We start from the raw sequence: 72,089 nt of genomic DNA on the forward strand, positions 1-72,089 counted from the left end.
ATCGCGGACCCATTCACTTGAATGGGTCCGCGATCCGGCCGTTCTGCAAAAAGATAGTACATGTTCTATCTTTTTGCGGAACGGAAGTAAGGGACGAAACTCCGTAGTGCTTCCGTAGGGTTCCGTTCTGTGCTTCCGTTCCACACCATTCCGCATCTCCGGATTTGCAGACCCATTCAAGTGAATGGGTCCGCATCCATGATGCGGAATGCCCACGGAACTGCACGCGTGTATTGCAGATCCGCAAATGCGGTCCGCAATACGGCAACGGGAAGCACACGTTCGTGTTCAGGGGGCCTTTGAGTGATTCCTGTCAGTACACTGATCACATCATTAATATCAGGATCCATACTTGGGATGTCTGCACATTTTCAGAGTCTGAAAACTCTGTTTCACCTAATAAAGCATAAGCCTTGTTATCTCAAAAGTCGGATAAATCGCACACAAATTGTTTGTGTTTTCTTTCCTTTACGTTATATTGAAAATGTTCTAATGTAGCTGGTAGTTGTTTTTCTTTATTGGTAAATTTAGGCTTTTGTGAAAAGGATAGTTATTTGAGTTTGTTCCATTAACTTAAAGGGGTTCTGCACTTTGTTTAAACTGATGATCTATCCTCTGGATAGATCAGTTTCAATAGATAACAGGTCGGCACTACCTTATTGTGGAGTTGCGCGGTGCACGTGTCAGTGGATTGGCGTCCAGAGAAACAATGTAACAAGAAGACCGCCACTTGGCAGAATTTCAATCAGTGAGTAGATTTATTGGTCACATATTATATCATAGTGACGTGTTTCAGCACCAGTGTGCTTTCTTCAGACTATGCACAAACATCTCACATAGGCTTTTTTAAATAGACAAATGAAAAACAGAGGAACTGACATCATCAGCAGGACTCCTTCCCCTCAGAGACGACAATAGGCAATATAATGCAAAGTATATAGAGGGATATCATCCAATCCATTGGGCTATTCAATTCCGCTAGGGTAAAAAGGAAATTACATTTATAAATTGTATACTTAAATTATTGCAAATAGAGAATAAAAATGTAAAAAGCAGGATACATCAAAGAAAACAAGATACATTGTATTCACGATTGAGGCCCCTGGGTTCCAGAGTAGGCCTCTCTCTTTAATAACTATTTATTTCTGTCACCCCCACGACAGGGTAACGAAACACCCTCAATAATTTGATAACAGTTGTGCAATATTATGTTTTTGTTGGTGAAAATGAAGGGGTACTGGAAGTAATAGATTACCTTTTCTGCTAGTAGACTTGTGTTTACTCAGTCTGTCCTTCATTCTCATTGAGGTTTCCCCCACATATAACAGTCCACAGGGACACTTGAGAATGTAAATCACAAATCTACTATCACATGTAAATGTGTCCCTTATTGGAATCTTTCCACCTGAATGTGGGTGAGAAAAACATGAGCCCTTGATGACACTAGAGCACTTTACATTCTCAAGTGTCCCTGTGCACTGTTATATGTGGGGGAAACCTCAATGAGCATGAAGGACAGTAAACAGAAGTCTACTATCAGAAAGTCTACCAGTGGAAAGGAAGCCTACCATACCCAAATAGAAATGTATATGCAAAAATATTGACAATAACAGCTGCACCCTATTTTTTTTTAGTATAGCATGTTTCCTTCATATCCAATTGAATAAGACAGACACAAGTAAAGTTAAAGTAAAAGTTACGTTTTAATACCACCCCTTTTGTCTATGCTGATTGCTGTATCTATGGGGTTTCCGATGGGAGTAGACTCCCTGCATTGCGATGATGAGGTGCTGATAGTTGCCTTGGCTCCCAGAAGCCTTACAAATGCTTCTGGCCCTTCCAGCTACAAAGGGCTATGAGGCCCAGCCCCCGAGGCAACTGTCAGTGTAATACTAACAGTTTCAATGCAGTACAATACAGCATGCATTGTACGGCATTGAGACAGGGATCAGACCCAGAAATGTTGAAGTTCCATAGAAGGATAAAAATTAAAAGGTATAAAAAAGTTTTAAAAAGTGTTCTATAAAAATAAAAAATAAAGGTTTCGAGGAAAAAAAATGCCCCTTCCCCTTATCCAGCCATTGACAACAAAAAATAAATACAAAATAGACATATAAGGTATTGTTGTGTCCGTAACAACTAGCTCTAAAAAAATAAATAAATCACATGATCTACCCCATCAGGTGAACACCATAAAAAAAAAAAAAAAAAAAAAAAAAAAACAGTGCCAGAATAGTCATGTTTTGGTCTACTCGCCTCAAAAAGCATAATATCAAGCAATAAAACTGTGAAACCATCACCTCATCCTGCAGAAAAAGAGCCCCTACATAAGATAATTGCCTAAAAAGTAAAAAAAATATATGGCTTTCAGAAAATGGCAACACAAAAACAAGTGAAAATGCCAAGTCATCCTGCTAAAAATGAGCCCCCACACAAAAGTAAAAAAATATAGCTCTCAGAAAAAAGACACAAAAACACTTTTTTTTAAAAAAATAATGCTTTTATTGTGTAAAACTTACCAAAAATTTAAAATAGACATATTAGGTAGGGATGTCCCGATACCAGTATCGGTATCGGGACCGATACCGGACATTTGTACGAGTACATGTACTCGTGCAAATGTCCCCGATACCACTGCCGATACCTGTGCGCCGCTTCTAAATCTGTCTGTGTCCGTCCGAGGCCTGCCCCTGCATCTCGCACAGCAAAAACAGCTTCTTCTTGCTCCCAGTCTCCGCCCCTCGCCCTGATTACCAGCGGCCTCTGCTATCCCCGACTCCACATATGTTTAAGACTCCGCCCACAGCCATCCAACGTGACCAGTTCTGCATGTGGTGTTAGGAGGTTGTCTGGAAAGAGACTTTTCCCGCGGCTGCTCTGATTCACACTTTCCTCAGCGGCCGCCACCGTCCCCGGCTCCTCCCCCCATGTTCCCGATGACTCCACCCACAGACATCTGATCTCCGAATCGGAGCACAGGAGCAAGCCAGCCGCGGGAAAAGCCTCTCCAGAGTCCAGACACCCTCCGGCCTCCTCAAACAGAGTTTGCCTGCCAGTAGTTTTAAAAGTTATAGGAACCGACCCTAGTAAGTGTATAAAGCTTAGCTAGAAGATTATAAACAGCCCAAGTGGTCACAGACAGAAAGAAATAAAGGTGTTGTGTCTGTCTTCTATGGCCCTGGTCCTTCCTGCCTGCAAGCTGCACATTGATCTCTAAAAGCAGGCATTAGGGCAAGAAGAAATACACATTACTGTATTGTGGCCACAAGACTATTATACTGAGGAGGGGGGCTTCAAAAATTGTTGTCCTGACTCCTTACAGTATGTCTCCTTGTGGTTGCCCCCATACAGTGTAACGTCTCCTTGTGGCCCCCATACAGTCTCCTTGTGGCTGCCCCATACAGTATAACGTCTCCTTGTGGCTGCCCCATACAGTATAACGTCTCCTTGTGGCTGCCCCCATACAGTATAATGTCTCCTTGTGGCTGCCCGCATACAGTATAATGTCTCCTTGTGGCTGCCCGCATACAGTATAATGTCTCCTTGTGGCTGCCCCCATACAGTATAACGTCTCCTTGTGGTTGCCCCCATACAGTATAACGTCTCCTTGTGGCTGCCCCCATACAGTATTATGTCTCCTTGTGGCTGCCCCCATACAGTATAACGTCTCCTTGTGGCTGCATCCATACAGTATAATGTCTCCTTGTGGCTGCCCCCATACAGTATAATGTCTCCTTGTGGCTGCCCCCATACAGTATAACGTCTCCTTGTGGCTGCCCCCATACAGTATAACGTCTCCTTGTGGCTGCCCCCATACAGTATAACGTCTCCTTGTGGCTGCCCCCATACAGTCTCCTTGTGGCTGCCCCCATACAGTGTAATGTCTCCTTGTGGCTGCCCCCATACAGTGTAACTTCTCCTTGTGGCCCCCATACAGTCTCCTTGTGGCTGCCCCCATACAGTATAATGTCTCTTTGTGGCCCCCATACAGTATGTCTCTTTGTGGCCCCCATTCAGTGTAATGTCTCCTAACTCTCCTTGGAATGTTATAGTTCTTTTTTTGGGCCTTTTGGTTGGTCAGTGGTCACAAAATACATGTGTGTGTATTTTATTGTTAAAATTGGTATCGGTGAGTACTTAAATAAAAGTATCGGTACTCGTACTCAGTCTTAAAAAAATGGTATCGGGACATCCCTAATATTAGGTATTGCTGTGTCTGTAATAACCTGCTCTATAAAAATAGTACTTAAACTACCCTGTCAGGTGAAAGTTGTAAAAAAAATAAAAACTATGCCAGAACAGCTGGTATGATCGCCTCATAAAAAGCATAATATCGAGCAATCAAACAGTTGTATCTACCCCAAAATGGTACCAATAAAAATGTCATCTCATCCCACAAAACACAGACTCCACATAATATAATCGCCAGAAACTTCCAAAAAACATGGCTCTCTGAAAATGCTTTTATTGTGTAAAATTGAACAAAAAATAAACCAGAACAGCCATGGTCACCTCACCTCCCTAATATCATAATAGCAAGCGATCAAAAAATCATATGTATCCAAAATAGTACCAGTGATAATGGCACCTCATCCCGCAAAAATAAGCCTTCATGTAGGACCATTGAGAGAAAAAATAATTATATATATTTTTTTTTTTTTTCTCAAAAATTTGCTGAATTACTACCCCAGAGACTGTTTAACCCCTTAAGGACACGGCCATATTTCACCTTAAGGACAAGGCAACTTTTTTGCAAATCTGACCAGTGTCACTTTATGTGGTAATAACTTTAAAACGCTTTTACTTATCCAGGCCATTCTGAGATAGTTTTTTCGTCACATATTGTACTTTATGACACTGGTAAAATGGAGTAAAAAAAATTCATTTTAATTTATAAAAAAATACCAAAATTTACCAAAAATTAGGAAAAATTAGCAAATTTGCTAATTTCTATTTCTCTACTTTTATAATAGATAGTAATACCTCCAAAAATAGTTATTATTTTACATTCCCAATATGTCTACTTCATGTTTGGATCATTTTGGGAATGCCATTAAATTTTTTGGGGACGTTACAAGGCTTAAATGTTTAGAAGCAAATCTTGAAATTTTTCAGAAAATTTCTAAAACCCACTTTTCAGGATGAGTTCAGGTCGGAAGTCACTTTGTGAGGCTTACATAATAGAAACCACCCAAAAATCACCCCATTTTACAAACTACACCCCTCAAGGTATTCAAAACTGATTTTCACAAACTTTGTTAACCCTTTAGGTGTTCCACAAGAATTAATGGAAAATAGAGCTAAAATTAAAAAATTTCATGGTTTTTGGAAGGCAGATTTTGCTGGACTGGTTTTTTGACACCATGTCCCATTTGAAGCCCCACTGATGCACCCCTAGAGTAGAAACTCCAAAAAAGTGACCCCTTTTTGGAAACTACGGGATAGGGTGGCAGTTTGGTTGGTACTATTTTAGGGTACATATGATTTTTGGTTGCTCTATATTACACTTTTTGTGAGGCAAGGTAACAAGAAATAGCTGTTTTGGCACCGTTTTATTTTTTACGGTGTTCATCTGAGGGGTTAGGTCATGTGATATTTTTATAGAGAAAGTTCTTACGGATGCGGCGATACCTAATATGTCAACTTTTTTCTTATTTATGTAAGTTTTACACAATGATTTCATTTTTTAAACAAAAAAAAAAATCATGTTTTAGTGTCTCCATAGTCTGAGAGCCATAGTTTTTTTCAGTTTTTGGGCGAATATCTTGGGTAGGGTATGATTTTTGCGGGATGAGATGACGGTTTGATTGGCACTATTTTGGGGTGTGTATGACTTTTTGATCGCTTCCTATTACACTTTTTGTGATGTAAGGTGAAAAAAAATGGCTTTTTTTTACACCGTTTTTATTTTTTACGGTGTTCACCTCAGGGGTAAGGTCATGTGATATTTTTATAGAGCAGGTTCTTACGGACGCGGCGATACCTAATATGTTCTCTATTTTTTTATTTATGTAAGTTTTACACAATGATTTCATTTTTGAAACCAAAAAAATCATGTTTTAGTGTCTTCATAGTCTTAGAGCCATAGTTTTTTCAGTTTTTGGGCAATTATCTTGGGTAGGGTATGATTTTCACGGTATGAGATGATGATTTGATTGGCACTATTTTGGGGTGCGTATGACTTTTTGATTGCTTGCTATTACGCTTTGTGTGATGTAAGGTGACCAAAAATGGCTCTTTTTACTCACTTTTTTTACGGTGTTCACCTGAGGGGTTAGGTCATGTGATATTTGTATAGAGCAGGTTCTTACGGACGCGGCGATTTTTTTTAATTTACTTAAGTTTTACACAATACCAATAAATTATGTTTTAGGGTCTCCATATTCTGAGCCATAATTATTTTATTTTCTGGGCGATTGGCTTAGGTATGGGCTCATTTTTCGAGGGATGAGGTGATGGTTAGATTGGTACTATTTGGGGGGGCATACGCCTTTTTGATCACTTGGTGTTGCACTTTTTGTGATGTAAGGTGACAAAAATTGCTTTTTTTACACCGTTTTTATTTTTTATGGTATTTATCGGACAGGGTGGATCATGTGATATATTTATAGAGCTGGTCATTATGGACGCGGCGATGCCTAATATGTGTGATTTTGTTTTTTCAGTTTTTATTATACACAGAGTAATACACTAACAGGCTGCCTAGGACAGGGTTGTGCAAACTGCGGCTCTCCAGCTGTTGTAAAACTACAACTCCCAGTATGCCCAGTCTGCCTACAGCTATCAGCCTACAGCAGGGCATGATGGGATTTGTAGTTTTACAACAGCTGTAGAGCCGCAGTTTGCCCATCCCTGGCCTAGGAGACCCAGCCTGGATCTCCTCGGCTCCCGTAGAAGGCAGGTCCCAATGCTGTGCAAGGCATTGGGCAGCCTCTGCACGGCATCAAAGCTTTTCAGGTTCGCTTCGGACGAATCCAGTAAAACTGTGCGCATCAGCATTTTACTGCACGTCGGCGGGTAAAAGCACGAGGGAGGCGTGGGAAGGGAGTGCTTGCCCTGATTGGCTCACAGGCCGACAGACAGCCTGGACAAGCCAATCAGTGCTACAGCAGGCAAGGAGGTGCCCTTGCAGAATAAGCAGAATGTCATTGCATGGGTCTATGCAGCGCCTGACAGAGAATGATCTTAGGGACAGTATACATTCACAATCAAGATTTTATTATAGAATGAGCAACAGTGAAGGGAAAGGCTAAAAAAGAAGAATTGTGTAGAATTGGGAAAGCTTCTCAAGGGATCGCTCCATGACCTATTGGTGAGAATGGATTCCGGTCCAGGTTTTCCTGCTTAGGTTTGCAATCCTTTTTGTCCCATTTAGGAATCTGTAGCTTTTCCTTTCAGCTGTTCTCTGTCAGCCACTCCCAGCTACTATATATTCTCCCTTTCTGCTTCCCTTGTTGCCAGATATAGACCTCTCTTCTATTCTGACCTCAGGTGGACATCTGTTACTGTTAAGCCGTTGGGACTGGAGCTGTGGGATCTCCGGTTCACTCCTGTTGTCTCCTGTTGCTGTTGTCTCCCTTCGGGGACTGTTGATTGTATTTGTGTTGTTTGTCCTTTCCATGTTGTTACTCTAGGTGTCAGTGGTGAGGACTAGTGCTCCCACCATCCAATTCATTACCTAGGGCTTATTTCAGGGTAAGCCATGGATGAGGCACAAGGTTGGCGTACCGGTTAGCAGCCGTCTGAGCTAGAGGTCACCACTCCTCCCTCTCCCTAGTGGAAGGGTACTCCTCTTCCCTCCCCTCTGCGCCGCATGTCTGTTACCTGCCATCTCAGACGTGATAGTGTGGGGAGGGGACATGGGCTCAAAACTGTACAACACATGTTTTACCATCCAAAAGATAGATAACATTTGAAATCTCAGGGAAAACACCTGAAATAATATTCTGAAATCAGTGTCAATTCTTTGGGGGGTGGGAGTGTTGGGAAAATAGCAATATACAGTCAGGTCCATAAATATTGGGACATTGACACAATTCTAACATTTTTGGCTCTATACACCACCACAATGGATTTGAAATGAAATGAACAAGATTTGCTTTAACTGCAGACTGTCAGCTTTAATATGAGGGTATTTACATCCAAATCAAGTGAATGGTGTAGGAAGTACAACAGTTTGCATATGTGCCTCCCACTTGTTAAGGGACCAAAAGTAATGGGACAATTGGCTTCTCAGCTGTTCCATGGCCAGTGTGTTATTCCCTCATTATCCCAATTACAATGATCAGATAAAAGGTCCAGAGTTCATTTCAAGTGTGCTATTTGCATTTGGAATCTGTTGCTGTCAACTTTCAAGATGAGATCCAAAGAGCTGTCACTATCAGTGAAGCAAGCCATCATAAGGCTGAAAAAACAAAACAAACCCATCAGAGAGATAGCAAAAACATTAGGCGTGGCCAAAACAACTGTTTTGAACATTCTTAAAAAGAAGGAACGCACCGGTGAGCTCAGCAACACCAAAAGACCTGGAATACCGCGGAAAACAACTGTGGTGGATGACCGAAGAATTCTTTCCCTGGTGAAGAAAACACCCTTCACAACAGTTGTCCAGATCAAGAACACTCTCCAGGAGGTAGGTGTATGTGGGTAAAAGTCAACAATCAAGAGAAGACTTCACCAGAGTGAATACAGAGGGTTCACCACAAGATGTAAACCATTGGTGAGCTTCAAAAACAGGAAGGCCAGATTAGAGTTTGCCAAATGACATCTAAAAAAGCCTTCACAGTTCTGGAACAACATCCTATGGACAGATGAGACCAAGATCAACTTGTACCAGAGTGATGGGAATAGAAGAGTATGGAGAAGGAAAGGAATTGGTCATGATCCTAAGCATACCACCTCATCAGTGAAGCATGGTGGTGGTAGTGTCATGGCGTGGGCATGTATGGCTGCCAATGGAACTAGTTCTCTTGTATTTATTGATGATGTGACTGCTGACAAAAGCAGCAGGATAATTTCTGAAGTGTTTCGGGCAATATTATCTGCTCATATTCAGCCAAATGCTTCAGAACTCATTGAACGGTGCTTCACAGTGCAGATGGACAATGACCCAAAGCATACTGCAAAAGCAACCAAAGAGTTTTTTAAAGGAAAGAAGTGGAATATTATGCAATGGCCAAGTCAATCACCTGAGCTGAATCCGATTGAGCATGCATTTCACTTGCTGAAGACAAAACTGAAGGGAAAATGCCCCAAGAACAAGCAGGAACTGAAGACAGTTGCAGTAGAGACCTGGCAGAGCATCACCAGGGATGAAACCCAGCATCTGGTGATGTCTATGCGTTCCAGACTTCAGGCTGTAATTGACTGCAAAGGATTTGTAACCAAGTATTAAAAAGTGAAAGTTTGATTTATGATTAGTATTATGTCCCATTACTTTTGGTTCCTTAACAATTGGGAGGCACATATGCAAACTGTTGTAATTCCTACACCGTTCACCTGATTTGGATGTAAATACCCTCAAATTAAAGCTGACAGTCTGCAGTTAAAGCACATCTGGTTCGTTTCATTTCAAATCCATTGTGGTGGTGTATAGAGCCAAAAATTTTAGAATTGTGTCGCTGTCCCAATATTTATGGACCTGGCTGTATGTGTGTCTTACAATACAGAGGGTAGCGCTTTAAATCTCTAACTGATAACGTGAAATCCTAGTTCGAAATCTGTGCCAGTGCATCTCCAGACAGTTTAAGGTTTGTTTTTTTTTCTTTTTCTGTGGGATGGGGGGGGGGGGGAAATAGCAATATACATGTGTCTTACAATACAAAGGGTAACGTTTAAAATCTCTGAGTGATAACATGAAATACTAGTCCAAAATCTGTGTCAGGGCATCTCCAGACAGTTCAGACAGGGGGTGGGGCAGTTTGGGAGAATAGCAATATGTGTGTTTCTCACAAAAGGGTAGCGTTTTACATGTCTGTGATAACATGAACTACTAGTCAAAAATCCATGTTGGTTCATCTCCAGATGAAACAACTGTGAAACAGCGTTGGGGTCTTGTTTGCTGTTGTGGTCCGTATCATTGTTATTCCTTGGACTTTGCATTTTTTGCACTTTGACTCATTCTCCCTTTTTGGGTTAGGTTTACTGGTTCTTATGCTGATGATTTATCCTGATTAATTGTGTGCCACATTGTAGCTCCTGGTTTTGTGTTGGTATGGAGGTAACTTCTGTTTTAATCATGGAATATTTTTAATCTGGATTTATGGGAGAGGCTTAAGCTATGATGAGGGGGAAGCGCTTCCCCTGACCTAAACTGGCTGTGTTGTGCTGGGAGCCAGGGGCGAGGGTAAGCCTAGCAGTGGGCGTACCCTAAAGGGAGTGTTTGAGAACAGGGGGGGTGGGTGGGTATGAACAGAAGCGCCCTGAGGAGCTGGGGGCTGGAGCTTAAGAAGTTAAGACGCCCCTCCCACAAATTCAGGCTGACTTTTCAGCCTTCCACTTATGGGAGAGGCTTAGGCTATGATGAGGGGGAAGCGCTTCCCCTGACCTAAACTGGCTGTGTTGTGCCGGGAGCCAGGGGCGAGGGTAAGCCTAGCAGTGGGCAAAAATAGACGAGGAGAGCAGAGTAGTGTCCAAAACATTTAATTCCTCTCAGAGAGCAAGGTTACAGAAGCCTGGGAAATCTCTACGTTTGGGTTCGGGATGTACCTCGTGAAGCAAGAAGAACACCAGCGACCCATGCATTTGATCACGTGCGCCGGGACCCCCTTTTTCATGCTGAGGACGCGGCCCCGGAGCGAGTGTTCTGTGATGGCCAGCGGGTTGTGACCGAGACCTGAAGCCAGCGTTCTGATGCGATCGAAGTCCTGAAACTCCCACGGCAAGGAAGCAGCGGGCCATCTAGAGGGGCATCTGGCAACAGGGCTACCAATCACCTGAGGACCACGACCGGGCACCAATCGTTCGAAGTTTTGGAGAACCCGACCTCCGAGGGAGGCCCAAGGCCGATTGGATTTCGTGGAAGGGAGCCAGGGAACAAAGGGGTCATGGACCCAGGACAATTGCCGCACCTGCAATCCCTGACGTTTAGGGGAGGTGCTGGTGAACTCACCTGGCCTAAGGAACCCATAAACCCGAGGTACTGTACAAGGCTGCCTTAATAACCAAACTAGGGGAGTGCCCAAAAGAATGTCCATCCAGCGCGGACGACAGTCTCCTAAACATCTCGCCGGAGACAGGCTGTCTACGGCCGGTAGGGGCATCCCCGCACTTCTGGATCCCCCCCAAGGGCCGCCTTGACTGTCTGCACTGAAGAAAAGGAACCTCCATTTGAATTATGAAGCATGGCGCAGTGCTGTATCCCCGCTAGGTACAGCCCGATGGTGTTAAATGACAGCCTGAGATTGCGGTGACAGTGGGCTATAAACGCCAGGGTGTAGGAGACATCGTCCAAGCCACCTTGCGAGTGGGACCTGGAAAAAACTTTGTAAACCTTGACACCGGCTTGGTAGTTTCCTGATGGTATGGGAAAACCCCTGAGCGTTTTCAGGCAAATATATTGGATCCTGAGCGATTCAGGCAACTGCGTACACCCTGTGGGAAATAAGACCTGAGCAATTCAGGCAAATACATACAACCTGTGGGAAATAAGACCTGAGCGATTCAGGGAAATACATACAACCTGGAAATACAGTCAACCTGAAGAGACAGAAAAAAACAAACCTGCGCGATTCGGGGAAATACATAACCCTGAGCGATCCAGGAAAATACATGGCCCGAGCGATTCAGGGAAATACATAAACCCGAGCGACTCAGGGAAATACATAACCCGAGCGATTCAGGGAACTGAGACCTGGGTGAATCGTGGAAATACGTGAAAATTTGAGCTAATCAGGGAAATATATGAAACCCGATTCAGGAAAATACACCCTGAGATATTCAGGAGAGTACACATACATATATTTCCCTCTCTCTTTTTTTTCTTTTTCTTTTCCTTTCCGAGTGACCGGCGAGAGTGGAAAGGAAACAGGAATGACCATGGTATAGAAAGGATCGCAACCTACCCGAATCGACGGATAGCGCTGCCAACTCTCCGGCGATACTGAAGACCTAGGGATGGAGGCTCGTGATGAATAAAGGAAGGCTCCGAGCTGCGGAGGAGCGTAAAGCCGCCACTCGGTTGGACCTTACCTGAACCGTGGAGTGACCGGACACGGAGGAGCCCTGCGACACAATTGAGGATGGATCGAAATTCCGGTGGCCTGAGGCCCTGCTTACATGAGAATAAGCTTGCGTTGGTACGAGACCCGGAGAGAGGTGCGATCTGGTGGCACTGGGATGAAGCGACGGAGAACCAGGCAAATCCATAAAGTTCGGAAAGAAAAGAGAACATAACTGGGGAGGATGACAGGCCTGGGCGAACCAGGAGACAGAAGTAGGTGTGAGCCTGGGCGGACCAGGAGACAGAGGTAGTTGCGTGCCTGGGCGATCCAGGAGGCAGAGGTAGTTGCGTGCCTGGGCGATCCAGGAGGCAGAGGTAGTTGCGTGCCTGGGCGATCCAGGAGGCAGAGGTAGTTGCGTGCCTGGGCGATCCAGGAGGCAGAGGTAGTTGCGTGCCTGGGCGATCCAGGAGGCAGAGGTAGGTATGAGCCTGGGCGAACCAGGAGGCAGAGGTAGTTGCGTGCCTGGGCGATCCAGGAGGCAGAGGTAGGTATGAGCCTGGGCGAACCAGGAGACAGAGGTAGGTATGAGCCTGGGCGAACCAGGAGACAGAGGTAGTTGCGTGCCTGGGCGATCCAGGAGGCAGAGGTAGGCGTGAGCCTGGGGAACCAGGAGACAGAGGTAGATGCGTGCCTGGGCGATCCAGGAGGCAGAGGTAGGTATGAGCCTGGGTGAAGCCAGGAGACAGAGGTAGGTGCGTGCCTGGGCGATCCAGGAGGCAGAGGTAGAGGTAGGTATGAGCCTGGCGAACCAGGAGACAGAGGTAGGTATGAGCCTGGGCGAACCAGGAGACAGAGGTAGGTATGAGCCTGGGCGAACCAGGAGACAGAGGTAGGTATGAGCCTGGGCGAACCAGGAGACAGAGGTAGTTGCGTGCCTGGGCGATCCAGGAGGCAGAGGTAGGCGTGAGCCTGGCGAACCAGGAGACAGAGGTAGGTGCGTGCCTGGGCGATCCAGGAGGCAGAGGTAGGTATGACCCTGGGTGAAGCCAGGAGACAGAGGTAGGTGCGTGCCTGGGCGATCCAGGAGGCAGAGGTAGGTATGAGCCTGGACGAGCCAGGAGACAGAGGTAGGTGCATTCCTGGGCGATCCAGGAGGCAGAGGTAGGTATGAGCCTGGACGAGCCAGGAGACAGAGGTAGGTGCGTGCCTGGGCGATCCAGGAGGCAGAGGTAGGTATGAGCCTGGGCGAGCCAGGAGGCAGAGGTAGGTGTGAGCCTGGCGAACCAGTAGAGGAGACAACAGCATATAACGTGAAAATACATACATATAACACATGGCACTGACGCCCCATGGAATAGATGACTGTAGTGAGCATTGTGACCGTTGAATGAGTATGGTGTGTGATGATGACCTGGCCCACTCGTATTGGGACCCCCCAGTTTCTTTGAACACCGAACTGGAACTAGCGCCCTTTCAGCCCAGCGGGGACCCCGGGGACCCTCCCTAAATGAGGAATCGGGGATGACCTTGTGAGCTTGTGGTTGGGCCCTACTAAGGGATTTTTTTAAATGTATTTTTTTATATATTTTTATTTTTTTTGCGGCTGTTTGTGGACGTGGCCGTTGTTGCCCAGGGGCTAGATACCTCTACTATGTATGGCCTGTTTTGACGGGGGTGCCAGGCTTGCCTGGGAAAATGTGCAGGGGGGGTGACCATGTGGACCAGCAGACTGGGGGAAGGGGACCACCCGTCCTAAGTAGTACGTAGGGCGGGAGACCTGGTTGTGGGGCCAGAATCAAGGTGTGTATCGAGAGGGGGAGGGACCCAGTGGGGACAGGATTAAGTCAGGCTGGAGCCACCGCACTGGGGCCGCCACGTCGCATGAATCTGCCGGGCCTGAATGAAGATTCCGGCGTGCGTTCCACTCTAGAACGCACGCCGAACACGTGACCAGGCCCGGCGGAGGGACTCCGGCGTACGCTCCAAGCTGGAACGCACTCCGAGCACGTGACCCGGAGCTCATGTCTGGTGGCGGATTTCCGGCATGCGCTCCACGCTGGAACGCACGCTGGGCTGCAGCGGAGCCCTAAGTAAGGACGGGGCGGGGGAGGCCGTGTGGAGGGGGGGACCCACGGGCCGGACCTTGCCCCACCTGCTGCCTCGGGAGGGAGTTGGATGGGGAAAAGGAGACAAGCAAATACAAAAAAAAAAAAACAACAACTTGGGGCAGGAATGTGTATAGGCATGTGTTCCACGCTGGAACGCACGCCGACTCAGGGAGCCGAAGTGTCATGAGTTAGAGGTCCCAGGAGAGACCACCGCGTCATCAAGCAATAACAAACGGAAATCAGGTACAGACACATAAGAGAGCTGACCAGAACTGAGGAAACCTCAGCCTAAGGCCTCTTTCACACGACCGTTGTGTGCACCCGTGGCCGTTGTGCCGTTTACCGTTTTTTTTCGCGGACCCCATGACTTTCAATGGGTCCGTGGAAAAAACTGAAAATGCACCGTTTTGCAGCCGCATCCGAGATCCGTGTTTCCTGGCCGTGAAAAAAATAAGACCTGTCCTATTTTTTTCACGGCCAACGGTTCACGGACCCATTCAAGTCAATGGGTCCGTGAAAGAACACGGATGCACACAAGATTGGCATCCGTGTCCGTGATCCGTGGCCGTAGGTTAGTTTTTATACAGACGGATCCGAAGATCCGTCTGCATAAAAGCTTTTTCATAGCTGAGTTTTCACTTCGTGAAAACTCAGAACCGACAGTATATTCTAACACAGAAGCGTTCCCATGGTGATGGGGACGCTTCTAGTTAGAATACACTACAAACTGTGTACAAGACTGCCCCCTGCTGCCTGGCAGCACCCGATCTCTTACAGGGGGCCGTGATCAGCACAATTAACCCCTTCAGGTGCGGCACCTGAATGGGTTAATTGTACTATCATATCCCCCTGTAAGAGATCAGGGCTGCCAGGCAGCAGGGGGCAGACCCTCCCCCCCTCCCCAGTTTGAATATCATTGGTGGCCAGTGCGGCCCCCCCCCTCTATTGTAATAATAGGTTGGTGGCCAGTGCGGCCCCCCCCCCTCCCTCTATTGTAATTATTCGTTGGTGGCACAGTGTGCGCCCCCCCCTCCCTCCCTCTATTGTAATAATTCGTTGGTGGCACAGTGTGCGCCCCCCCCCTCCCTCTATTGTAATAATTTGTTGGTGGCACAGTGTGCGCCCCCCCCTCCCTCCCTCTATTGTAATAATTCGTTGGTGGCACAGTGTGCGCCCCCCATCGGCCCCCCCTCCCTCTATAGCATTAACAACATTGTTGGCCAGTGTGCGGCCTCCCCTCTCCCCCCCCCCCCCCATCATTGGTGGCAGCGGAGTTCCGATCGGAGTCCCAGTTTAATCGCTGGGGCTCCGATCGGTAACCATGGCAACCAGGACGCTACTACAGTCCCGGTTGCCATGGTTACTTAGCAATAGTACAATAGTAGAAGATTCATACTTATCTGCTGGTGGCTGCTGCGATGTTCGTGTCCGGCCGGGAGCTCCACCTACTGGTAAGTGACAGGGTCTGTGCGGCGCATTGCTAAATGAACTGTCACTTACCAGTAGGAGGAGCTCCCGGCCGGACACGAACATCGCAGCTCCCAGGTAAGTATGAATCTTTTACTATTGTACTATTGCTAGTAACCCGCTGCCACCAATGATCGGGGGGGGGGAGATGGGAGGCCGCACACTGGCCACCAATGTTGTTAATGCTATAGAGGGAGGGGAGGGCCGATGGGGGGCGCACACTGTGCCACCAACGATTTATTACAATAGAGGGAGGAAGGGGGGGGGGGCGCACACTGTGCCACCAACGATTTATTACAATAGAGGGAGGAAGGGGGGGGGGGGGCGCACACTGTGCCACCAACGAATTATTACAATAGAGGGAGGAAGGGGGCGGGGGTCGCATTGTGCTGATCACGGCCCCCTGTAAGAGATCGGATACTGCTAGGCAGCAGGGGGCAGTCATGTACACAGATTGTAGTATATTCTAACTAGAAGCGTCCCCATCACCATGGGAACGCCTCTGTGTTAGAATATACTGTCGGAAATGAGGTTTCACGATCTAACTCATATCCGACAGTATATTCTAACATAGAGGCGTTCCCATGGTGATGGGGACGCTTCAAGTTAAAATATACCATCGGATTGGAGAAAACTCCGATCCGATGGTATAAAAGGGACCCCAGACTTTACATTGAAAGTCAATGGGGACGGATCCGTTTGAAATGGCACCATATTGTGTCAACGTCAAACGGATCCGTCCCGATTGACTTGCATTGTAATTCAGGACGGATCCGTTTGGCTCCGCACGGCCAGGCGGACACCAAAACGACTTTTTTTTCATGTCCGAGGATCCTCCAAAAATCAAGGAAGACCCACGGACGAAAAAACGGTCACGGATCACGGAAAAACGGGACCCCGTTTGGCGGACCGTGAAAATATACTGTCGTGTGCAATAAGCCTTATATACAGGTTCCATGGGTGCAGCAGAGAAGCCACACCCATGGAGCAGACAGAGGATTAACTCCAAATAGGCACACAGGGGAGTTAACCCATAAAGAACCACAAATGACACACAGAAACGAAGCTGCAGCGAGAGCATGGACAGAAGGTCACAGCCAAAGGTAACGTCTGTGACACGAAGTATGGCACAGAATTTACCTCTCCAGAAGACGTGAACGGCAGTGTATGAAACGAAACGAAGCAGATGAAAGCAACTCACGACGTGCACGGATGCAGTACTAGAGCAAGCGACTCCTTAGCCAGCGTATGAACAGAAGCGCCCTGAGGAGCTGGGGGCTGGAGCTTAAGAAGGTAAGACGCCCCTCCCACAAATTCAGGCTGACTTTTCAGCCTTCCACTTGTTACAATACAAATTATGGGAGAGATTTATCAAACTGGTGCAAAGTAGAACTGGCTAAGTTGCCTATAGAAACAAATCAGATTCCACCTTTTATTTTTCACAGCACCTCTGGAAAATGAAAGGTGGAATCTGATTGCTTGCTGTGGGCCAGTTCTTCTTTACACCAGTTTGATAAATCTTCCCCTTTGTTTTTTGTTTCCAAAGTAAATTGTCAATAGTAGTGTCTTCAGTGGGAAGGTCATTTTATTTCGCCTGTATTTCAGTTCCAGAAAACAAACTTGCAAATCGTTCTTTATTGAGTGTAACTATGTACATTGGGCTAAAAAATGTCAGGAATACAAAAGGATTCGAAACAAAAGACCCAGGGACAGGCCTTGTTCTCAACGAACCAGAATGCAGGTAGTAGCAGATTGAGATGAGATTGTGGATGGATGGCTCACTCCTTCCAGGATGATCTGGAAGTGACTTTGAAATCTGATGCCAAGCCATGGAGCCAAGGGTCACAGCGTTCCTCCTGCTCCTCCTCCTTGCAGCACCAGGTAAGGCCTCATGCACACGACAGTGAAAAAAAAGGCAGATAAAACCGGCCATTTTGCATCAGTGTGTGCAATCCATTTTCTAGCCGTGTGTCCGTTTTGAATCCGTTTTGCATCAGTTTTTAAGGGACATGAAAAATGTATGAATTTGATTGGCAGTTATTTCTAGACCCACCCTTCTGAGAACATCCACAGGATGGTAGGCCCCCAGCTAAAATAATGTCCCCCACAGTGTATATAATTTTTTTTACAGTTTCCCCAGCTTTAATAATGCCCCCATGTAGGCCCCCAGCTAAATAAATGTCCCCCACAGTGTATATAATTTTTTTATAGTGCCCCCAGCTTTAATAATGCCCCCATTTAGGCCCCCAGCTAAATAAATGTCCCCCACAGTGTATATAATCTTTTTAACCGCCCCAGCTTTAATAATGCCCCCAATGTAGGGCCCCAGCTTAAATAATGTCCCCCATAGTGTGTTTTTTTTAGGGCCCCCAGCTTTATAATGTCCTAATGTCCCCCATGGTTTATATAATGCCCCCATAGAGTCCCACAGCCCAAAAAAAAAATCACCTTATCCACTTGCTCGCGCTGCAGCAGTCTCTTCTCTCTTCACAGAACGGGACCTGCTGAAGTTGCACGATGACGTGACTGCGCACTCCCACGTGGTTACGTCACCACGGAGATCACAGGTCCTTCGGCAGGTCCTGCTCAATGAAGAGAGAAGAGACTGCTGCTCTGCGAGCAAGTGGATGAGGTGAGTTTTTTTTTAACCCCTAAATGGCCTGTGTACCCGTTTTTAACGTCCGTTAGACGGGTGCACTCCTGTCAATCGGCTGTTAAAAAACGGTCCCATTGATTTCAATAGGGTCCGTCCGGCCGTGAAAATGGCCAAAAATAGGACATGTCCTATTTTTGGACGGACGCTATTCACTGGCCGTTAAAAGAACGGCAATGTGGATAGCTCTATAGACTTTCACTGGTGCTAAAAATGGCCGTGTGACGGACGTTACTCAGACGGCCGTCACACGGCCATTTTTCACTGTCGTGTGCATGTAGCCTAAGGCTTTCACTGGAGTCCACTCTGTCTTCATTGCCTCTTCCTAATGGAGCACCTTGCTTTTTCCTAAGAATAGTCAAGAAAGTCTCCCTGTTGACGAATTCTGTCAGAATAATTACAGTTTGGGTTGCCCTGAGGAAGAGGTTCAGGAGAGGGCTAGGGACCCTATGCATAGCTGTGTTGTTGGTGGTAATAGTAGCACCCATAGCCATAGTATTGGCGGTGGGGGCAGCTACAGTGACAGTCAGGGCTAATACAGAGTAGGAAATTGAAAAGGGGGGGCCAATCATTATCTGCTTCTTCTTCTTCAGCTAAGACTCTTCTTCCTCCTCCTTGCCCTCCGCTCCATCATGAGACATCCGTAATGGAATGTGTGGCTATGGAAAACCTTCTCGACCAGCAAATAGCTTGTCTACAAGTTGAATCCCCACCTGGCCAAGTTGCTGGCAGTGCAATGGCTGCTGTACCATATAGTAGTGCCTTGTATTCTCATGTGGTGGAGAATGTGGGGCGCTACCTTCAATTCTCACTGAGTGGCAAGGTGCACACCACGGTGGACAGCTAGAGTAGCTGCCATGGGAAGGGACAGTACATGTCTTTCATGGCCCACTAGGTCAATGTTCTTTGCAGTATGCAATCAAACTGCTCCCACGTGTTATTCACCACGGTCTGACAGAGTCTCACTCAGACTCAGTATTCACAGTCATTATATACAATTCATACGTATATTATTCTTCATATATATTTATAGATGAGAAATAGATGCTACTCACGCTTATGAAGTACAATCAGCCCTTTCCATCCTTTATTACAAAATTAAAAACGATTCATGGCTCGCAGGCCTGTTTCTTTGAGAATGCCAAGTTGTATCCTATTCCATCGTGTGCGACGTTTCGGGGGTCACGCCCCCTTACTCAACATAAGGGGGAGTGACCCCTGAAACGTCGCACACAATGGAATAGGATTCAACTTCACGTTCTCAAAGAAACAGGCCTGCGAGCCATGATTCGTTTTTAATTTTGAAATAAAGGATGGAAATGTTTTTTGCGGCAGCAACAGGCAGCACCCCAGCAACAACGCCAGGTCTTTTTGACCCACAATTGCATTGGGATGGTTCCCAAACCAGGCATTTATGCACTTCCTCTACCATGAACACACTCTCATCCCCAACAGCAGCAGGGCACAGTGTGGCTCCCACTCCCCCTTTTTCCTATCACATGTGCCAAGTCAAGAGTTGCCATGCCATGTTGGAACTGATTGGCTTGGACGGAAGTAGCCACACAGGAAAGCAGTTGCTTCAGTACATCAAGCAGAAAACATCCTGCTGGCTATCAGCCCGCCAACTCCAACTGGGCAAGTTGGTCAGCAGCAATGGCTAACACATCGTGGCTGCCTTGAATCTGGGGAAAATAACACATGATCCCTGCATGGCACACAACATTAACCTAGCTTGCAACGGTTTTAAAAAAAATACACTGGCTCGTGCAAGGTGCAAGCAATGTCCAGGAGACTGTCCTCACATTTCAGCCATTCTTAAATGGCAAGGAACGCTCTCCTGGACTTGCATCGACAGAACGGTCTGCAGCTACACTGATTAATCCACAACATCCCAAGTCGTTGGCATTCAACATTGCACATGCCAGAGCGTCTGTACAAGCAGCAGAAAGCCGTGAATGATTGTGCAATGCACCAGACTGCCTCAGAAGGAACCATGTGTTGTTTCCAGGTCAGGCAGCTCATGCCGTTCATGCTGAAGTTGTCCCTCATCCCCCCATATTTATCTTAGAACAGATGCTGACGTTCATTCAGCAGGAGGTGACGGAGGAAGAAGAACAGCTAACGCTGTCTGCCTTGTAGCTGTTGGGTACCCACAAGGAGAAAGCACCCTGGAGAAGAAGGATGAGGAGCTGCCACTGAAGGAGGAGTTAGAGGATGATGACGGTGACACCGATCACGACACCCAATCGTCTCAGTGGGTGGTGGACTTGGAAAGAACTGGCTGCTCGGACACACTATCCAAAACAGTGAGCTGTATGCTCGATTGCTTACTACCATGGCAGGCGTATCATTGACATCAAGCAGTCTGATGATTACTGAATGGCCATGTTTTTAGACCCTCACTAAATCAAAGCAAAGCAAAAATGGGGGAATGTTTTCTTTTCACAAGCAGATATCTGAAAGGGAGTCCCTCTACAACCCACGCAGAGTCACCACCTGCAGCAGAAGCCGGTTGAGTCTCCTTGACATAATGAAGCAGTTTTTTCAAGTGCCATGCCAGGTGAGGCAAATCAGAAAGTCGAGACCTCCCGCTTCAACAACCAGGTTCAGACCTACCTACACTCTTGCCTGTCTCTTGCGTATACCCTGTTCCCTGACCCCATGGATTTCTGGCATCAGTGGCCTGCACTGGCACTGTATGCTTTCTTTTTTGCCCAGCCATGTAATCTTGGTGAAGGTTATCAGCATCGCAGGGGGCGTGGTGATACCCAAGCGGACCAAGTTGTCCTCCTCCAGGGTCCAAAACATCACTTTTGTCAAAGTGAACCAAGCCTGAATTTGGAAGAATTTTCACACTCCTCCAGCCAACGAATAGATCTGGCCTTGTTGACAGTACCCTATCGTATCTTGCAACTGTTGCTGTCTGCCTGCCATCCTGTTCTGTATGGCTGCTGCTGCGGCTGACATCATCATGCCATTACTGCCTTCATGCTACTGCTGCTGCCTACCAACTTGTTCTGTACAGCTGCTGCCTCCATCATGCCATTGCTGCCTTTATGCCACTGCAGCTTCCTGCCTACCATCATGTTACATATGGCTGCTGCCTACATTATGCTGCAGCCTGTCTGACAACATCTACCATAAGGCTGCTGCTGCCGCCACCCCCTCGGCTGCTCCTCACTAATGCCCTACTGCCACCATTATTAACACTATGCATCTGCCACTACAAAAACTACTACTACCACCAACCATAGACAGTTAACCTATACTTTACTTTTTTACTGGACTCTGCAGGATGGAAAAGCGTGGTGTGCTATGCTTTTGTATCCCTTTTTTTCCCCAACGTATAAATCAAACGGATGGCAAAAAACGTGATATGAACCCACCCTAATACCCTACCCTTTCCACATCCACACTGTACTGCTGCTGCTCCCAATTAAAAGGAAGAATTGTATAGGCTTTTTCACAATGAGCCACTTTTTCTTCTGACAATTAATACTTGTGTGTGTGAGTCTTATGGGCAGACATTCTGACCCTGTCGAGGCATCATTTTTGGCTGCTTGGTCTGTTTTAACACCATCTGCCCCCAATAAGGGACAATTTTTGGATGCTCTTGAATTTGAAAAAGCATAACACGTGCCAGAGTGCTATTTTCACTTTGCACTTGTTAGGTCAAAATGTTGACTACACCCTTTGGTAAATATTGTGAGGGATGTGGTTTCTCAAATAGGGTCACTTCTCAGGGTTTTATATTTTTTATTTCAGCTCAAAGCCTCTGTGGTTATTGGCCAGTGCTATAAAAATCACTAGGCCTCAGATGCATTGTTTCTCTCCTGAACCCTGAAGTGTGCCCATAACAGCAGTTTCTGAACACATATGAAGTGTTGCCATAGAAGAAAATGGGTAACAAATTGATGGAATACTTTTTCTCCTGTTAACCTGTGTAAAAACAAAATGTCTAGGGCTAAAGCAACATTTTATTTAAAAAAATGTCATTTTTAATTATCCCAGCCAAGTGTTTCTAAATTCTATTAAACACCTGTGGGGTCAAAGCACTGACTACGGCCCTCAATAAATTCCTTGAGGGGTTTAGTTTCCACAATGGGGAAAAGGAACCAGATTTCGGGCACGTAGGCCTCTATTTTATCCTATAGTGTGCAAGCACGGCTACGGTTGCTGGATTGCAAGGTGGTTGTAAGGCTACTTTCACACTCGTGTTTGGTGCAGATCCGTCATGGATCTGCACAACACATCCATTCAGATAATATAACCACATGCATCCTTTCAGAACGGATCCATTTGTATTATCTTTAACATAGCCAAAACACCATTAAAAGTCAATGGGGGATGGATCCGTTTTCTATTGTGCCATATTGTGTCAGTGAAAAGTTTCGTCAGACGGACACCAAAACGGTCCGCCTCCAAAGCGGAATGGAGGCGGAACGGAGGCAAACTGATGCATTCTGAGCGGATCCTTATCTATTCAGAATGCATTAAGGGCAAAACTGATCCATTTTGGACCGTTTGTGAGAGCCCTGAACGGATCTCACAAACGGAAAGCCAAAAAGCCAGTGTGAAAGTAGCCTAAGCATGAAAACGAGCAGTGTATAATGTGATTGAAAAATTACTCACGCCAGCAAAGGAAGCAATATGGACAATCACAATACATTAGTAAGTGCCTTGCATTAACTTTCTCTACATAATAAATGTCATTTGCTGAAGTGAGACAACCCCTTTAAGTCTGTAAATATTTTACAGACTTTACCACTTGAGAGCCAGTCATTCCTTTATCTTAGGTAGGTATTAACTACTGAATACCAGGAACTCCCCACAGGACCATAAAGTATTGTTATCATGGAGGGAATCATTAACCCCTTCATAGCCAGGTGATTTTCCATTTTTGTGTTTCCAATATTTACTTCTGGCCTTCCTGGAATCCTAAACTTTTTTTCTTCATTTAGACAGCCATATCAGGGCTTTTTTTGTGCAGATCAAGTTCTACTTTGTAATGGCACCATTTAATATTGCATACGATTTAACTGAGGGACAAAAACGTAATTCCCCGATTGCTTTCATTGGTTTAATTTCTATTCCTTTCACTTGTAATATTTTTTCTTTGGATTACCATATTCTGACCCTCGTAACTTTTTAATATCTACGGAGCTGTGTGAGGGCTTGTTTTTTGCAGGTCAACCAGTAGTTTTAATAATACAATTTTGGAGCGTAATGATCTCAAAAGTGGGTAAATTGCATATAGTTCTTGATATAATGATGATAATATGAACACACAAAATAAAAAAATATTACAATTGGCTACTTTCACATCTGCATTTTTGCTGGATCCTTCATGGATCAGCAAAAAACGCTTCCGTTAGGATAATACAATCGGCTGCATCCATTATGAACTTATCCAGTTGTATTATCTCTAAAATGAAAAAACTGGATATGGCACTAAAACTTTTGTGTCTGTTTTTCTTTGCATCCCATGATGCTTGCATGGGAACAGAATGAAACTGAATGGAATGCATTTTGGTACACTCCGTTACGTTCACTTCAGTTTTGTCCTGATTGACAATGAATGGGGAAAAAACTAAAGCGTTTTCCTCCAGTTTTGCGATCTTATGACAGCTCTCAATACCGGAAAGGAAAACACAGCTGTGAAAGTAGCCTATGAAATAAGGGGGTCCCTTGAGTAGGAGGTCCCAGCTAGTGGACAGACATACTGAAGCGCCACTAATCAGTTGTCAAACCAAACCCATTTAACCGCCTCCGGACCGCCTAACTCAGGATTGCGTTCCGGAGGCGGTCGATTCCGTCCTCCTAGACGGCCGACGCGTCATCTCGCGAGACGCGAGATTTCCTGTGAGCGTGCACACAGGAGCGCGCGTTCACAGGAACTGGAGGTAAACAAGCTGATCTACAGCCTGCCAGCGGCGATCATTCGCTGGCAGGCTGTAGATACGATTTTTTTAACCCCGAAAGGTATATTAGACGCTGTTTTGTTAACAGCGTCTAATATACCTGCTACCTGGTCCTCTGGTGGTCCCTTTTGCTTGGATCGACCACCAGAGGATACAGGCAGCTCTGTAAAGTAGCACCAAACACCACTACACTACACCCCCCACCCCCCCCCCGTCACTTATTAAGTTAACCCCTTATTAACCCCGGATCACCCCATATTAGACTCCCTGATCACACCCCTGTAAGGCTCCATTAAGACGTCCGTATGTGTTTTGCGGATCCGCGGATCCACGGATCGGATCCGCGGATCCGGAAAACACATACGGAAGTCTGAATGGAGTCTTACAGGGGGTGATCAATGACAGGGGGGTGATCACCCCATATAGACTCCCTGATCACCCCCCGGTCATTGATTACCCCCTTGTAAGGCTCCATTCAGACGTCCGTATGTGTTTTGCGGATCCGTGGTTTCTCAAGTAGCCCGGGACCTAACACTCTCCTACCTGAGCCGTATGGGCAATACCAGGAGCCAGTGGGCAAATTACAGGAGCATAAGGCCGACTCACAAACAGCTCACCAGTTACCTCCAGCATGTAACCATGCTTGCAATGGGAGGAGGGAGGAGTCTGCGAGTCCCACTCAAGACTGGCTGATATGTCCCAGGCCTCACAGGTGCACCTAAATGTGGCCTGTAGATGGAAAACAGGCACATTTAAATTGGAGTTTATACACCTCCAGGAATCTATATATACAAACTAGGAAGACAGGTTGGCATTAGCAGGAGGTGCTCAAACCCACATGCAGTTGTGCATATCTATAGGGGAGCAAATCCTGCACTTGTGGCCCGTTGCTAATGGCAATCCCCAGCAAAATGCATACGGTGGAGGATGCCTGCGGCGAACCACAAGTACCACAATAGACATCCTACACAAGGTAACAAGTGCGGATGTCATAATTAATATAACAATATAACAAAACAATAACAAAGACAGGTGCACTCTGCAGTCTCACTAAACCCATTGCAAGCATGGCTACATGCTGGAGGTAACTGGTGAGCTGTTTGTGAGTCGGCCTTATGCTCCTGTAATTTGCCCACTGGCTCCTGGTATTGCCCATACGGCTCAGGTAGGAGAGTGTTAGGTCCCGGGCTACTTGAGAAACCTTGGCGTGGTGCCCGGGCTTAGACATGTTCTACACCGTAGGACATGTTGACTAATCTCTCAATTTTAAAATCAGTTTGAGGGTTTAGTGAGACTGCAGAGTGCACCTGTCTTTGTTATTGTTTTGTTATATTGTTATATTAATTATGACATCCGCACTTGTTACCTCGTGTAGGATGTCTATTGTGGTACTTGTGGTTCGCCACGGGCATCCTCCACCGTATGCATTTTGCTGGGATTGCCATTAGCAACGGGCCACAAGTGCAGGATTTGCTCCCCTATATATATGCACAACTGCATGTGGGTTTGAGCACCTCCTGCTAATGCCAACCTGTCTTCCTAGTTTGTAGACCTAAAGCGTGAGAAGTAGTTTGGAATCCAAATGCCTAAAAAATGCCCTGTGAAATCGTAAAGATTCTCATTGGAATTTGGGCCCCTTTGCGCACCTAGGCTGCCAAAAAGTGTCACACATGTGGTATCGCCGTACTCAGGAGAAGTTGGGCAATGTATTTTGGGGTGTCTTTTTACATATACCCATGCTGGGTGAGAGAAATATCTCTCTAAAATGACAACTTTGTATAAAAAAAATTGTAAAAGTTGACTTTTAGAGAGATATTTCTCTCACCCAGCATGGGTATATGTAAAAATACACCCCAAAACACATTGCCCTACTTCTTCTGAGTACGGCGATACCAGATGTGTGACACTTTTTTGCAGCCTAGGTGCCCAAAGGGGCCCAAAATCTAAAGAGCACCTTTAGGATTTCACAGGGCATTTTTTAGGCATTTGGATTCCAGACTTCTTCTCACACTCTAGGTCCCCTAAAATGCCAGGGCAGTATAAATACCCTACAAGTGACCCCAATTTGGAAAGAAGACACCCCAAGATATTTCGTGATGGGCATAGTGAGTTCATGGAAGTTTTTATTTTTTGTCACAAGTTAGTGGAATATGAGACTTTGTAAGAAAAAAAAAATCATCATTTTCCGCTAACTTGTGACAAAAAAATAAAAACTTCTATGAACTCACTATGCCCATCATCGAATACCTTAGGGTGTCTACTTTCCAAAATGGGGTCATTTGTGGGGTGTTTTTACTGTCTAGGCATTGTAGAACCTCAGGAAACATGACAGGTGCTCAGAAAGTCAGAGCTGCTTCAAAATGCGGAAATTCACATTTTTGTACCATAGTTTGTAAACGCTATAACTTTTGCGCAAACCAATAAATATACACTTATTGCATTTTTTTTTATCAAAGACATGTAGAACAATAAATTTAGAGAAAAATGTATATAGAAATGTAGTTTTTTTTTAAAAACATTTACAACAGAAAGTGAAAAATGTCATTTTTTTGCAAAAAATTTGGTCAATTTCGATTAATAACAAAAAAAAGTAAAAATGTCAGCAGCAATGAAATACCACCAAATGAAAGCTCTATTAGTGAGAAGAAAAGGAGGTAAAATTCATTTGGGTGGTAAGTTGTATGTCCGCGCAATAAACCGTGAAAGTAGTGTAGTGCAGAATTGTAAAAAGTGGTCTGGTCATTAAGGGGGTTTAAGCTAGGGGAGCTGAGGTGGTTAATATACAAACCACAATTAGTACATACAGTGCTTTAAAAAAGTATTCATGCACCTTGAACTTTTCTACATTTTTTCTCAATACATTTTAGTGGGATTTTATGTGATAGACCAACACAAAGTATCAAGTATGTGTGAAGTGAAAAGATATGGTACATGGTTTTCAACATTTTATTAAATAAAAATCTGCAAAGTGTGGCGTGCATTTGTATTTAGCCCCCGAGTCATTACTTTGTAGGACCACCTTTCGCTGCAATTAAAGCTGCAAGCCTATTGGGGTATGTCTGTGCCAGCTTTGCACATCTAGAGGCTGAGGTTTTTGCCCATTCTTCTTGGCAAAATAGCTCAAGCTCAGTAAAATTTGATGGAGAGCATCTGTGAACAGCAATTGTCAAGTCTTGCCACACATTCTGAATGGGATCTAGGTCTGGACTTTGACTGGACCATTCTAACACATGAATATGCTTTGATCTAAACCATTCCATTATAGCTCTGGCTGTATGTTTAGAGTCATTGTCCTGCTGGAAGGTGAAGCTCAGTCTCAAGTTTTTTAGAGCCTCTACCAGGTTTTCTTCCATGAGTGCCCTGTATTTAGCTCCATCCATCTTCCCGTCAACTCTAAGCAGCTTCCCTGCAGAAGCATCCCCACAGCATGATGCTGCTACCATGTGTCACGGTGGAGATAGTGTGTTCAGGGTGATGTGCAGTGTTAGTTTTCCACCACACATAGTATTTTGCATTTAGGCCAAGAGTTCAACTTTGGTCTCATCTGACCAGAGCACCTTCTTTTGCGTTTGCTGTGTCCCTTACATGGCTTGTGGCAAAGGGCAAAATGGACTTCCTTTCAAAAAAGGGTTTTCTGCTTGCCACTCTTCCATAATAGCCAGATTTGTGGAATACACTACTAATAGTAGTCCTGTGGACAGATTCTGCCACCTGAGCTGTGGATCTCTGCAGCTCCTCCAGAGTGACCATTAGCCTCCAGTGCTCTGTGAGATGTTCAGAGTTTGGGATAATTCTTTATTAAATAACTTACTTTACACTTCTCCACAACTTTATCCCTGACCTGTCTGGCATGTTCCTTGGTCTTCATAATGCTGTCTGATGACTAAGGCTACCTTCACATCAGCGTTTTTGCTGGATCCGTCATGGGTTCAGCAAAAACGTATCCGGTATATAATACAACCGCCTGCATCCATTCAGAACTGATCCGGTTGTATTATATCCCAAATGAACAAGGCGGCTCAATCAATAAATCCACTGTAAGTCAATAGGCGCAGGATTCAGTTTTTTTTCGTGTCTAAAAAAAACAGATGCGTCCTCATTAACTTACATTGTTTTCATAACAGATTTGTCTTGCAGAGCTTGCATCGCTTTTGGGTGCGCCATGGGAACGCAATGGAACGGAATGCATTCTGGTACACTCCGTTCCGTTCACTTTTGTCCTCAGTGACAATGAATGGGGACAAAACTGAAGTGTTTTCTTCTGGCTTTGAGATCCTATGACGGATCTCAGTGACAGAAAGGAAAACGCTGATGTGAAAGTAGCCTGTTGTTCTCTAACAAACCTCTAAAGCCTTCACAGAACAGTTGTAGTTATACTGAGAATAAATTACACACAGATGTACTCTACATACTAATTGGGTGACCTCTAAAGACAATTGGTCCCACTGGATTTTATTTAGGGGTGTCAGAGTAAAGGGGGCTGAATACAAATGCATGCCACACTTTTGGGATTTTAATTTATAAAATTTTTTGAAAACTATGCATCATTTTCTTTCACTTCACAGATTACTTGCTACTTTGTGTTGGTCTATCACATAAAATCCCAATAAAATACAATTAAGTTTGTGGGTGTAACCTTAGAAAATGTAGTAAAGGGGTATGAATACTTTTTCAAGGCACTATATAATATAGTGAATGGGTGGGTACTTACAGTAAGTCTGCAGAATTTTTTAGTACCTAACTGCAAAGTCGCAGAGTTTCCCCATTAGTGTCACGACCGCTATCCCAGCAGCAGTCGTGTCGCACCAGACGGAGGAGAAGGGGGACCCTTATCTACGGATGGGAATAGTATGGCCACCCCTGACTAACCCTAAGCTGGCACCTGTCTGCCCTGATACCCTAGACGGGGTGTGAACCCGTGCGGCGAGCAGGATGCCTAAACCCTCAGTCACCCTAACAACCCTAGAGTGGGGAAAGGCCGATGGGAGCACTAGTCACCATCACTCATGTCTAGGAGAACAGCAGAGGAAGACAGCAACAAACAAACTATAGCAGAGATAGACTTATCCAGTCACGAGCAGAGAAGGCGATCCCAATCACGACAGTCCACGCCGGACAAGAGCTCCACAGCAACACCATCAAACGATCTCCTTCAAAGGTCAGAATAGAACTGGAAGTAAGGACTATATCTGGCAATGACTGCAAGTGAAACTGAAACTAATATAGTAGCTGGGAGTGGCAGACAGGACTCACCTGAGAAGGATGCCTACAAACTCCCAGTCAGGACAAAAAGGTTCACAAGGCAAAACCCGGATGACATACCCTGAACCATGGAGCAAACTCACAAGCTATCGCGAGTAGCAAGTCGCTGCGACCTTCTCCTCCCAGACCTGTCTGGATCAGTCACAGTCGTGACAATTAGGGCTCATGTACACGAATGTATAATCTTTCCATGTCCGTTCAGTTTTTTTTGCAGACCGTATACGGAACCATTCATTTCAATGGGTCCGCAAAAAAAAACAGGTTACTCCGTGTGCATTCCGTATGTCCGTATTTCCGTTTCCGAAAAAAAAACAGAACATGTCCTATTATTGACCGCATTATGGACAATGATAGTACTGTTCTATTAGGGGCCAATTGTTCCATTCCGCAAAATACGGAATGCACATGGACGTCATTCGTATTTTTTGCGGATCCGTTTTTTGCGGACCACAAAATACATACGGTCGTGTGCATGAGGCCTTTGGCTATGGTTCATCAGGAGACAATATAAAATGACATATATACATACATATGGACAGAGTATGTAAAAACAAATAGAGGACGCTGGTATTGGTGGTGCAGGGTATTAAGAATGGGATGATTCAAAAAAAGTCCAGTGGAGCTATGTTAAAAACTGAAGTGGAGTACTTCATGGAAGCCTACAAGATATACCGTTGATATGCAATATAAAATACATTTATACAGTAGTGGGATTCCTATCTCTCATTGCCACACTCCTGTTGATGAATAAATATGACCATCACTAAAGCAGATAAAGAACAAATAAAATGCTGAAAACTTATTGGGAACTTACATTAACACAATTGTAGGTTGGAAATTCCAGGCTGGACAGTGTTACAGTAAAAGGGTCACAAGGTAGGCCATAAGCCTCCTAGGATGTAGAATACCAGGATTCTACAAAGAAAAGTAAATTATCACTAGGGGTGTATATTAGTATGGGACGAAATAAACTTACATGATATACTCAGTATGTTAATATGATGGGATAGATCATAGGGCTATAAAGGTATTGAATAATCCAGTTACTAAGCCATACGTAGAAAAACAAAGGATACAGTGGGATGCGAAAGTTTGGGCAACCTTGTTAATTGTCATGATTTTCCTGTATAAATCGTTGGTTGTTACGATAAAAAATGTCAGTTAAATATATCATATAGGAGACACACACAGTGATATTTGAGAAGTGAAATGAAGTTTATTGGATTTACAGAAAGTGTGCTATAATTGTTTAAACAAAATTAGGCAGGTGCATAAATTTGGGCACCACAAAAAAGAAATGAAATCAATATTTAGTAGATCCTCCTTTTGCAGAAATTACAGCCTCTAAACCAAGCATGTCAAACTCAAAGGCTAACATGGGCCAAAAAAAAAAAATTTAAGTTTATGTGGGCCGCATCAAAAAAAAAAAAAAAATCGTACATTTTCATAGAACAACATTGTTGTTTCATGACTGCTAACCCCAACATCCCGTTGCCCAATAACACAAGTGAGACCTATATATATATATACAAATATTAAACTTCACTATAAGACGCACCTAGGTTTTTGAGGAGGAAAATAAGAAAAAAATATTTTTAACCAAAAGTTGTGCTTTTGGTGGGCTTTGAATTAATGGTGGTCTGTGCATGACACTATTATGGGGGATCTGTGGATGACGCACTGTCATGTGGGGGACCTGTGGATGGCACTGTTATGGGGGATCTGTGGATGGCACTGTTATGGGGGATCTGTGGATGGCACTGTTATGGGGATCTGTGGATGGTACTGCTATGGGGTGGGATATCTGTGGATGGCATTGTTATGGGGTGGGGGGATCTGTGGATGGCATTGTTATGGGGTGGGGGATCTGTGGATGGTGCTGTTATGGGGGATCTGTGGATGTCATTGTTATGAGGTTGGGGATCTGTGGATGGAACTGTTATGGGGTGGGATATCTGTGGATGGTACTGCTATGGGGTGGGATATCTGTGGATGGCATTGTTATGAGGTGGGGGGATCTGTGGATGGAACTGTTATGGGGGGGATCTGTGGATGACACTGCTATATGTCATCCACAGATCCCCCTCATAACAGTGTCCCCCAATACACCGGCCCTCTGCTCACCGAAGTATTTATAAACGTGAATCCTTATCCTGTTATTAAGTTGAACTAACGCTGCGCTCTCCCATGTTCCCCTGTATCCCCACAGCACTTACGAACACGCTTCCATAGCAGGCAGAGCGGACGGCACCAGTAACGTCACTCACTGACGTTGCGCGTCTGCTCCGCCTGCTTCATTCATAAAGTGGGCGGAGCAGGCGCTCGACGTCAGTGAGTGACGTTACTGCTGCCGTCCGCTCTGCCTGCTATTGAAGCTTAAGTAAGTGCTATGGGGATACAGGGGAACATGGGAGAGCGCAGCGTTAGTTCAACTTAATAACAGGATAAGGATTCACGTTTATAAATACTTTGGTGAGCGGCGGGGCCCGGTGTAAGAGTACAGTGACTGCACCGGGCCCCGCCCCTAGTTACGGACTCCAGCCCCTCCTCTCTCCCGGCTCATACATAGCAGTCTGCGATGCTGCATCTTTGCCGGGCCTCAAAGATATTCATTGCGGGCCGCATGCGGCCCGCGGGCCGCATGTTTGACACCCATGCTCTAAACGCTTCCTGTAGGTTCCAATGAGAGTCTGGATTCTGGTTGAAGGTATTTTGGACCATTCCTGTTTACAAAACATCTTTAGTTCATTCAGGTTTGATGGCTTCCGAGCATGGACAGCTCTCTTTAAGTCACACCACAGATTTTCAATTATATTTAGGTCTGGGGACTGAGATGGCCATTCCAGAACGTTGTACTTGTTCCTCTGCATAAATGCCTTAGTGGATTTTGAGCAGTGTTTAGGGTCGTTGTCTTGTTGAAAGATCCAGCCCCGGCGCAGCTTCAGCTTTGTCACTGATTCCTGGACATTGGTCTCCAGAATCTGCTGATACTGAGTGGAATCCATGCGTCCCTCAACTTTGACAAGATTCCCAGTCCCTGCACTGGCCACACAGCCCCACAGCATGATGGAACCACCACCATATTTTACTGTAGGTAGCAGGTGTTTTTCTTGGAATGCTGTGTTCTTTTTCCTCCATGCATAACGCCCTTGATATGGCAAAATAACTCAATTTTAGTTTCATCAGTCCACAGCACCTTATTCCAAAATGAAGCTGGCTTGTCCAAATGTGCTTTAGCCCACCTCAAGCGGCACTTTTTGTGCTGTGGGCGGAGAAAAGGCTTCCTTTGCATCACTCTCGCATACAGCATCTCCTTGTGTAAAGTGCGCCGAATGGTTGAACAATGCACAGCGACTCCATCTGCAGCAAGATGATGTTGTAGGTCTTTGGTGCTGGTCTGTGGGTTGACTCTGACTGTTCTCACCATTCGTCGCTTCTGTCTATCCGAGATTTTTCTTGGTCTGCCACTTCGAGCCTTAACTTGAACTGAGCCTGTGGTCTTCCATTTCCTCAATATGTTCCTAACTGTGGAAATAGACAGCTGAAATCTCTGAGACAGCTTTCTGTATCCTTCCCCTAAACCATGATGGTGAACAATCTTTGTCTTCAGGTCATTTGAGAGTTGTTTTGAGACCCCCATGTTGCTACTCTTCAGAGAAAATTAAAAGAGGAGGGAAACTTACAATTGACCCCCTTAAATACTCTTTCTCATAATTGGATTCACCTGTGTATGTAGGTCAGGGGTCACTGAGCTTACCAAGCCAATTTGAGTTCCAATAATTAGTTCTAAAGGTTTTGGAATCAATAAAATGACAACAGTGCCCAAATTTATGCACCTGCCTAATTTTGTTTAAACAATTATAGCACACTTTCTGTAAATCCAATAAACTTAATTTCACTTCTCAAATATCACTGTGTGTGTCTCCTATATGATATATTTAACTGACATTTTTTATCGTAACAACCAACGATTTATACAGGAAAACCATGACGATTAACAAGGTTGCCCAAACTTTCGCAACCCACTGTATATTACTCAGGAGGAGGTAATGACGTACCCTGTAGCAATTGGTATACTGCATGTATATAAGCCTGGAAACGGATATAAAGAATACTGTTAATCTATAACCAATGTATTGATAATTGATACTAGCCGACACCTCCCACTCTAGGGACCCCTGTTCCTGATTTCTTAATTGTAATTTTTTGTGTGTTTAGATCGGCCTACTTCCAATTGTACAGTATTCCCCAATAAAGTATCCTTTCACTCTAACATTGTAATTACATGTGTCACCATTACAGTCACACATAGAAAGCTTCATCCGATTCCAAAAATAACCCCTTCTTTGTGCGTTATTTTTTGCCAATGAGTGTATATCCATTACTTAGCTTCTATGATTCCTTACGAAAGATCCATTAGAACAGAGGGTTGGGTTAAGGGAAGTAAATATGGTTAAAGAGTTTTCTAGGATGTAAAGGGATGCGTCATATATACTGTACATTTACGCCATAAGGGTGAATTCACATGTCCGCAACTGTTTTGCGGTCCGCAAATTGTGGATCCGCAAAACACGGACACCGGCCATGTGCATTCCGCATCTTGCAGACCGCACATGGCCAGCACTATGATAGAAATGATTTTTGTTGTCTGTGGCTGCGGACAAGAATAGGACATGTTTTATTTTTTTGTAGGGCCACTGAACGGAAGTGCGGATGTGGACAGCACAAAGTGTTCTGTCCGCATCTTTTACAACCCCATTGAAAATGAATGGGTCCACAACCGTTCCACAAACTTGAGGAATGGATGCGGACCCATCTTGCGGACGTGTGAATGGACCCTAAATATCAGATAGGTGTGGGTCTCACTTCTGGGACCTGCTCCAATCTAAGGAATGGGGCCCTATCACAAATCACAGAAAATTGAGAGGTGGCCACTAGTGTTGGGCGAGCATGTGATCGCAGTGTTCGGCCTAACACTGTGTGTGCTTGAGCACAATGCTCGAGTCTCCTCGCCAATAAACGTGCGCGGAGGTACTGGCACTCACTGTAATGCCGTAGCCATGTTGGCTACTGGCATTACAGTGATTGGCTGGCCGGAACGCGTCATCATGTTCGGCTCAGTTTTAGTCAGGGAGAGCTGTGCTGAAGGGACAGATAGTGTAGGGAGTGAAATAGTAATATTTTTGTGAAAAAACTTGTTAGAGACCCAAAAGTGCAACCTGCGCTAAATTGCATGGAATTATTAGAGAGACCCAAATGTCCTTTTAAGGACTATTGTTGCATCTGGCAGAAATATAATTATTAGCGCAACCTGCGTTAAATTGTTAGAGACTCAAAAGTTCTTTAAGGACTATAGTTGTATCTGGCTGCAATATATATTATTAGCGCAACCTGCGCTAAATTGCGTGCAATTGTTAGTGCCGCTTCTGATACAACCTCTGCTACATCTTTTTTTTTTACATTTGCACAGCCTAAATATCTGTGACATTCAGCGCAATTGTTTGGCAGCTGATGACAGCGACATTACCAGCGCCACATCTCCTGTATAACGTTTGCACATCCTAAATATCAGTGACAATAATTCAGTGTAATTTTTTATTAGTCGCTGGTGACAGCGACATTACTTGCGTTATACCTCCTGTATAACGTTTGTGCATCCTAAAATTATCTTTGACATTCAGTGTACTTCTTTCATAGACGCTGCGGACAGCGACATTATCTGTGCTACATCTCCTGTTTAACGTGTGCGTATCCTAAAAATATCTGTGACATTCTGTGTACTTTATTTGCGCATACACTTACAAAACCAGAGATACTGTACGTGTGACTTACTTGCAAACATATATACTATTTAATATGCGCAAGGTGAGCAGTAAGGGACGGGGAAGTGGCCGTGCTACTGATGGTGCATGCAGAGGCCGTGGCCCTGGGCGAGATAAAACTGTGTTTGCTGCCAGAAACACACTCATCCACAATACCTAGATTCATGTCCCAGTTTGCAGGGTGGCGCAGGACACCACTCTCAAAGTCAGACCAGTGCGACCAGGTGGTCGATTGGATTGCAGCAGATAATGCTTCCAGTCGGTTAAGCACCACCCTGTCTTCCACAAAGTCCAGTCTCAGTAGCCAAGAGTCTGGTCAACAGAATCCTCACCCTGATACTCCTTCCTCCCACCATGGAGAGTCTTGGCAAACAAGTGATCCCATACTCAGATATTCCTAGGAGCTCTTTTCATTGCCATTCCTTGATTTGGGCCTCTCGACAAGCCCGCTTGAAGAGGGACATGAGGAGATATTGTGCCCTCGTTCCCAAATTCTTGAGCATCCACAGTCACAAGAAGATAAAGGTGGGGAACGTCAATTAGTGTTTCAAGAGGTGGATGATGATGATGAGACACAGTTTCCAATAAGTCAACTGCAATTAGTGTCTCCAGAGGTTGATGATGAGGATGAGACACTGTTGTCAATAACTGAGGTTGTTGTTAGGTCAACAAGTCAGAAGGATAACCAGAATGAGGAAGTGGAAGAGGAGGTGGTGGACGATAAATTCACTGACAACCTGGGAAGGGGGCAAGCCGAGCGAGGACAGCAGTACAGAGGGGAAGGGATCTGCACCACCGCAACAGGCTGGAAGAGGCAGTGGGGTGGCAAAAGGAAGAAGGTGGGCCACACCAAACAGGCCTACAACTGTTCCCTGGAGCACCCCCTTGCGGCAATCTCCCTTGCCAAGGGGTAGGTGATCCGCAGTCTGGCGCTTTTCTGAAGAAAGTGCGGACGATAAAAGAATTGTCATTTGCAACCTGTGCTGTACTAAAATGAGCAGGGGCGTGAACACTAGCAACTTCACCACCACCAGCATGATCCGCCACATGTCATCAAAGCACCGTAATAGGTGGGCCGAACGCCTGGGTCCACAATCAGTGTCTCCGGGTTACACCACTACCTCCTCTTCCCCTGTGTTACGTGCTGGCCAATCCCCTGTCCAAGACGCAAGCTTAGATTTCTTCTGCCATGCACCTGGACCTTTGCAAGCACCATCAGCTAGCACATCCACTTCTGTGTCCCAGCGCAGCGTACAAATGTCTATACCCCAGGCCGTTGAACTAAAGCGTAAATACCCAGCCACCCATAGGCCATAGCACTAAATGTGCACCTTTCCAAAGTGCTGGCCCTGGAAATGTTGTCATTTAGGCTTGTGGACACTGAGGCTTTCCGCAGCCTGATGGCAGTGGCCGTCCCAAGTTACTCTGTCCCCAGCCGCCAATATTTTTCACGATTTGCACTCCCAGCCTTACACCTGCATGTGTACCGTAACATCACCTGTGCCCTGATGGGAAGGTCCACTTAACGACTGACACATGGACAACTGCTTTTGGCCAGGGACGCTACATTTCCCTGACGGCACATTGGGTGAACGTTGTGGAGGCCGGGAGAAAGTCGTACCCTGGGATGGCACAGGTGCTACCGACGCAAAGGATTGCGGGCCCTACTTCCAACAGGGTTTCCGCCACCATCTACGTTAGTGGATGCAACCCTCCACCCCCTTCTCCTCCACTTCTGAATTATCATCTTGCAGCACCAGTCAGTAGCTGGAAGCATGGCATGGTTGTGTCTGATAATGTCCGTAACTTGGTGGCGGCTTTTGAGCTTGGCAAACTCACACACATACCATGCCTAGCACATGTGTTCAACCTGTGGTTCAGTGGTTTCTCAAAACCTACCCCAATTTGCCTCAGCTACTGGTGAAGGTACGCCGCGTGTGTGCCTATTTCCGTAAGTCATCAACAGTTTCTGCCGGTCTGGCAACGCTGCAGGAGCGCTTGAAATTGCCAGCTCACCGACTGTTATGCGACGTGAGCACGCGCTGGAACTCCGCGTTAGACATTTTGGCCAGGCTTTGTGAGCAGCAGAGGCCAGTAGTGGAATACCAACTGCAACATGGTCGTCGCCTTTCCAGTCAGCTTTCGCTCTTCACAAGCAACGAGTGAGCATTGATGTCTGACCTCTGTGAGGTTTTAAGAAACTTTGAGGAATCAACCAAAATGGTGAGCGGCGATAACGCTATTATCAGCGTAACCATCCCACTTCTGTGTCTACTCAAACACTCGCTGCTCACAATTAAGGCGGACGCTTTGCATGTGGAAGAGGTGGAAATGGGGGAAGACAGTACACAGGGTGATATTCAGACCACCGGCCACCTCTCCATTACGGAGATAACAGCAGGTCCCCAAGGTGAACCTATGGGTGTGCCATAAATGCCACAATGCCTTTAACTATTGATAACTTATCCTTCGGATAGGTCAGTATCAGAGTGGTGATACCCCCTGCTGTTCAGCAGTTTTCAGTAGCTATGTATGTGCATTGGCTGTACATGGTTACTACAGTGCTGCACCCATTCAATGAGAGGCCTGCTGAAGTAACTAGGAACGACTAGCGCACAGCAGTGTATAGCGCTATGTAGTACCGCTGTCACAATTCCTGAAAACAGTCGATTGGCAAGTGGCACAAGGCACAGCTCCTGCTGATCTAATGACCTAAGGATAAAAACTCAGATAAACCCTTTAGAAATATTTAAAAGAAAGTTATCTAGAAGTATACACGCACACATTCGCTTGCGCCAATTGTTACTACTCCCACTGTGCCTTTTCTCATCAAACTGTGTAGTTCCTGGTGAACTGGGAAGGCATAGCTGACATATGTGAACAAGCTCTATTAGCATAATGCCTGGAGGAGAAGAGGCGCCTCTTCCTTTAAAAGGGAAGTCTGCCTATTCCTCTATATATGTCCATACACAAAGGAGTCGACACGGTCTCCTCAGGTCTGGCAATCGCGCCACTCCCTGTCCACGTGTCTAAAAATAACCTCTGACGTCTCTCACATCAGGCAGCTCTCTAACGCCGAAAAGACGTCAACGCCATGTGACCTGATCGCGACTTCTCATTGGACGAGCGCGGCTTTCAGCGGCTAATTAGTTAACCAATGACCTCAGCCCAGTGTGCCTCGCTACTCTCTGCGGCCCGCCCACAACCCTAAGCAGGGAACGTCTCACGTCATATCGGACCAATCAGAGGGCAGCTAAGTGACATAATGTCCGCAGGAACGTTATATAAGGAAGTACGGGCGGCGGCGCCGCGGCTTAAAGATCGCTATAGGGAGGGAGCGGGACGCTGGCTTCAGCTCTCGGCTTCCTACTTTCCTCAGAGCTGACAAGTGCCGCTGTAAGGGGTCGAAGACTACGCGCGTCGGCACAGCCTGTGACTTGTGAGGCGGCGACGGAAGAGCAGGGGACTGGAGAAGGTTCACTCAGGGCGCACACCTAAAGTTCTCCTGTCTTCCTGGCAGAACCGAACTGTGGGCACCGCCTGCCCCTGTGCTGTGGCATGGTGCGGGACGTGTAGACAAAGACTGCCTGCCTCTTAAAGGGGAACTAACATTTCCAAGAACAAAGAAGCATATTCCGGAGTATTTTGTGCTGGGAGTTGAAGGCACGCCTACACAGAAGACGCAACAGATTGTGTTGGTCTCAGAGGACACATCTTACTTTGAATCGGTGCCTCCTTTCTTAAGAAGTCGGATGGGGTTTTAAGCAGAAGAACCCCACACAGTTCTTACTAAGACAGTCTTATGGTATAATGGAAATACCCTTCTACCATGATGAGGTGTTGAATCTGCATCAGTTGTCAAGCCTTTACACTTCCACTGTTGCCACCATGATGAAAAAGGACCTTAACCTCAACCTGAATGAGCAGGTAGCCAACAACCTAAAGTCTCTACGTGATAGTGATGGCCTTTTAACTTCTCCTGATCTTGGACTGCTGAAGCTAGCTTCTCCAGAACTTGAGAGGCTCATCATTCAATCCAATGGCCTGGTCACAACCACTCCAACTACCAGCCAATTTATTTACCCAAAGGTGGCCAGCGAAGAACAGGAGTTTGCTGAAGGATTTGTGAAAGCCCTGGAGGATCTTCACAAACAGAATCAACTTGGGGTGCCCAGTGCAGTGGATTTAAGTTCTGTACCTGTGGTTGCTAATCTCCAGCCTCCCCTACCAGCTGATGCCCCTGTATATGCCAATCTCAGTAGCTACTCAAGTGGATCAATGGGCACCACTGTTAACTACAGCACTGACACTGTACCATTTCCACCTCCACCGTCAGGCTTGTCACAGCCGTCTGGGGCCCCTCCACCTAGACTACAGACTCTCAAGGATGAACCTCAAATTGTGCCAGAAGTGGCAACTTTTGGAGAAAGCCCACCAATGTCTCCAATTAATATGGACACACAGGAACGAATCAAGGCTGAACGAAAGAGGCTACGAAACAGAATAGCAGCATCTAAATGCAGAAAGAGGAAATTGGAGAGAATTTCTAGACTCGAGGAGAAAGTGAAAAGCCTTAAAAATCAAAATACGGAGTTGGCATCTACTGCTAACCTGTTGAGGGAACAGGTGGCCCAGCTGAAGCAGAAGGTCATGAGTCATGTCAACAGTGGCTGCCAACTTCTTCCTCAGCAGGTCCAAGCTTATTAAGCTTTTCTTGTTTCCAGTTTTTACTTTACTATGCCTACTGATAAACTTCATTCCAAAAGAGGATCCCCCATGCTGGAAGTAGACTGTCCAGACACAATGCCATCTTGTAGCCACGAGGATCATAGGCCCAACCAAAGACTATTGTGGTTTGTTGAGACAGTGTGTATCAATAAGTTCAATAGACAGCAGTTGTCCTCCTCAGAGGTAACCATGTCATAGAAAACGAGGGATGTTGCTTAATGAGGCCTTAGACATTATGTAGCTGGTTGTTTCTTGAGACAAAGCTCAGATAATGCTTATTGGTAAAAAAAATAAAATAATGTTTGTTTACATTGTTGTAAGGGAAAATGACACTTATTTCATGTACTTATATGTGCAGGGCAACAAAGGAGACAGATGTGGATCCAGAGTGCCTAAAAGGAACGCAGTTATTTTTGTAGGTATAGTAGGGGCCCTCTCCCCTCCTCCAGGACCCAGGTTTACACCACATAGAAGCTGTTTATTCTTAAAACATGTTCTCGACAAACTTGGTTGACTTTTAAAGCCAAGTGCAATTAGTTCTGGTTGCATATTTACTGCCTTAAATGTTTACAAGGTCCCTGGAGCAGGGGGAAGAGGGGCATTCCTCTGCATGTGTTTGACCTATTTCTTGCCAGAGGGTTTCTGACATTACAGGCCACTCCATTGGAGTAGTTAGGGAAGGCTCTAGGTGTGTCATGCTTGCACACCCTGTTGTAAAATAATGTAAATGTAATATTTTGCAGATCTTGTTTTTGAAGTGTTTTATGTGCTATATTTATGTTCTACTGGGAACAATGTTTTTAAGCTGTTTTTTTTACTATGCATTCAACAAGTATATCCAGTACTTTAGTGTTCTTATGTACAATAAAGTATGGTCTAAATGATCAATAGTCTTTTATTTTTGTTGCATGGTTTCTAATGAAGGTTCTGTTTAAACAGTGCTTTGTTCTGCATGAAACCTGCACGTTAATATATGCATTTGATAATGGAGATTTGCACCCCCCCATGTATAGGTCTGCCTTTATCCAGCCATCTATTTATCTTATATCTATCTAGGATGTAGTTATCTATTGTGAATAGATACATATCTATTGTACAATGTGATTATGTGTTTTGTTAGGAGTGCCTGTTATTATCTCTTAACTCATAAGCATAAAACCTATAATTAGGTTTGAAGCCCAGAATAATAGAAACTCAGTCTTTACCCAAACTTAATTTCAATACATCAGAGCATTGTACAGGTAGGTGTAGATCTACAATCCGATGCTAGTTAATAGTCTGTAAAACATGCAGTAACATGTTTGTGTATGTGTTAAATGTGTTTGAAAGCTAATGTAGACTTAAATGTTGATCTGCTACGTTTCCAGAAGCCAGGCCAGTCAATTTTTGCCTGCATATAGTTAAGGTTTACACGTACTTTCTTCTATTCCTGTAAGTAGTATCCTTTCATGCATGCAACTAAGCATAGATGTAAGTCTGCCATAGACTTTCATTGTAAAATATGTGTACACTTGTATTATTGAAAGGCATGTTAGACTGCATTTTACAATGTTGTCTTGAAGCAGTATATGCACCAGAAGGAAGAAAACTAGTGCCACCTATAGGTGGCTACCTGGTAAGTCAGTGTCCAAACCTAATGAGTTTTCAAACATTTTTGTTAACCCAACCAGACGCACTCATCTGTAGACAGCACAGGTTTGACCTTGTTGCTCCGCAGCAGTGCAGAATAGGATTCTTGTTGACTGTGTAGTGATTCATGGAAGGTACACATTCTCCATGTGGAAATGTCACTATCAAATGCGTGTGAAAACAACTCTTTTGACTTGTGTTTGGCCCATAGGACCTGAGGTTCTTTGTGTTAATCAATTTTTTTTCTTATGGACCAGGTCCGTTCTAATCCACAAAGATAAAGACTTGGTGGCATATCTGAGGTTAAAGGGTTATTCCGGTTAGAGTAAAAGGGTTTTTCATGATTGTTTTTACTGATGACCTATTCTGTGAGAATTCCGTAGATAGCCAAGCAATGTACCAGCGGTGCCCATGCTGCAGACCACAAATTGTGGTCCGCCATGCACGGGCTCCGACGTGTGCCCACCGTCTGCGGACATGGACCTGTTCACTTGAATAGGGTCCGCAATCCGCATTTGACAGTCCCACCGCAAGCACTGCTTTTTTGCAGTGTGGAGAGAAAACCCATGAAAGTACTACGGAGTGCTTCCGTTCTGCAACCCACCGTATCTCACACAGTGCGGACCCATTCAAGTGAATGGAACTGCATTCGTGATGCGGTGCGAACATGGCCTGTGCCCGTATATTGCAGACCCACTGTTTGCAGGCCACATTACGGGCACGGACCTGTTATGGTCGTGTGCATGAGGCCTTATTGTGAGCCAAAACCAGGTGCAAGTAAAAAGCACAGAACCAGTTAAAGGGGTTCTGCACCTTCATTTAACTGATGATCTATCCTCTGGATAGATCATCAGCTTCTGATCGGCGGGGGTCCGACACCCGGGACCCCCGCCGATCAGCTGTTTTAGAGGGCAGCGGCGCTCCAGCAGCGCCACGGCCTTCTCACTGTTTACCGCCGGCCCACTGACGTCACGACTAGTATCAACTAGCGTGGGCGGGGCTAAGCTCTATTCAAGTGAACAGAGCTAAGTTCCGCCCATGCTAGTCGATACTAGTCGTGACGTCAGTGGGCCGGCGGTAAACAGTGAGAAGGCCGTGGCGCTGCTGCCTTCTCAAACAGCTGATCGGCGGGGGTCCCGGGGGTCGGACCCCCGCCGATCAGAAGCTGATGATCTATCCAGAGGATAGATTATCAGTTAAATGAAAGTGCAGAACCCCTTTAATATTTTTCCAATATACCTTATCTCTGTAGATTTCACTACTGGTTTTGGCGCACAATAACTAATGGAAATAACTGAAGTGTGAATTCAGCCATAGTGGAGTGCTGTACTTGCCTAGCTCCGTAACTTACTATGCTTAATTTTTATATAACTTATCAGTTATAAATATCTGTAAGGCTTGAATTCTGTCTGTGCGTTACTTTTTGCATTTTTTCAGAAAGTTTAAAAAACTTGGATACATCCTCTCGTCTGTCATGCATGAGGACACCCTTTTACAGGTGAATTGCACATATATGCCACAACTTTTTGTTTAGCCTCATTTTTTTCCACAGCAGCTGGCCCTTTAATAGTGACCTTTACACTGCCCTGTCCCCTTAACCGTAAACTCCACAGTGCCCGTCCCTTTAAAGAGGTTATCCGAGTAATGAAAAAAATGAAATAAAACTCATCAGGACTGGCATATACATTAGTTAAGCTTGATTTCTTAAGAAAAAAAACCATACTTACACTTTTGCATGGTTCTGTTATTCTTGCTTTGTTTACATGCTGCAGCAAGGCTGTGGAGGCGTGTAACAGCAATGACTAAGCTCTCCCTCATGAATATTTGTGTGTGAATAATCTGACCTTCCCCGCCCCCTGCACTGCTTGCTCTGCAAAACCTAACCTTGCATACAAAGTCACATGATCTTCTTGTCACATTGCATATCTATCTCCTATCTATCTATGTATTTATCTATCGTCTATCGATCTAAATTAACTGAACTCCATGGCACTTCCAAAATCAAACGTGTGTTTTATTCGCCAAGTGACAGTGACGTTTCGGTCTGCTCAATGGAACCTTTCTCAAGCTGTCACTTGGCAAATAAAACACACGTTTGATTTTAGAAGTGCCGTGGAGTTCAGTTAATTTATATTTATGGCTGATGGATCGCCTCTACAGCCGCTGGCACTCCGTTTTTACTTTTTTTTTTTACTGCTGTGCTGCCTGCCTTTTTGCTTTTTTTTATCTATCGGACCCCAGTATATAGTGTGTGTGTGTGTGTGTGTATATATATATATATATATATATATACCCAGCAGTATACAGGACAGCAGTTTATAGTGTGTATATATATTTATATATCCAGCAGTACACAGGACAGAGTATATCGTGTATATATTATATATGTATATATACAGCAGTATACAGGACTAGGGATCGACCGATTATCGGTTTTACTGATATTATCGGCCGATATTGAGGATTTTGACCGTTATCGGTATCGGCATCTATTTTGCCGATATACCGATAACGTATTGGGAACACAGAACGCGCTGCTCTCAGCGCTCTCTGTGTTCCCTCAGCAGCACAGGGGAGAAGGAAGCAGTGTCTCCCTCCCCCTGTGCTGCTGCTGCCGCTGCCGCCAATGAGAGGAGAGAAGACAAGAGAAGGGGATGGGCTGTGGCCACCTCTCCACCAATGAAGATAAGCCTCTCATCAATTCATATACAGGAGGCGGGAGCTGGCTGCAGAATCACATAGCCGGCTCCCGACCTCTATGAGCGGTAGCTGCGATCTGCGGCAGTTAACCCCTTAGGTGCCGCGGATCGCAGCCACCGCTCATAGAGGTCGGGAGCCGGCTATGTGATTCTGCAGCCAGCTCCCGCCTCCTGTATATGAATGATTGAGAGTTATCTTCATTGGTGGCGCAGCGCCCCCCCCCAAGCCCCCCGGTATTAATCATTAGTGGCGCAGTGCGCCCCCCACCCCCATCCCAATAGTAAAAACATTGGTGGCGCAGTGCGCCCCCCCACCCAGTATTAATCATTGGTGGCAGTGGCCACAGGATCCCCTCCTCCTCCGATCGGAGCCCCAGCTGTGTAATCCTGGGGCTCCGATCGGTTGCCATGGCAGCCAGGACGCTATTGAAGCCCTGGCTGCCATGTTCAGCTCCATACTGCTGTGTGCACAGAGCAGCAGGGACAGTGTGAGCTCCTATTCACCCTGATAGAGATCTATCAGGGTGAATGGGACAAGGGTTCTAGTCCCTAAGGGGGCTAAAAGTTAGTAAAAAAAAAATAACACACAAAAATATTAGGTATAAATGAAAAAGATTTACAAAAAAAAATAAAAATACACGTTAACAATAAACATATTAATTTTCAGCAGATTTGTGTAGGAATTTTATTTTTTTCTCAAAAATGAAAATTCCCAGAATATCGGTATAAATTATCGGCTATCGGCCTGAAAGTTCACAAATTATCGGTATTGGCCCTAAAAAATCAATATCTGTCGATCCCTATACAGGACACGAGTGTATATATATATATATATATATATATATATATATATATATATAGTCAGGACTCGCTCTGGTAGACAGGATTAGGCCTCATGCACACGACCAGTGTGTGCATCCGTGGCCGTTGTGCCGTTTTCCGTTTTTTTTCGCGGACCCATTGACTTTCAATGGGTCCGTGGAAAAATCGGAAAATGCACCGTTTTGCAGCCGAGACCGTGATCCTTGTATCCTGTCCGTCAAAAAAATAAGACCTGTCCTATTTTTTTGACGGACAACTGTTCACGGACCCATTCAAGTCAATGGGTCCGTGAAAGAATACGGATGCACACAAGATTGGCATCCGTGTCCGTGATCCGTGACAGTAGGTTACTTTCATACAGACGGATCCGAAGATCCGTCTGCATAAAAGCTTTTTCAGAGCTGAGTTTTCACTTCGTAAAAACTCAGATCCGACAGTATATTCTAACACAGAGGCATTCCCATGGTGATGGGGACGCTTCAGGTTAGAATATACTAAAAGAACTGTGTACATGACTGCCCCCTGCTGCCTGGCAGGTGCTGCCAGGCAGCAGGGGGCAGCCCCCCCCCCCCTGTAGTTAACACATTGGTGGCCAGTGTGGCTGCCCCCCCTCCCTCCCCTGTAGTTAACTCATTGGTGGCCAGTGGGCCCCCCTCCCTCCCCTGTAGTTAACTCTTTGTTGTCCAGTGCGGCCGGCCTCCCCCTCCCTCCCCTGTAGTTAACTCTTTGTTGTCCAGTGCGGCCGGCCCCCCCTCCCTCCCCTGTAGTTAACTCATTGGTGGCCAGTGGGCCCTCTCCCCTCCCTCCCCCTCCTAATTAAAATCTCCCCCCCTATCATTGGTGGCAGCGGAGAGTACCGATCGGAGTCCCAGTTTAATCGCTGGGGCTCCGATCGGTAACCATGGCAACCAGGACGCTACTGCAGTCCTGGTTGCCATGGTTACTTAGTAATTTGTAGAAGCATTATACTTACCTGCGAGCTGCGATGTCTGTGTTCGGCCGGGAGCTCCTCCTACTGGTAAGTGACAGGTCATTAAGCAATGCGCCGCACAGACCTGTCACTTACCAGTAGGAGGAGCTCCCGGGGCCGGCCGCACTGGACAACAAAGAGTTAACTACAGGGGAGGGAGGGGGGGCCCACTGGCCACCAATGAGTTAACTACAGGGGAGGGAGGGGGGCCGGCCGCACTGGCCACCAATGAGTAAAAAACAGGGGGGGGGGTCTGCCCCCTGCTGCCTGGCAGCACCTGCCAGGCAGCAGGGGGCAGTCATGTACACAGTTCTTTTAGTATATTCTAACCTGAAGCGTCCCCATCACCATGGGAACGCCTCTGTGTTAGAATATACTGTCGTATTTGAGTTTCACGATCTAACTCATATCCGACAGTATATTCTAACATAGAGGCGTTCCCATGGTGATGGGGACGCTTCAAGTTAAAATATACCATCGGATTGGAGAAAACTCAGATCCTATGCTATATTAACTCCTGACTTTACATTGAAAGTCAATGGGGGACGGATCCGTTCGAAATTGCACCATATTGTGTCAACGTCAAACGGATCTGTCCCCATTAACTTGCATTGTAATTCAGGACGGATCCGTTTGGCTCCGCACGGCCAGGCGGACACCAAAACGACTTTTTTTTCATGTCCGTGGATCCTCCAAAAATCAAGGAAGACCCACGGACGAAAAAAACGGTCACGGATCACGGAAAAACAGAACCCGTTTTTGCGGACCGCAAAAAAATACGGTCGTGTGCATGAGGCCTTAGTGGATGCAGTATAGAGGCAACAACAAGTTCTTTGGATCAAACAGTTCAGTGTTTAATTCACACTTTAGGCAAGTGACAAAACAGTCATATTCAAACAAAAAAAGTCACCTTGCGGTGTTGGAGGTAATTCACACCATGCGGCAATTCTGCCTCAAAGAGTCCTTGCTTATAGCAGCACTTTTCACGCCAAACAGGTAGCAAGCCTTCATCCAGACACAAGGCTCCCAGATCCCAACACAGAGACATGGCTTCTGAACCCAGCTGCCTATTTAAGGACAGCAAGGTGCTGCCAAAATCCGAACCGGCATTTAAAGTCTGGTATTTGACCTCACCTGGCTGAAAATCAGCCCAGCAGCACATGCTGGAAAGAAAATACCTGTTTTCCCAGACCAAACCTCTCAAGTTGATGGAAGCCACCTTGACGCCTGGTAGATGGGCCCGCTAAGAGCTTCCATTGCTCATTTATAGTCGGTATTGTACCACTTTTATCTAGAATGACCCCCATTTCTTAGCCCTATTGTTTGTATATATAACGGTGTGCAGCCATCTTGTTTTTTGAAATTATGTTTGCTTCATGGATATGCACCTGTGATTCTGAAGGTTCTAGTCTAAATTTTCTTGCAATATATTGAGGGTAGCACCTCATTTAGACTGAACACGCCCATCTACCTGGGACTGCTGAACATAGTACGTTTGTAGCTGGTTCCTACACTGCCCTGAATATTGTAGGCTTAAGTGAGTCCAAAGTGAGGCAGTATATTTAGTGATAGGGACCCATCTGCGGAAGCCACCTTGACGCCTGGTAGATGGATCCATTACTCATTTATAGTCGGTATTGTACCACTTTTATCTAGAATGACCCCCATTTCTTAGCGCTATTGTTTGTATATATAACGGTGTAGAAAGACAGAAACATGCAATGCGACAATTAACTGCAATATAGAGTACAAAATTGCATAATAATAACAAGTGCTACACTATAAGTGTGAGATACTTGGCAAATCGTTTTGTACAAAATTATTTGAGCCGTCTGCCGAGCGTCAAGGCGATCTCTGTTAGACGGGTTCCTACGCTAAATTCTACCTGTTAGGTGCCATGACGGCTACCATACACTTCAGGGAGTGTAGGTTCCACATTCCTACGCTAAATTTTACCTGTTAGGTGCCTTGATGGCTACCATATACTTCAGGGAGTGTAGGTTACACAGCAGGCCCACTCCAGGACATCACCGGCGCCAAATGGCTACCAAGGACTGCAGTGAGAGTCCACAAACTATCCCACTCCTGGTGCCATGGCTTCAGTGAGTGAAGGGGAGCAGGCCTGACTATGCACCAACACTAATTAAAATCAGCCTATAGGGCAGACAGGGTGGTCAGGAGTGCAGCCATCTATACAGGGAGTGCAGAATTATTAGCCAAGTTGTATTTTTGAGGATTAATTTTATTATTGAACAACAACCATGTTCTCAATGAACCCAAAAAAACTCATTAATATCAAAGCTGAATATTTTTGGAAGTAGTTTTTAGTTTGTTTTTAGTTTTAGCTATTTTAGGGGGATATCTGTGTGTGCAGGTGACTATTACTGTGCATAATTATTAGGCAACTTAACAAAAAACAAATATATACCCATTTCAATTATTTATTTTTACCAGTGAAACCAATATAACATCTCAACATTCACAAATATACATTTCTGACATTCAAAAACAAAACAAAAACAAATAAATCAGTGACCAATATAGCCACCTTTCTTTGCAAGGACACTCAAAAGCCTGCCATCCATGGATTCTGTCAGTGTTTTGATCTGTTCACCATCAACATTGCGTGCAGCAGCAACCACAGCCTCCCAGACACTGTTCAGAGAGGTGTACTGTTTTCCCTCCTTGTAAATCTCACATTTGATGATGGACCACAGGTTCTCAATGGGGTTCAGATCAGGTGAACAAGGAGGCCATGTCATTAGATTTTCTTCTTTTATACCCTTTCTTGCCAGCCACGCTGTGGAGTACTTGGACGCGTGTGATGGAGCATTGTCCTGCATGAAAATCATGTTTTTCTTGAAGGATGCAGACTTCTTCCTGTACCACTGCTTGAAGAAGGTGTCTTCCAGAAACTGGCAGTAGGACTGGGAGTTGAGCTTGACTCCATCCTCAACCCGAAAAGGCCCCACAAGCTCATCTTTGATGATACCAGCCCAAACCAGTACTCCACCTCCACCTTGCTGGCGTCTGAGTCGGACTGGAGCTCTCTGCCCTTTACCAATCCAGCCACGGGCCCATCCATCTGGCCCATCAAGACTCTCTCTCATTTCATCAGTCCATAAAACCTTAGAAAAATCAGTCTTGAGATATTTCTTGGCCCAGTCTTGACGTTTCAGCTTGTGTGTCTTGTTCAGTGGTGGTAGTCTTTCAGCCTTTCTTACCTTGGCCATGTCTCTGAGTATTGCACACCTTGTGCTTTTGGGCACTCCAGTGATGTTGCAGCTCTGAAATATGGCCAAACTGGTGGCAAGTGGCATCTTGGCAGCTGCACGCTTGACTTTTCTCAGTTCATGGGCAGTTATTTTGCGCCTTGGTTTTTCCACACGCTTCTTGCGACCCTGTTGACTATTTTGAATGAAACGCTTGATTGTTCGATGATCACGCTTCAGAAGCTTTGCAATTTTAAGAGTGCTGCATCCCTCTGCAAGATATCTCACTATTTTTGACTTTTCTGAGCCTGTCAAGTCCTTCTTTTGACCCATTTTGCCAAAGGAAAAGAAGTTGCCTAATAATTATGCACACCTAATATAGGGTGTTGATGTCATTAGACCACACCCCTTCTCATTACAGAGATGCACATCACCGAATATGCATAATTGGTAGTAGGCTTTCGAGCCTATACAGCTTGGAGTAAGACAACATGCATAAAGAGGATGATGTGGTCAAAATAATCATTTGCCTAATAATTCTGCATGCAGTGTATAACGGTGTGCAGCCATCTTGTTATTTGTATGTATATATATATATATATATATATATATACATACACATTATATACTCCTGTCCTGTATACTGCTGGATTATTTATATATATATATATATATAAACTCCTGTCCTGTATACTGCTGGATATCTAGCAGTATACAGGACGGGAGTATATAGTGTATACATATATATCCAGGAGTATATAGTGTATATACTGTATATATCCAGCAGTATACAGGACGGGAATATATAGTGTATATACTGTATATTTCCAGCAGTATACAGGACAGGAGTATATAGTGTGTATATATATATATATATCCAGCAGTATACAGGACAGGGAGTATATAGTGTATATATACACTGCTCAAAAAAATAAAGGGAACACAAAAATAACACATCCTAGATCTGAACTAATTAAATATTCTTCTGAAATACTTTGTTCTTTACATAGTTGAATGTGCTGACAACAAAATCACACAAAAATTAAAAAATGGAAATCAAATTTTTCAACCCATGGAGGTCTGGATTTGGAGTCACACTCAAAATTAAAGTGGAAAAACGCACTACAGGCTGATCCAACTTTGATGTAATGTCCTTAAAACAAGTCAAAATGAGGCTCAGTAGTGTGTGTGGCCTCCACGTGCCTGTATGACCTCCCTACAATGCCTGTGCATGCTCCTGATGAGGTGGCGGACGGTCTCCTGAGGGATCTCCTCCCAGACCTGGACTAAAGCATCTGACAACTCCTGGACAGTCTGTGGTGCAACGTGACGTTGGTGGATAGAGCGAGACATGATGTCCCAGATGTGCTCAATTAGATTCAGGTCTGGTGAACGGGCGGGCCAGTCCATAGCATCAATGCCTTCGTCTTGCAGGAACTGCTGACACACTCCAGCCACATGAGGTCTAGCATTGTCTTGCATTAGGAGGAACCCAGGGCCAACCGCACCAGCATATGGTCTCACAAGGGGTCTGAGGATCTCATCTCGGTACCTAATGGCAGTCAGGCTACCTCTGGCGAGCACATAGAGGGCTGTGGGGCCCTCTAAAGAAATGCCACCCCACACTATTACTGACCCAATGCCAAACCGGTCATGCTGGAGGATGTTGCAGGCAGCAGAACGTTCTCCACTGCGTCTCAAGACTCATCTGTCACATGTGCTCAGTGTGAACCTGCTTTCATCTGTGAATAGCACAGGGCGCCAGTGGCGAATTTGCCAATCTTGGTGTTCTCTGGCAAATGCCAAACGTCCTGCACGGTGTTGGGCTCTAAGCACAACCCCCACCTGTGGACGTCGGGCCCTCATATCAACCTCATGGAGTCTGTTTCTGACCGTTTGAGCAGACACATGCACATTTGTGGCCTGCTGGAGGTCATTTTGCAGGGCTCTGGCAGTGCTCCTCCTGTTCCTCCTTGCACAAAGGCGGAGGTAGCGGTCCTGCTGCTGGGTTGTTGCCCTCCTACGGCCTCCTCCACGTCTCCTGATGTACTGGCCTGTCTCCTGGTAGCGCCTCCATGCTCTGGACACTATGCTGACAGACACAGCAAACCTTCTTGCCACAGCTCGCATTGATGTGCCATCCTGGATAAGCTGCACTACCTGAGCCACTTGTGTGGGTTGTAGACTCCGTCTCATGCTACCACTAGAGTGAAAGCACCACCAGCATTCAAAAGTAACCAAAACATCAGCCAGGAAGCATAGGAACTGAGAAGTGCTCTGTGGTCACCACCTGCAGAACCACTCCTTTATTGGGGGTGTCTTGCTAATTGCCTATAATTTCCACCTGTTGTCTATCCCATTTGCACAACAGCATGTAAAATTGATTGTCACTGAGTGTTGCTTCCTAAGTGGACAGTTTGATTTCACAGAAGTGTGATTGACTTGGAGTTACATTGTGGTGTTTAAGTGTTCCCTTTATTTTTTTGAGCAGTGTATATATATCCAGCAGTATACAGGACAGTATAATATAGTGCAGAGATCAGCAACCTTCGGCACTCCAGCTGTTGTGAAACTACAATTCCCAGCATGCTCCATTCATTTATATGGGAGTTCTGAGAAGAGAAGAGCAAGTATGCATGCTGGGAGTTGTAGTTTCACAACAGCTGGAGTGCCGCAGGTTGCCTACCCCTGATATAGTGTGTGTGTCTATATATATATATAGATGCACACTGAGCAAAAATGACTGCAGCAGAGAGAATTAGGAATGTGCAATTAATCAAAAAATGGGAAGAGGAAGCAACCTTTTGCTCTCACAGATTTATGAGACTCCTACTGGAGGAGGAAAAACTGGCACTTGATGTCAAACAAAAAAAAAGTAAACAGTCTGAGGGAACAGGCCTTGACATTCAAGGACGATACACAATTTCAGAAAAAGGAGGAACAGCTACAAAATTCTCTAGAAAGATTTCAAGACACGATACGAGACTGCAAACATCAGCAATTTGTGAAAGACTCGCTTGAATTCAAAGAGAATAGAGCATACACCTTTCTCAATAGAATACAACCTAAAGACTCTCATACATATACAGTTGCAAGAAAAAGTATGTGAACCCTTTGGAATTATATGGATTTCTGCACAAATTGGTCATAAAATGTGATCTGATCTTCATCTAAGTCACAACAATAGACAATCACAGTCTGCTTAAACTAATAACACACACACAGAATTAAATGTTACCATGTTTTTATTGAACACACCATGTAAACATTCACAGTGCAGGTGGAAAAAGTATGTGAACCCCTAGACTAATTACATCTCCAAGAGCTAATTGGAGTGAGGTGTCAGCCAACTGGAGTCCAATCAATGAGATGAGATTGGAGGTGTTCGTTACAGCTGCCCTGCCCTATAAAAAACACACACCAATTCTGGGTTTGCTTTTCACAAGAAGCATTGCCTGATGTGAATGATGCCTTGCACAAAAGAGCTCTCAGAAGACCTACGATTAAGAATTGTTGACTTGCATAAAGCTGGACAGGGTTATAAAAGTATCTCCAAAAGCCTTGCTGTTTATCAGTCCACGGTAAGACAAATTGTCTATAAATGGAGAAAGTTCAGCACTGCTGCTACTCTCCCTAGGAGTGGCCGTCCTGTAAAGATGACTGCAAGAGCACAGCGCAGACTGCTCAATGAGGTGAAGAAGAATCCTAGAGTGTCAGCTAAAGACTTACAAAAGTCTCTGGCATATGCTAACATCCCTGTAAGCGAATCTACGATACGTAAAACACTAAACAAGAATGGATTTCATGGGAGGATACCACAGAGGAAACCACTGCTGTCCCAAAAAAAAAATTGCTGCACGTTTACAGTTTGCACAAGAGCACCTGGATGTTCCACAGCAGTACTGGCAAAATATTCTGTGGACAGATTAAACCAAAGTTGAGTTGTTTGGAAGAAACACACAACACTATGTGTGGAGAAAAAGAGACACAGCACACCAACATCAAAACCTCATCCCAACTGTGAAGTATGGTGGTGGGGGCATCATGGTTTGGGGCTGCTTTGCTGCGTCAGGGCCTGGACGGATTGCTATCATCGAAGGAAAAATGAATTCCCAAGTTTATCAAGACATTTTGCAGGAGAACTTAAGGCCATCTGTCCACCAGCTGAAGCTCAACAGAAGATGGGTGTTGCAACAGGACAACGACCTAAAGCATAGAAGTAAATCAACAACAGAATGGCTTAAACAGAAGAAAATACGCCTTCTGGAGTGGCCCAGTCATAGTCCTGACCTCAACCCGATTGAGATGCTGTGGTATGTCCTCAAGAAAGCGATTCACACCAGACATCCCAAGAATATTGCTAAACTGAAACAGTTCTGTAAAGAGGAATGGTCAAGAATTACTCCTGACCGTTGTGCACGTCTGATCTGCAACTACAGGAAACGTTTGGTTGAAGTTATTGCTGCCAAAGGATGTTCAACCAGTTATTAAATCCAAGGGTTCACATACTTTTTCCACCTGCACTGTGAATGTTTACATGGTGGGTTCAATAAAAACATGGTAACATTTAATTCTTTGTGTGTTATTAGTATAAGCAGACTGTGATTGTCTATTGTTGTGACTTAGATGAAGACCACATCACATTTTATGACCAATTTGTGCAGAAATCCATATAATTCCAAAGGGTTCACATACTTTTTCTTGCAACTGTATCTCCTCTTTAGAAGCAGAGGGATCAGATAGTGAGACTAGAAGATGAAGAGGCAGAGGACACAGGAAGAGGAGGAAGAACTAGGTACACAAAATTAAACCAGTACACAAATAATAGTACTGACAAACCCTATTTTTCATCTAATGCACCTGTGAGCTCCACAACCTCTTTTTTAGCCCAACCACCTATCAACTGAGGAACAAAACCCAGGGGGGAACAGCAACATAACGAATCGAGACAATAGATTTGAAATTATTAACCTCTCCTCTTACCAAATTACTGCTTCGGAATATACCCTCCTAAGTAAAGGGTTATCCTTTGTACCTACGGTGCGATTTGACTGCTTTGAGTGGAATAAAGATATTGCACTATTTATAAGAAAGTTGCTCTGGCATAAACACTTTGCTCTGCAAGATAAAAAAAAAAAAAGTGTGAGGAGATGACAATGGATGCACAGGATCTCCAGATAACAAAAACTCTGATGGATCTAATAACAGGGGGGGGGGGGGGAACTGATTTGAGGGCCCCTTCATGAACCTCAAACTGAAAAGTGACCAAATGCCACCACCACTTGAAACAATTGCTCCTAAACCTAGAGGGCCTGGAAACTTGAGCCAAGATGAATCTGCTGCTCTTAAGAAACTAAAGCAAGATAAAAATGTAATAAAACCCTCTGACAAAGGGGGGAGCGTAGTGGTGCTGGACCACAAGACATATGTCAAGATGTGTATGGATATCCTTAGTGATAACCAATCATACAGGATTCTTGAGAGAAATCCTGGCTCGGTTTTCCTCCAAGAATTAAAGGCGATCCTAACAAGAGGTCTCAGACAAAATATGATTGACCAACAGGAATTTGATTTCCTTTTACTAGATTACCCCCATAACAGTAACATTTTACTCCCTACCTAAGATACATAAGGGGGTCACACCGCTTAAGGGGCGTCCGATTGAGTCCAGAGTAAGAAGTATCGGACAAAATGTTGGCATCTACAGTGGATATAAGGCTACTTTCACACTCGCGTTTGGTGCAAATCCATCATGGATCTGCACAGACGGATCCGTTTAGATAATACAACCGTCTGCATCCGTTCAGAACGGATCCGTTTGTTTTATCTGTAACATAGCCAAGGCAGATCTGCAAGCAGCGCTTTGGTGTCCGCCTCCAAACCAGAATGGAGACGAACGGAGGCAAACTGATGCATTTTGAGCGGATCCTTTTCCATTCAGAATGCATTAGGGCAAAACTGATCCGTTTTGGACCGCTTGTGAGAGCCCTGAACGGATCTCACAAACGGAAAGCCAAAACGCCAGTGTGAAAGTAGCCTAAAAAGTCTACATACCCCTGTTAAAATGTCAGGTTTCTGTGATGTAAAAAAATGAGACAAAGATAAATCATTTCAGAACTTTTTCCACCTTCAATGCGACCTATAAACTGTACAACGCAATCGAAAAACAAACTAAAATCTTTTAGGTAGAGGGACGAAAAAATATAAAAATAAAATAATATGGTTGCATAAGTGTGCACACCCTTGAACTAATACTTTGTTGAAGCACCTTTTGATTTTATTACAGCACTCAGTCTTTTTTTGGGTATGAGTCTATCAGCATGGCACATTTTGACTTGGCAAGATTTGCCCACTCTTCTTTGCAAAAACACTCCAAATCTGTCAGATTGTGTGGGCATCTTCTGTGCACAGCCCTCTTCAGATCACCCTACAGATTTTCAATCGGATTCAGGTCTGGGCTCTGGCTAAGCCATTCCAAAACTTTAATCTTTTTCTGGTGCAGCCATTCCTTTGCTGATTTGAATGTATGCTTTGGGTCGTTGTCATGCTGAAAGATGAAGTTCCTCTTCATGTTCAGCTTTCTAGCAGAAGCCTGAAGGTTTTGTGCCAATATTGACTGGTATTTGGAACTGTTCATAATTCCCTCTAGCTTAACTAAGGCCCCAGTTCCAGCTGAAGAAAAACAGCCCCAAAGCATGATGCTGCCACCACCATGCTTAACTGTGGGTATGGTGTTCTTTTGGTGATGTGCAGTGTTGTTTTTGCGCCAAACATATCTTTTGGAATAATGGCCAAAACCTTGGTTTCATCAGACCATAACACCTTTTCCCACATGCTTTTGGGAGACTTCAGATGTGTTTTTGCAAAATGTAACCTGGCTTGGATGTTTTTCTTAGTAAGAAAAGGCTTTCGTCTTGCCACTCTACCCCATAGCCCAGACATATGAAGAATACGGGAGATTGTTGTCACATGTATCACACAGCCAGTACTTGCCAGATATTCCTGCAGCTCCTTTAATGCTGCTGTAGGCCTCTTGGTAGCCTCCCATACCAGTTTTCTTCTCGTCTTTTCATTAATTTTGGAGGGATGTCCAGTTCTTGGTAATGTCACTGTTGTGCCATATTTTCTCCACTTGTTGATGACTGTGTTCCATGGTATATTTATTGCATTGGAAATTCTTTTGTACCCTTCTCCTGACTGATACCTTTTAACAATGAGATCCCTCTGATGCTTTGGGAGCTCTCTGTGGACCATGGCTTTTGCTGTGGGATGCGACTAAGAAAATTTCAGGAAAGGCCAACTAGAGCAGCTGAACTTTATTTGGGGTTTATCAGAGGCACTTTAAATGATGGCACGTGTATCCTGACTCTTTTTTAACATTATTTTGAATGTGATTGCTTAATTCTGAACACAGCTACATCCCCAGTTATAAGAGGGTGTGCACACTTATGCAACCACATTATTTTTTGTTTTCTTCCCTCCACCTAAAATATTTTAGTTTGTTTTTCAATTGAGTGGTACAGTTTATAGGTCACATTAAAGGTTGAAAAAGTTTTGAAATGATTGATCTTTGTAAAAAAAAAATTACAGCACAGAAACCTGACATTTTAACAGGGGTGTGTAGACTTTTTATATCCACTGTATGTCGACCACATCATCAGATAATTTGTGGAGACTCTCCCCTCCTATATACAGGACACATCAGATCTTCTATTGAGACTTGATGGGGTGTGTCTGGATGATGAGACTATATTGGCTTCTATTGATGTGGAGGCCTTATATAGCTCCATTCATCATCATCTTGGACTGAGAGCTATGGGAAGTTTTTTATCCACAAGAGATGTGGCCCTATCGACACATAACCAATTCGTACTGGATCTCTTGGAGTTCAACCTGACGTGCAATTTTTTCATCTTTAATGACCGATACTACCACCAGCTCAGGGGTACCGCAATGGGTAGCCCATGTGTGCCGGCATACGCAAATTTACTTCTGGGCTGGTGGGAAGCCAACTGTATCTGGTCAGATGATCTCAGCCATTGGCATGACAACATTAGCCAATGGCTGAGATTCATCGATATTTTTTGTGCTATGGAAGGGGACTAAGGAATCCTTTAATGAGTTTATGGAGACCATCAATGTTAATGAAATAGGCCTGAGGTTTACCTCAACCTGTGACTCCAATACTCTTCCCTTCCTAGATGTGCAAATGCAGAGAGGACGGAATAATTTAATCAGTACTACCATATTCCATAAATCCACAGCAACAAATAGCCTCCTGAGATGGGAGTGCACACCCCTACTCGTTACGTAAAGGGATTCCAAAAGGGCAAAACATGCAAGTACGACGTTACTATTCAAATATGTCTAACTTTAAGAAACAGGCAAACAATCTGAGGGCTAGGTTCAGAGAATGAGGATAGCCTGATGGGATTCTGAGAACCGCCTTTGAGTTAGCATGTGTGTCCAAGAGAGAAACATTACTAATCCCAACAAAAATCAGAGAATACACAGAAACAACCAATAAGAATTATCGGCATGTTTGATAACGCACATGAATGTGTCAGACAGATCTTAACAAGACACTGAACATACTGTGCGATGACCCAGATCTTTGGGACGTGATTGGGCCTTATCCTCAGATTACGTACAGGAAAGGACGGAGTCTGAGAGATAGATTGGTCCATAGCCACTACCAGCCTCCAATAAGAGAAGATAGGATGGCTAACACGATGCCCGAAAGGCGTGTTCAGATGCGGGAAATGTGTGGCGTGTAGCCAAGTAAGGGTAACAAAAGAATTTACATGCTCAAAGACAGGTACCATATATAAAATCAAGGATTATATTAATTGGCAGACAACAGGAGTGTTCTGCCTAGCACAATGCAGTTGTCCATTAGATTACATTGGGGAAACCAAAAGAGAACTGAGACTACGTATTCGGGACCACTATAATGACATTGTAAATAAAAAGTACACATCTATGGCGAGACACATGAATATGGTACATGGAGGGAGACATAAAGTGTATCAAACTCACGGGAATTGAGTATATCCCACAAATGCAGAGAGGAGGCAACTGGGATAATAGAATCCTAAGAAAAGAGACAAGAGGGATTTTCATAATGCAATCCACTGTACCAAACGGACTAAATGAGATGCTATCTTTCAAGCCATTTTTATAACTTTGTCTAGATGTGTGTATAGTAAGATCCCTATAAAAACTATGGGACTATTTACTTACACTGATGAGGAAGAGGGTACCTTTAATAAGGGGAATAGATATAACTGCACCCCCCATGCCAAGTAATATCCCAGGACATCACAGCCACACAAATGATAGCCATACTATTGTTATACAAGAGCATCTGCTCCCAAATACTGACATGATCACCCAGTACACAAAGCATTACTGACAGCTACATCAATGTCATATGCCTCTGCCTCCAAATGCTGACGTGATCAAGCAGTAATCTATTGTCACGGCCTTTGAGTGCGATGTGACACTTATGCCACGCTTGCTATTGCTTGTGGCAACGTGTTGCTGTTTCAGCATGCGGGGGCAGTGTCACACCCTTTGTGGTGTGTGCCGTGACATGGTTGCCTTGCATGTTGTTGCCTGCGGCAACGTGTAGCTTTTTATGCTGGTGTGTGTACTTCCCCTGTCAGTTGTTTCCTCCTCTGTCTGGTGCTCGAGGGGTTAACCACCTTGTTGGGCGTGGTCACTAGGTGCTTCATCTTACCTGTAGCTAGAGGCCAGGGGTCAGTTGTACTCCAGCCATAGTGTGTGCTGGAGTTATGCTCCTGTTTTATTTTTATATTTTTTTATAACTGGACGGCAGGTAACTACACAGCGCAACAACCAACACTTACCTGCTGCAGCAGAGATGGAAAGACGGCGCCAAACATCTACCCGGACCTCCGTGCGAACACCAGATGCATGGAAGCTCCAGGCAGCGCTGCATACAGGCTTATGGTGCAACAACAGACTGGGGAAAATATCAAACATCCATGCAGATCACAACACCAAACCGACCTGACATGGAACACCAGACATGACATAGACAACTAAACCCCAACATGAACCACACCAAACAACATAACAGGTGAGGAAGGGAAAGGAGACAAACGAGACAAACGATGTCCAACTAGGATGCCCTCACACTGGACAGATGGAATCCAGTAACATTCACACTCCAACACACACACCAAGGCTGGAGACAAAACTTAACCCCGAACACACCAGGATGGGAAGGGACACACAACTTAAAGGGGAAGTGTCAAAACATGCAAAACAACATGTTGCCACCAGCAACAAGCATGCACGGCAAAAGTGTCATGGTCCACTACACCAGACTATGACACAGCTGTGACATCTATGAGCCTTGTATACCTACAATGCCCCATATATTCTCCCACAGATATATCATGAATGCTCCAAATAGATTAATGATCGGATGACCAGGTTGGCCATCGGAATATCAAAGATAGATAATGTGAGCGATTCTGTGCAGGAACTTTTGGTAGTAAACACTCCGCCGCTGCCAAGGACGCTGAATCGCCCTGATGATCAGATCAGAGGCGAATCTGACAACAGGAGCGCTGGCCGGGGACGCTTCGGAAGATCCCATGACAACAGGCCTGCCCACCTGTGCGTCATATCCACTTACCAGACGATTATCCAGACACATATTGATCTAACTCAAGCCAATTAGTCCATGGTCAATACCCTACCTGTGTATTTTGGTCGTATTGAGAACATAAGATGACGATCCTTCTGATGATTCTTGTGATGACTTTAATGTTTCTTTACTATTATGGTGACTACTCCATGATCAGTATATGTACAGTGGGATGCGAAAGTTTGGGCAACCTTGTTAATCGTCATGATTTTCCTGTATAAATCGTTGGTTGTTACGATAAAAAAAGTCAGTTAAATATATCATATAGGAAACACACACAGTGATATTTGAGAAGTGAAATGAAGTTTTTTGGATTTACAGAAAGTGTGCTATAATTGTTTAAACAAAATTAGGCAGGTGCATAAATTTGGGCACCACAAAAAAGAAATGAAATCAATATTTAGTAGATCCTCCTTTTGCAGAAATTACAGCCTCTAAACGCTTCCTGTAGGTTTCAATGAGAGTCTGGATTCTGGTTGAAGGTATTTTGGGCCATTTCTCTTTACAAAACATCTTTAGTTCATTCAGGTTTGATGGCTTCTGAGCATGGACAGCTCTCTAAGTCACACCACAGATTTTCAATTATATTCAGGTCTGGGGACTGAGATGGCCATTCCAGAACGTTGTACTTGTTCCTCTGCATAAATGCCTTAGTGGATTTTGAGCAGTGTTTAGGGTCGTTGTCTTGTGGAAAGATCCAGCCCCAGAGCAGCTTCAGCTTTGTCACTGATTCCTGGACATTGGTCTCCAGAATCTGCTGATACTGAGTGGAATCCATGCGTCCCTCAACTTTGACAAGATTCCCAGTCCCTGCACTGGCCACCTAGCCCCACAGCATGATGGAACCACCACCATTTTTTACTGTAGGTATCAGGTGTTTTTCTTGGAATGCTGTGTTCTTTTTCCTCCATGCATAACGCCCCTTGTTATGGCCAAATAACTCAATTTTAGTTTCATCAATCCACAGCACCTTATTCCAAAATGAAGCTGGCTTGTCCAAATGTGCTTTAGCCCACCTCAAGCGGCACTTTTTGTGCTGTGGGTGGAGAAAAGGCTTCCTCTGCATCACTCTCGCATACAGCATCTCCTTGTGTAAAGTGTGCCGAATGGTTGAACGATGCACAGTGACTCCATCTGCAGCAAGATGATGTTGTAGGTCTTTGGTGCTGGTCTGTGGGTTGACTCTGACTGTTCTCACCATTCGTCGCTCCTGTCTATCCGTGATTTTTCTTGGTCTGCCACTTCAAGCCTTAACTTGAACTGAGCCTGTGGTCTTCCATTTCCTCAATATGTTCCTAACTGTGGAAACAGACAGCTGAAATCTCTGAGACATCTTTCTGTATCCTTCACCTAAACCATGATGGTGAACAATCTTTGTCTTCAGGTCATTTGAGAGTTGTTTTGAGACCCTCATGTTGCTACTCTTCAGAGAAAATGAAAAGAGGAGGGAAACTTACAATTGACCCCCTTAAATACTCTTTCTCATAATTGGATTCACCTGTGTATGTAGGTCAGGGGTCACTTAGCTTACCAAGCCAATTTGAGTTTCAATAATTAGTTCTAAAGGATTGGAATCAATAAAATGACAACAGTGCCCAAATTTATGCACCTGCCTAATTTTGTTTAAACAATTATAGCACACTTTCTGCAAATCCAATAAACTTCATTTCACTTCTCAAATATCACCGTGTGTGTCTCCTGTATGATATATTTAACTGACATTTTAGATCATAACAACTAACGATTTATACAGGAAAATCATGACGATTAACAAGGTTGCCCAAACTTTTGCATCCCACTGTATTTCTATACCTATATGCAGACAATCCCTAATTATGTATACTGTATATATATATATATATATATATATATATATATAAACACAAATAGTGCAGCAGCACAGTCAGATGAGGTGTACCGGGTGCAAATCCCCACAGAGGTCGGCTCTTCCTCCACGAAGTATATCAGATGAATGAAGAGGCAGCACTTCCAGTATAGCGTAAACGGGTGAGGACCCCAAATTTATTAAAGCGACGTTTCGGCCTGCTCAATGAGGCCTTTCTCAAGCTACATAACAGTGCAAATAACAAGGTATATATACCCACAATCCAATACAACTCAATTACAGAATGTGGTAGGGCGTATCTTTAGTCTGGTCACATGATCATTAACCATATCTTCACATGACATAAGTGCATAGTAAACATTCTCATATAAAAAACATCAAAATTGCATACGTGATCATAATAGTGTCAGGATGCTTCATAAAGTTACAATTACTGTGCCTCCATTACACTAAGGTGGGATATATCTATCCATTCCATACATAATTATACATAGCAACCACTGTGCATAAAGTGACAAGTGCATAAAGAGTTAAAATCACAGTCGCTTGTACAGCTGTACCTTATCAAAAGTTAAAAACATCAGGACGGAGCTCACCACACTTAGACTCTTGGAACACGCCGGCATTGTCGTCTCCTCGTCGACGATGCGCCTGCGCCGAGCCCGACGTCACTGGCCACGCCCCCGACACAGCCGCGCTCCCACGTGACCGCTCCATGGACCGCAGCGTCATCCATTGGAACGCATCATAAAGGAGACGGCTGTGAGGGGAGGGAGGCCAGAACATGTGACTCAGCGTCACGCGCACCGCACACGGGGGTGTGTACAAGTAACCATAGTGATGTAAACATTAAGGGTAAGTGCTGACATACGCTCTGATTCCGGACAGCATAACTCTGCACACAATCCAAATGTCAGTATGCCATGAGGTGCATAAGAACATCCAAAGGGGGGGTAATTGTACAACAGTTGCACGCAAAAAGTGATTGCTTTGTAAACAGTGATCATCACAACACCACCTTATGTGTATGTGATTTCACCTCCCATCTGTCTACACCCATGGCATTGATGTATGTGTGTCACCACCGGCCCACAACGGTGCAGCAGGTGAAGTGGCACACACCATCCATACTCTTAAAACCTCTCCCAGGCAAATTAAGCAAAGTGTGCATCACGCTATCAGTCCGGGCCATCAGTCGCAGTCCTGCAGATCTCCACACTACGGTCACACTAATGTTCAAGTGTTCAAGTTCTGTAGGCGGCTCAATCCAGTACATAGACAAAAAGCTCATCAAGTTCATCCGAAGTCATCTAGAGTAAGAAAATACATATCATTATACATTGTTGGTTTTGTCAAAAACATTAACACTGTTAGGTGTCTCATACACCACACAGGGTGGTCGAGGGCCCCCCTAGCCCGCGAGCACTACACACTTCTATCATCCACACAGCTCCCATCTACATTCAGCATTAAGACCATCAGGCTTCAATGTCTGTAACTTATGTATCCACATAATCTCACGTTGTTTAAGTAATCTCTCCCTGTTCCCTCCCCGTTTGAGTGGGGGAATGTGATCTATTACCCTAAACTTGAGATCCTTCTCTCTGTGCCCAGCCTCAACAAAGTGCTTTGGCACAGGGAGATCTCTCCTTTTTTGACGAATCGAATACCTGTGATAGTTCATTCTGGTCTTGACCTCACAAATAGTCTCCCCCACATATAGGAGGTTGCAGGGGCAAGACAACAGATAGATCACAAATGAACTATCACAGGTTAAATGATGTCGTATTTCAAATTGCGTCTTCAGTGTCGGGTGTATAAATTTCTCACCTTTTAGCATGTAACTGCAATTCACGCAGCCTAAACACGGATAACATCCGTATTTCCTACGACCAATGTAGGTCTGGACTTGGGCCTTACTTCCAGCCACTTCAGCCTTAACTAACTTATCCCTCAGATTGGGGGCTCGCCTGTAGGACATCAGGGGGGGTACAGCAAATTCCTTGACCTTTCTGAAATTGCTGTGTAGAATAGGCCAGTATTTTTTGATGACATCTGCTACCTGGTAGCTCCCCTCGGTGAATGTAGAAATAAACGGTACCCTCATCTGTTTGTTGGTGTCGTCCCTCCGGGTCCTAGACTCCAGCTCATTCAATTGTCTATGAACCAACTTTCTTGGGTAACCCCTGTTAACAAACTTATCAGCCATCTGTGTTAGTCTCATGTCACATAAGTTAGGATCTTTAACTATCCGTTGCACACGGAGAAATTGACTCCGTGGCAAGGTTTTGACCATGGACCGTGGATGACAGCTTTCAAACTTTAGAAGTCTATTACAGTCCGTTGGCTTGGTGAATAAATCAGTCACCAATCCAGTGTTCTGCTTCATCACCATGGTATCCAAAAATTGGACCTGCTCGGTGGAGTGCGTAAGAGTAAACTGTATATCCGAATCCATAGTGTTCAGAAACAAATGAAAGTTGGCCAACTCACTTTCAGTGCCGTCCCAGATGACAAAGACATCGTCTATGTATCTCCACCACCCCCGCACTAGGCTGAAGTGGTGGGACACATAGACGTGCTCCGCCTCCAGGCCCGACATGAAAATGTTGGCATAGGTCGGCGCCATATTTGAACCCATTGCGGTTCCCCGCTGTTGCAGATAGTAGCCATCTTGAAAAGCAAAATAGTTGTACCTTAAGACTACACCGAGCAGGTCCAATAAGAACTCCCTAGCTTCATCTGTATATTGAGTGGAAATCAGGCATTTCCTAACTGCCTCCACACCCCTATCATGATTGATAGAGGTGTAGAGGCTCACCACATCAAAAGAGACTAGCAGCGTCCCGGCCGTCACTTGCACGTCAGCAATCTTATTCAGGAAGTCACCTGTGTCACGTATATATGATCTGGCTCCCACAGCAAACCCTCTCAATACCTTATCCAAGAAGATAGCTATATTGGAGAACACAGATTCCCTCCCGGAGACAATCGGCCTCCCCGGCAGGTTTTGTAAACTCTTGTGAATTTTAGGTAACACATATATCAATGGTGTTTTGGGGTATGTTATCAATAGATACTTGTATAGTGCTTCATCGATCAAACCTCCTGCTTTTGCTCTATCAAGTATACCAGTGATAACCTTAATCACATCAAATTTGGGGTCATGGTTCAGCTGTCTATACACCAGGCCGTCTCCCAGCTGTCTCTGTATCTCTGAGATGTACCACTGGGTGTCCATCACAACAACGGCTCCCCCCTTATCAGCCGGTTTGACCGTGAGGGAGCCGTTGTTGCAAAGTTCACCCAATGCGCGCACCTCGGCTGACTTCATGTTAGGATGTTTAAGCCCTCCTTCAGTTAAAGAGCTTTTTAACAATTCGACATCGGCCCTCACAGCATTGATATATGTGTCTATGGCTGGACCTTTAACCTGCGGTGTGAAGTCACTCTTGGAGTGTAAACCCACACTCTGAAGGGAGAGTTCACAACCCTGCTCAGCGTCACCAACTCTCATATGCTGGTCACTATCAGAGAACCACACTTTTAATTTGATACTTCTAAAAAACTTTTGCAAATCTATTTCAAGTTGATACCAATCAATTCCCACTGCAGGGCAAAAGGTTAGCCCCTTGGATAGAAGCTCGGTTTGTGCATCAGTCAATTTGTGGGAAGATATATTTACCACTATGGATTCCTTTTCCTTATTGGCCGATTCCTCACGCTTCGTTGTTCTTTTTCGCCATTTAAATTGTCGCTGTCCACCACGTCTGGTCCTTTTGGATCCATAGCAGGGCCTAAAAAATCATCATTATGCCGCTGCGCAGGTGTGACTCCATCTTCATTGGCGGATGCCATTTTCCTCTTAGGGTTGACGTAATTTCTCTTATTCACATTGGGGTTACCATAGAACGGTGGTCGCCTTTGGCCTCTTAGTTCCTGCCAGGTGTACACGTTACCCCGTCGGTAATCCTCTTCATCACGCAACCATTTGCGCCGCTTAATAGCCTCTTGTTCTTTCCTGAATTTCTCTAAATAAGCAGAGCAATTAGTTAAATAAACATCAAAGTCCTGTGTAGGGAGGGCTTCTTTAAGCTTGTGAGCAGCTTTATCAAGGTGTTCCCGTACACTGCCCAATTCATGTTGCAGGAATTCCAAATTCAGCAATATCACATCCAGGGCAAATTTATTTGAAATCTGTGTAAACTTTTGTGCAAACTTACTGTCAGCTGGAAACAGACTAGGCTTCAGTTGGGAGCGCATACCCCTTGGTATTCTATGCGACTTGTAATATTCCGCTAGGGTAGCTAGATGTAGCTCCATTGAAGCCAGCCTTTTACCATCAGCCTCATAGCCTTTCTTCAGCTCTGTAACAGATGGAGTGGATAAAAACGTGCAGTCGCTCACCAAGTCATGGAGGATCCTCTCCTCATCCTGTCTGGTGTAGGAAAACACATCAAGCGGGTCCCTCTCAGGTGGATCAGGCATTGTAAACAGAATTCAGTGCTCAGCTGCTAAGTCCTTATATAAAAAACACAAATAGTGCAGCAGCACAGTCAGATGAGGTGTACCAGGTGCAAATCCCCACAGAGGTCGGCTCTTCCTCCACGAAGTATATCAGATGAATGAAGAGGCAGCACTTCCAGTATAGCGTAAACGGGTGAGGACCCCAAATTTATTAAAGCGACGTTTCGGCCTGCTCAATGAGGCCTTTCTCAAGCTACATAACAGTGCAAATAACAAGGTATATATACCCACAATCCAACACAACTCAATTACAGAATGTGGTAGGGCGTATGTTTAGTCTGGTCACATGATCATTAACCATATCTTCACATGACATAAGTGCATAGTAAACATTCTCATATAAAAAACATCAAAATTGCATACGTGATCATAATAGTGTCAGGATGCTTCATAAAGTTACAATTACTGTGCCTCCATAACACTAAGGTGGGATATATCTATCCATTCCATACATAATTATACATAGCAACCACTGTGCATAAAGTGACAAGTGCATAAAGAGTTAAAATCACAGTCGCTTGTACAGCTGTACCTTATCAAAAGTTAAAAACATCAGGACGGAGCTCACCACACTTAGACTCTTGGAACACGCCGGCATTGGCGTCTCCTCGTCGACGATGCGCCTGCGCCGAGCCCGACGTCACTAGCCACGCCCCCGACACCGCCGCGCTCCCACGTGACCGTTCCATGGACCGCAGCGTCATCCATTGGAACGCATCATAAAGGAGACGGCTGTGAGGGGAGGGAGGCCAGAACATGTGACTCAGCGTCACGCGCACCGCACACGGGGGTGTGTACAAGTAACCATAGTGATGTAAACATTAAGGGAAAGTGCGGACATACGCTCTGATTCCGGACAGCATAACTCTGCACACAATCCAAATGTCAGTATGCCATGAGGTGCATAAGAACATCCAAAGGGGGGGGATAATTGTACAACAGTTGCACGCAAAAGTTTGGACACACCTTCTCATTCAAAGAGTTTTCTTTATTTTCATGACTATGAAGGCATCAAAACTATGAATTAACACATGTGGAATTATATACATAACAAACAAGTGTGGAACAACTGAAAATATGTCATATTATAGGTTCTTCAAAGTAGCCACCTTTTGCTTTGATTACTGCTTTGCACACTCTTGGCATTCTCTTGATGAGCTTCAAGAGGTAGTCCCCTGAAATGGTCTTTCAACAGTCTTGAAGGAGTTCCCAGAGATGCTTAGCACTTGTTGGCCCTTTTGCCTTCACTCTGCGGTCCAGCTCTACCCAAACCATCTCGATTGGGTTCAGGTCCGGTGACTGTGGAGGCCAGGTCATCTGGCGCAGCACCCCATCACTCTCCTTCATGGTCATATAGCCCTTACTTTCAAAGTTTTCCCAATTTTTCGGCTGACTGACTGACCTTCATTTGTTAAAGTAATGATGGCCACTCGTTTTTCTTTACTTAGCTGCTTTTTTCTTGCCATAATACAAATTCTAACAGTCTATTCAGTAGGACTATCAGCTGTGTATCCACCTGACTTCTCCTCAACGCAACTGATGGTCCCAACCCCATTTATAAGGCAATAAATCCCACTTATTAAACCTGACAGGGCACACCTGTGAAGTGAAAACCATTTCAGGGGACTACCTCTTGAAGCTCATCAAGAGAATGCCAAGAGTGTGCAAAGCAGTAATCAAAGCAAAAGGTGGCTACTTTTAAGAACCTAGAATATGACATATTTTCAGTTGTTTCACACTTGTTTGTTATGTATATAATTCCACATGTGTTAATTCATAGTTTTGATGCCTTCAGTGTGAATCTACAATTTTCATAGTCATACAAAGAAAGAAAACTCTTTGAATGAGAAGGTGTGTCCAAACTTTTGGTCTGTACTGTATATATATATATAATTTTTGTATTTGCCTTTCCGTGGTCCTATTTATCATTTATTATTATTCAATGTCTCTTTATAAAAAAAAATCGCATATTTATTTACTGTTATTGTAATTGACAGGCCGTGAACAAGGTCCGGGAGGACCGAAACGTTGGCCTAATCAAACTGATAACCGCTGGTGGCTTTCCAATACATTTTCAATTTTATTTGCATTAATTTGAGTGCCGTGAATTAATCTACAACATTATTGTTGAGATATCCTCCATCACTGAGCACCGAAGGAAACTACGCTCAAGTAGAGTGCCAGCCATCAATTGCATATAATAACCACCTAGAGGCAGGAGCAGGGAGCGAGATCGCAATGAGGTTGGTACTCTCGGATCCGCTCCAGCCCGCCTAGCTATGCTGATGCACACAGGAAGGGGAGGTCTTATAGATTTAAAAGAGAGGTAATTAAGCGACTATGTTGCCACTCGCTTATCTTTGCTGAGACTAGACATATCACTTCCTGAGGATTCCTACTTGTTAGACGAAATGTGTAGAAGCAATCTAGCAGAAGCACTTTGAGCAAGATATACTTCAGCATTAGAAGAAGTGAGGGTTAAGATTTAGACCAGATCCGAGGTATCCTGAGGCTGGGGGTCGCTCTTTTCACGGCGAGTGCTCGGACATACAGCCATGCTAGGTTTCCCCAACCTGAAACTAGGGATTGACAGGGAGAGTAGCTAAGGCTGGAGTGATATGTGCGAGCCGCCAGTTATATTGACCCCCACCGGAAATAAAAGAAGGAGACCTGGTCAATCAACCCCATCTTGAGGGGGAAGTTATCATTATGGGAGACTTCAATCTTCCAGATGTAAACTGGAAAACCAAAATAGCTAGTTCTGCCAGGAGTACAGATATTCTAAATTCCCTACTTGGATTATCTCTACAGCAAGTAGTGGAGGAGCCAACCCGGAAGGAGGCCATTTTAGATTTAGTATTCACAAATGGGAATTTGGTATCTGATATTACTGTAGGGGAAAGCTTGGGATCTAGTGATCACCAGTCAGTGTGGTTTACTATAAGTACAGTGACTGAGTCACACCACACAAAAACAAAAGTTTTAGATTTTAGAAAAACAGACTTTTCTAAAATTAGATTAGTGGTATACGAGTCCCTATCAGACTGGAACAGTTTAATTGGAGTCCAGGAGAAATGGGACTACTTAAAAGTGGCACTATTGAAGGCAACAGAAGATTGCATTAGGCTTGTCAGTAAAAGCAAAAAAAGGAAGAGACATCTGTGGTACTCAGCAGAAGTGGCCAAAATCATTAAAAACAAAAAGATAGCATTTAGGAATTATAAAAAAAAAAAAAACGAGGATGACAGACAAATTTATAAGATTAGGCAGAGAGAGGCCAAACAAGTTATAAGAGCTTCTAAAGCACAGGCAGAAGAGAAATTAGCTCAGTCAGGGAAAAAAGGCTATAAGGCATTCTTCAGATACATAAATGAAAAAAGGAAATTAAAACAAGGAACTACCAAATTAAAAACTAAAGAAGGAAGGTATATGGAAGAAGATAAAGAACTAGCTGACTGCCTCAATGAATACTTCTGTTCAGTTTTTACAAAGGAAAATGAAGGAGAAGGACCTCAGTTGGGAAAGTAGACTAATGAATCTTTTGACGCATGTGTCTTTACAGAGGAAGAGGTTCTAAGTCAACTGTCTAAAATTAATACAAATAAGTCACAGGGGCCTGATGGGATACACCCAAAGCTATTAAAAGAGCTCAGCGGTGAACTAGCAAAACCATTAACAGATTTATTTAACCAATCACTGGCAACAAGAGTCGTCCCAGAAGATTGGAAATTAGCAAATGTTGTGCCCATTCACAAGAAAGGTAGTAGGGAGGAATCGGGCAACTATAGGCCAGTAAGCCTGACATCAATAGTGGGGAAATTAATGGAAACCATACTTAAGGAGAGGATTGTGGACCATCTAAAATCCCATGGATTGAAAGATGAAAAACAGCATGGGTTTACTTCAGGGAGATCATGTCAAACTAATCTTATTGATTTTTTTGATTGGGTGACTAAAATAATAGATGGAGGAGGTGCAGTAGACATCGCTTATCTAGACTTTAGTAAGGCTTTTGATACTGTCCCACATAGAAGGCTTATCAATAAAGTGCAGTCTTTGGGCTTGGACTCCCATATTGTTGAATGGATTAGGCAGTGGCTGAGGGACAGGCAACAGAGGGTTGTAGTCAATGGAGTACATTCAGACCAAGGTCTTGTTACCAGTGGGGTACCTCAGGGATCTGTTCTGGGACCCATATTGTTTAACCACCTCCGGACCGCCTAACGCAGGATCGCGTTCCGGAGGTGGCAGCCCTGCGCACAGTCACGCATATACGCGTCATCTCGCGAGACGCGAGATTTCCTGTGAACGCGCGCACACAGGCGCGCGCGCTCACAGGAACGGAAGGTAAGAGAGTTGATCTCCAGCCTGCCAGCGGCGATCGTTCGCTGGCAGGCTGGAGATGTGTTTTTTTTAACCCCTAACAGGTATATTAGACGCTGTTTTTATAACAGCGTCTAATATACCTGCTACCTGGTCCTCTGGTGGTCCCCTTTGTTTGGATCGACCACCAGAGGACACAGGTAGCTCAGTAAAGTAGCACCAAGCACCACTACACTACACTACACCCCCCCCCCCGTCACTTATTAACCCCTTATTAGCCCCTGATCACCCCTAATCACCCCTGATCACCCCATATAGACTCCCTGATCACCCCCCTGTCATTGATTACCCCCCTGTCATTGATCAACCCCCTGTAAAGCTCCATTCAGACGTCCGCATGATTTTTACGGATCCACTGATAGATGGATCGGATCCGCAAAACGCATCCGGACGTCTGAATGAAGCCTTACAGGGGCGTGATCAATGACTGTGGTGATCACCCCATATAGACTCCCTGATCACCCCCCTGTCATTGATTACCCCCCTGTCATTGATTACCCCCCTGTAAAGCTCCATTCAGACGTCCGCATGATTTTTACGGATCCACTGATAGATGGATCGGATCCGCAAAACGCATCCGGACGTCTGAATGAAGCCTTACAGGGGCATGATCAATGACTGTGGTGATCACCCCATATAGACTCCCTGATCACCCCCCTGTAAAGCTCCATTCAGATGTCCGCATGATTTTTACGGATGCACTGATACATGGATCGGATCCGCAAAACGCATCCGGTCGTCTGAATGAAGCCTTACAGGGGCATGATCAATGACTGTGGTGATCACCCCCCTGTCATTGATTACCCCCCTGTAAAGCTCCATTCAGATGTCCGCATGATTTTTACGGATGCACTGATAGATGGATCGGATCCGCAAAACGCATCCGGACGTCTGAATGAAGCCTTACAGGGGCATGATCAATGACTGTGGTGATCACCCCATATAGACTCCCTGATCACCCCCCTGTCATTGATTACCCCCCTGTCATTGATTACCCCCCTGTAAAGCTCCATTCAGACGTCCGCATGATTTTTACGGATGCACTGATAGATGGATCGGATCCGCAAAACGCATCCGGACGTCTGAATGAAGCCTTACAGGGGCGTGATCAATGACTGTGGTGATCACCCCATATAGACTCCCTGATCACCCCCCTGTCATTGATTACCCCCCTGTAAAGCTCCATTCAGACGTCCGC

The 72,089-nt window shown here is 44.8% G+C and overlaps 1 protein-coding gene across 1 annotated transcript; it reads left to right on the forward strand.

The window, feature by feature from the left end:
• The first annotated feature begins 38,700 nt into the window (after window positions 1–38,700).
• On the forward strand, window positions 38,701–41,006 carry JUND (JunD proto-oncogene, AP-1 transcription factor subunit). The gene has a single exon (XM_040417804.1). It carries the CDS (start codon window positions 39,205–39,207, stop codon window positions 40,099–40,101), a length of 897 nt encoding a protein of 298 aa, XP_040273738.1. The 5' UTR covers window positions 38,701–39,204; the 3' UTR covers window positions 40,102–41,006.
• The last annotated feature ends 31,083 nt before the right edge of the window (window positions 41,007–72,089 follow it).

The sequence above is a fragment of the Bufo bufo genome, chromosome 2 (genome assembly GCF_905171765.1).
Source record: "Bufo bufo chromosome 2, aBufBuf1.1, whole genome shotgun sequence".
Classification (NCBI taxonomy): Eukaryota; Metazoa; Chordata; class Amphibia; order Anura; family Bufonidae; genus Bufo; species Bufo bufo.

Bases quoted from the DNA above. Each gene is read 5' to 3' on its own strand.
- JUND (XM_040417804.1), top strand. From the start codon at position 39,205: ATGGAAATACCCTTCTACCATGATGAGGTGTTGAATCTGCATCAGTTG.